Source organism: Oncorhynchus nerka, linkage group LG9a (genome assembly GCF_034236695.1).
Source record: "Oncorhynchus nerka isolate Pitt River linkage group LG9a, Oner_Uvic_2.0, whole genome shotgun sequence".
NCBI lineage: Eukaryota > Metazoa > Chordata > Actinopteri > Salmoniformes > Salmonidae > Oncorhynchus > Oncorhynchus nerka.
Window position 1 is genome coordinate 38,197,462 of NC_088404.1, and position 72,089 is coordinate 38,269,550.

The following is a 72,089-nucleotide window of genomic DNA, read 5'->3' on the forward strand; positions in this document are numbered from 1 at the left end:
GACGTCCTTGAAATGTTTTCCATCCGATTCAGTCCATCTCATCTCAAAAATGCATCCTGCTTCGTGTCTTTCAAATACATTTATGTAACTCTTTTTCATTATTAGTCATTCATAATGGGTGGTGTCTGATCCAGCCCTTGTCTACTCTCTCTCTCTCTCTCTCTCTCTCTCTCTCTCTCTCAGGATTTGCAACCCAGAGACTGTCTTCCTGCTAGGTTCTGTCTTCCCAGCCCACTATAGCTACAGTACAAAGAGTAGCTCTCTCATCTCCCAACCGCAACCACCCTTGCGGCTTGATAAACCCAGCTGTTTCCCCTTGTCTCTCTTGCACACACACCCTCTCATTCTCTCTCTCTTTCTCCCTCTCATTCTCTCTCTCTTTCTCCCTCATTCTCTTTCTCTTTCTTCCTTTCATTCTCTCTCCCCTTCTCCCTCTCCCTCTCTCTCTCTTTCTCTCTCTCTCTCACAGACACACACACCACACACACTTTATGTAGTACATCTCACAAACTCCCCCAAATGAGCTAAGGGAAAACAGGTCATTTATACAGGGGGATTACATTTAAGACAATGACATGTTTTAGCTGGATCCGTCATTGCGTGGGATGCATATCCAGCTGTGTCTCTTCAACCATGATACATTTCACTTGTAAAACATGCTCATTAGTTACTCAACACTTCTTGGGCTGCCAGACAAGGAATTCCTGTTGACAGTTTCCCCACCCTGTTCCCTCCCACACTCTCAGAACCTCCCACCATGAGGGCTCCGGGACTCTCCCTTTGCTCTGCTCGTGAGAAAGCCAATCTCCCATAAGTTAAGGGTGAAGTGTTCATCCAGGAAGAGAAGAGCCTATAGGTCTAGTAAATCATTTATCATAATGAGGTACACGGGCTGGTATGTAGTTCAAGAAAAGGCATCTTGGGTCTCTATTACACTATCATTTGTAAGTAAACACTACAAATGTCAAGTTCGGATATTTATATGTAAGATCTAATTTTGGTTTTGTCACATGTTTGTCTGTATTTGGTGTGTGTTTCTTAGCCTTCCTTCTCTTCTGCTTTCCATTCAGTGACATGGACATCGGCCTCTGATAGGGAATGCTCAGTTCCCAGAAGGAGAGCCTGTCCTGCCATATGGCATTGAACCAGCCCAGGACATTTACTCCATACATCCCACAGGCTGCCTAAAATAAGCCATGTGCATTTTTTCCCCGACCAAATGTTGAATAGTTTGAGACCTATCAGGCACAGGGATTCAGGTTTGGAAATACACAGATCCTTTAGATCTTTTTATGTTTTTATTAGCAAGTACAGAAAATTGTAACCAGAATTTGACACTTTACTTGACATGTTTGCTAAGTCAATTTTATGAAGATCGCGTGTGATTGTATGATCAACAATCAATCAATAGGGGGCGGTAGTACTGCTTCGGAATGTTGGATAGAGCTCTCTTCTGTTTACAGAGGTATGGTTTACCACACTAACACATGAGGAAGGTTAGCGGACTCCATGGTTAGCGGACTCCATGGTTAGTGGACTCCATGGTTAGTGGACTCCATGATGAAGGAAGTTTCTGATGAACTTCACCAACGGCGTGGAGCCGAGACAAGGCTTTGTGGAGTCTAGCTCCGACTACATTGATTTGCCCAAGGTCAATACTTAAAAATATATATAATTATGAAATGCCCACCTTGTTCCCATGTTTCTCATCTATAGTTGCGTGCCTTTCTTTGTTTGCTGAAATCCATACTATTTCAATGAACGATAATAAAATACAACAACCATTTGATCTGCGTTGCCATCTTAGAGAAACAACAATGAACAAACAGCCGGTGGTTGTATTTGATTAACGTTAAATTGAAAAAGTATGGATTTCAGCAAATAAAGAAAGGCACGCAACTGCGGAGGACAAAAAAGGTGACCGTTTTTTTCCCCACTTGGAGAAATCGATGTAGTTGGAACTGGATTCCACAAAGCCTGGTCTCGGCTCCACACTGTTGGTGAAGTTCATTTGGAACTTCCTTCACCATGGAGTGGAGTTTAGTCTACTAGAGGAAGGTCAGCCTTGAGCTTGTCCCTAGAATTGAATTAAGACAACCTCCTTTGATTCTACAGCATAGTTTACATTTGGCTGGAATTCCTTCCTTTGAGGTGTCAGAGTTGACTGTACAGCAGTGTTCCTCCTTGGAGCTTCATTTCAGGAATGCAAATGCCTTGGGCCCAGACAGGCAGTGATTTATCTCCTCATCTATCCTTGCACACAACTGCTTGTGCCCTTGTGTCTGCCTGTTGCTCATTCCTTCCTCCTCTCAGTCAGCGCGTCTAGCATGAGCCCTGGGACTCCCCCGCGTGCCCCTGTCTGCCCTACCTCCCCCCACACACTCTCACCCTGGCCCTGGTGCCTCCCCTAACCCTGCCACAGCAGACAGTGACTCTGGGGGGGCACAGTCAACCCTGATAGGGTCAGTCTGGTCAAAACCATGTGGGGAAGGTCCCTACACTTAGAGTATCAATAATATGAGTACTCACTTTGCTGAACTGAGAGGCACTGCAGAGTGCATTACTACTTACTGTAGTGTGTGCTGTGTAAGAGTGACCTGATATCCACACTTGCTTTCTGCCAACAGAGATTACTCTCAGAGGAGCACAGTGGGAGCTCCTGGCAACCCAACATGCTGCTCCATGACTCATGTGGATGAACAGAGCATGTGCGGGAAGGGATGCAGGTTTATTTTTCCTGTCAGAACAGGGTATGAACAGCAGCAGGGCCAGCGCCTGTGAAAAAGTATCATATTTCTAAAACACTGTGGCCCACCCTTCAGTAGAGCAATGGTACAAACGATGGCTAGACATGTTTGCCTGTATCCTTGCATTTCATCTTCAGATGTCCCCTGTCCTTTTGCACTTTGACCCTCACCTTTCTCCTACAGCTCCTCCTGCTTCATCTTGAGTTCTAATTTCTTAGTCCATGCTCGTTGTAGGGTGCTGCTGAGAAACTACCGCCTGGTGTGAGGTCAGGTGTTATTTATCACAGCCGTCTCACTGGGAGTTGACATTCTTAAAGGTGTTCTAATTGAGTCTCCTTGTCTTTTCTAGGACACCAACAGATATATCTATGTCAGGACACCTCACAGCTATATATTACCCGCTTCACAGAGGAAGACAAGAGATTACTTATCATTCTTCATGAGCTTAATACAGAGCGGGAGACACATCTATCTCAAAACATGGCGCTTTACACATTTTCCGGTATTTGCATAAATGCTTTATAAATATGCATATCACTATTTTCAGAGGTCACACAGAGTTAGTAAGCATTTTCATTTTAGTAAGTTATATTAGGTAACCTGCCAGGTATGCCTACAAGCAGAATGAAGTACATCCTTGATCATTCAAACAAGGTGTTTGCGTCACACTTTATTTGAGTAGTCCAGATAGTCCATCTGTAGATGCTCTACAGATAATCATACTATCAACAAACTATCTGTTGATAAGCAACTGCATGCTAAGGTTACAGTTATGGCTAGGTTTAGAATAAGGTTTAGGATAAGGATTACGGTTGGGGTAGAGGTTAAGTTTAGGGTGGGGATAAGGGTTAGGGTTAAGGTTAAGGTTAGGGCTAGGGTTAAGGTTAGTAGATAGTTAGTTGAAATGTTACTGATGGACTATTTAAATAAAGTGTTACCAGGTGTGTTTGCTAAAATTCTTCTATTTCATAGTTCATTGCAAATGATGGGGGATGTTTCACCCTGTTTCCGTATGAAATGAAAACCGACAGGGCAACAGGATCTCTAACTTTATCAAAGTTAGCAGACGCCTGAATAGTTCAAGACCACAGCTGTGTTGCAAAGAACAAAAAAATCAGGCCAAACCCTCTGACAGTGTTGACATTTATGGGGCAAAGGCTCCATGCACATTTGCGGAGGTCATCGGAAAGTAAACACCTGTTAATGGTTACCTGCATGAAGACCAGATAAACAGGTCAAGGTAATGATTAAGCCAAGGTTGGTTAGGTTATAGGCCATGTGTGCACAAAAGCATGTTGGGCGAAAGCAGGTTCATGCCGGCGCTAAGGAGCGAATGTAATTGTTTTAGGACAGGGATCTTTGACTTGTGATGTGTGAAAGCAGTAGTTTTAGAGGGTACCTCTGGAGCACTTTAGAAAATTGGGGAGCCACACAGACACTTGATCGCAGGGACAGCAGTAAAATATGCCTGTTGAAAGCCATCAGAACTCTTATGCAGGTATTGTATAGTGGGTGGGTTGTTGGCTGTTCATGGTAAAAATGAAGACAAAAAGCACTCTCAAGTTCACAAGGTCACTTCCAGCCCAGGGATAAAGTAAACTGAGCGAAACTGCACAAGCTGCAACTTATCAAGCCGCCTGCATGCCAGAGTTTTTTTCTTGTTTTCTCACTTTTGTGAGTGTGAATGTTTTTGAAAACAAAACAGTGAGCTGACTGTCCTCCGCACAAGTATTCAACATCAGCAAGATAACAATTCACACATTTCTGCTTTGTAAATGAATACAATACAAAGAGTTGTATTTATTTATTGCGGAAAGGACATGATACACATACTTGATAAAAACATTTAAATTGGGTTTTGAACCCCAACATTTAAAGTCCTTGAAAAAAAAACAAATTTTTGTGTGCCATGAAATAAAAGAAAGTGTCCCCTTTTGTTTGTCCATGGTCATTTTTCTTTTTTAATATAAAAATGTGGTTACCTTGTTCAATGAAATGTCAAGCTAGTGAAAGAGGAGAATTGAAGGCTACTTCAAGGCTAGTGATTCAGTGACGAGGCTGTAAGTACTGTCCTTTCACAGTGTACACTCGTCAGTCCTTGAGGGTCCAGGAGAAACATGAGGGTAATCATAGGCATCAATGGAATTCACCATCTTTTTGCCCTCATGAAAATCTGTTGATGATTTTGTGGAAATGTGAAGCGTTTCCTCATTGTTCGCCACCATGCTTCTGACACTTGAATAATGTGTCAGGGCATGGAGACATTACTTCTTCTGTATGAACCATTTCAACAGTTGATCATCCATAAACACCATAGGAATATATGCATAAAACCTCCATATTTGTGTACATGTTTTTTCCTTTTTCATTACCCTAAAATTAGGAAATAAACTGTGAAATGTTTCAGAGTGCTTTAAATTTCATGCACTTCAACTCTCCATCAGACGGGATTGGAGATACAGCTACTGTTGAAAGTGTGAAGGTTTGCCAGTTTTCTGTCAATAGTCTGTTCAATGTCAGGCCAGGTTGATGTCAGGCCAGGTTGATGTCAGGCCAGGTTGGTGTCAGGTCAGGTTGATGTCAGGCCAGGTTGGTGCTTGTAAGGTGTTTCTGTATGGGTGGTGTAATTTGTCCAAAATTAATGGCGTGAAGCTAATCTATAATATATTTTTATAGAGTAATTCAAAAAAAAAATCAAGAACACCAAGTAAGTAACAATTATTACCTGTTATACTACTGGTTGAAATGGTGTTGATTTATTTCAGATAACTGCACTTTTGCAAATGTTGGCTAGATGGCTTTTATGTAGTTTTAACTAAATATACCTTATTATAGTACCATATCAATACATCGGATCTAACTTTCCTTATAACAGTGCAGTACTCCTGTATAGTCTCTCGGACATGAAACTACATTTATGTGGAATATGACTTTACCTAATGTCACATTCCTGTGTGACCACTGCATATCTTTCCAATTTGGTAAACCTGGGTCAAGCTGAGATAGGATGACATACAAATCATTTTGTGGTATTCTAAAAGATCATAATCTTAGTAACTCAAGTCTGTGTTAATCAAAAAATGTGATGTTTTCATTGTTATTAAGCCCCCCAAGACCTAGATTGGCATCATAAACCCGACAATAGGCAAAAGTGGAGGAAACCTTATTTTGTAGGAGTGAGGAAATAAAACACTGGCATAAACTACACGAGTGGGAGGGTTGTACAAGTATATATCACCCCAGCAAATAGTGTAACATTAAAAAATGAGAAAAAAGCAAGGGTCATCTGGTTTCCACTAAGAAGATAAAATGGTTCACTGGGAGTATTTTACCAGCCTCTTTGTTACTGGGAGGTGTCCATTCTGCTCTCTCTATCATCATCCAGTTGACACAACATTAAAGGCTTCAAACAGACGCGCTGGGTCCCTTAATCAAAAACTAATTGTAATAGATATTGGGGGAGTGCTAACACTCTGACCGCTCAGGATGGTATCAGTCATCCAAAGCTGGAGATATCATTAAATTCAACACAGTGATAGCTGAGACAGGGCAAAATAAGTGTGAAGTGCTCCATTTACTCTAATACCATACTCCATGAGATGAGTTCACAGTGAGCTTATCAAGCTGTGTTTAAAAAGGAATTGAAAAACAAAACAGGAAAGTGATCCCTTCAAGGAGTTTTGATATGAGCTTTTTTTATGCCAGAGAGTATCTTTATTTTGGCCAAGGCTCATTCCTTGACACTACAACGTGTAGTCTACTGAATGGCTGTTTTAGCTTCAATCCCCAAAGGTTAGCATGTCACCTTGTTCGAAAGTAGTGATGATAATATTTTAGAAATATTTTAATATCAAAAATAAGAAATTGCAAGTTTCTTTGTTTTAAATCCAGTCACAGATACAGTAACATAACAGTCAAGATGTCGTGAAACAAAAAACGATTGGATTTAAACATGTGTATGTGCGTTCTTGCGTGTGAAGTGGATCTGTGTATGCATTATGCTATGATAGGGATTACTAGTTGGTCATTCCACTTTTAAGAAATTGAGCAACACAAGGTTTAATTACACTAATTGATTCCTTTTGCATTTTGATTAGTTAAAGTCATTATAATAGCAATTCTTCCCGTTGGCACGACATGTTGGTACTTTAAGGAGGTTTTTCTTATATTAACCTTCTTGACAATCCCCAATTTAGCATATTGGAATCGCTGTCAAATTCCATGAGCAAGGATGTAGCAGGCTGTCTTGTCAGAATGCAATTCCCATCTCCTGAGATGATTGGGTTAGGAATTAGGAGTACAGATACACTTGCCTTCCTCACCATGTCGTGGCTTTGGCAGAGTTCATTCTTTTGTGGTTAGTTATGCAGCCTCTAACCATCTTAATCTCTGCCATGTGGGTGTTAACGACTTGACTATAAGTGTACATTAGATAAGAGCTCGGTTTGTATAGTCAATTAAAAGGGTGATGGTGGAATTAACGTTAGTATTAATGTAGGCTTTTATAGAGAGTACTTTATGCCTCCACAGTGGATGGAGGGAGACCTAACCCAATCCTTTCCCCAGTGATTTTGACTGCACTTCTAACTGATACAATCAGTTTCCACTAGCATTGCTATATTCTCCAAAAAAGATAGACAGATTATTCTGGATGTTCCTAAATAACCAAACAAATGCTAAAATGGTTTGGCGTAAACAACAACACCCTAGGAAGTTGAAAATAAGCTAAAATTTGAAAGAAAGGTGAACTGTCTCTTTAAGCACCCATGGAACCCCTACCTAAACTGGACAAGGGAATTGGATTTCTTCCTCAACATTGACACATATCATCAGGCAACTGCCAAAAGCTTGAATGAGCTTTGGTGTGCAGTCCCAACTTTCTATGTTTCATCAGTCCTATTCACGTCTATGTTTACGTATAAAGATAATGATATGCCCATTGATATCTTGGATACAAAACCCACATGTCTAGGATGTTCTATTTAGAAACGGGGGGCATATTTACCACAATATCCAGTTGTATGATGCTAAGGAGTTAAACTGTGTGCCCTATCTGGACACTGGGTTGGGAAAGTCCGTTTTCTACTACCAAAAATGCATGCCTGAGCAATGTAATTGGGAAAGTGCATGCAGTACCCACCCAGCACCACCACTCCTTCTGCTCTTCCTTGTGGATAACAAATGGGCCTTTCTCTGGGAATTGAGGCTAAACGATGGTTTCACTTAGAGAGGAAAGTGACTGTCCATCTTCATAACAGTTTCTCCATCAAAGAGCAATGAATCCCATCCCATCCCACTGGCTTTGATTAAACACAGGCACTGGATATCCTCTCTGTGTAGGTCTGCAAGCCAGCCCCTGTGTCAGCCTCGCACCTGCAACGATCAGCTTCTACTCTTGTAAAAATAAAAATAAAAAATATAAAAAAATACATGCATCTGCCCAGGGGAGCACACCTCCATTTGACACCTCCATTTGATTCAAATGACCAAAGGCATTTCTTATTGGTGAGGTCACATGGAAAACACACAGGTCACAGAGTTCAATGGCTGAGGGAATTTCACTCTTTGTTTACCTTTAAACTTGTTTGGGCTTTCTCTAATTGTGGAGTGAGAACACTTTTCAAAGTTTAAGCCTCTTATAATTGTAATTACTTCTAAATATATCTAACAACAAACAATATTAGATTGAATGTTACAATGAAATATTTACCTATAGCATTTTACCCTGCTTTATGCAGATTGTCGCCTATTTATAGTATATAGGAGCAACATTTGCAACTATGTTGATATACAGCTATGTACATATACAGCAATTATGATATACAGCTATGTTGATATACAGCTATGTTGACCTACAGCAATTATGATGCACAGCTATGTTGATGTACAGCTATGTTGATATACAACTGTGTTGATATACAGCTATGTTGATATACAGCCATTATGATATACAGCTATGTTGATATACAGCTATGTTGATAAACAGAAATTATGATACACAGCTATGTTGATATACAGCTATGTTGATATACAGCTATGTTGATATACAGCTATGCTGATATACAGCTAGCTATGTTGATATACAGCCATGTTGATTTTCAGCAATTTGACAAACTAGGGTGATGGTAAGGGCTAGTAGATAGTTAGTTGAATAAAACAAAATCAGAAGAAATACACTGATTGGCATAGCATTGGGCTCATGGTCAGCCAAATCTAACGAATCCTGGAATGGGTTTGTATTAGGCTACTATGAATTTTAAGGGGGTAACATTTTACACCACTCTTGGCTTGAGTGTGGCACGCTGGTGGCACATACACCGATGATAATTTAACTTAGTCAAAGATATTACCCTGTAAGACAACAAGCTAAGTCAACTGAGTTATCCTGATGCCACACAACAAACCGTGAAAGCTTAAACACACCAATGCCTGTTACACTGACACTTTTTCCCACATGATGTACTCTGAGAAAGGAGTTCCTTAGTACATGTTGCACAATCATTTGGCATAATTGTTTTGCCTTGTTGTTTTACCTTGTCAGGTAATGGGCTTTTTTCTGAGCAGAAAGGCACTGAATAACTCCCACACAGATCCAGGATGAAAAGGGAGCTCTCTTTAGATCACAGTGTATTGATGAATGTTAACAGTTTAAAACTTAATCAGATAGAGATGTAGACTTAAGCATGCTGAAGGTGCACCTATAAAGTGACATCTTGTGTCTGTCACACAGAGGTTGTGTAGTGTTCAGACATTAGCTAATGTCATTTTCTCGTCCGTGAGGTCAAAGGGCCTAATCTCATGTTATAGGATTTACTGAAGCCTATTATCTCATGGGGTAAACGGCTGGCCCTGTGACAAGGTGTTAGATAACAGTCTGAATATCCTAACAATTTCTAGTGCTACGAAATACGCTTACACCAACATCATTTTTTATTTTAATCTAACCAAACCCTAACCCGGACGATGCTGAGCCAATTGTGCGCCGTCCTATGGGACTCCCAATCACTAACGGTTGTGATACAGCCTTGAATCAAACCAGGGTCTGTAATGACGCCTCTAGCACTGAGATGCAGTTCCTTAGACCACTGCGCCACTCGGGAGCCCATAGACAATGGCCAAGAGGAAGTCTATGACATGGAATATCCAAGGCAGTTTTTTTTTATCTGGTCCTTTTGTTGTAATGTATTCACTTTGTTTTCCTTATGACAAATGCAACAATTAGGCCTATTCCCTCTCACTAGGATTACGATGTGTCAACCTTGGCAACGTCTTGATGGCACCAGCTCTTGTGGATCAGTCCCTCGGGCTTCATTGAATATATTTCTCCCTTAATACTCATTTCCTATTTGTGTTAACATGCTGGGTCACCTGTCTCACAGCTGTCCATGTGACTGGATCTGCCTTTTTGTCATCACTACCTGCAGTAGTGACCCTACAATAAAGAGTCATTATCTATACGCCCACAGTCTTGTGTACCCTGCACAAAGCCGCTGGAGGAATCCTGGCCTTGTCTTTTATAATTCATTTCTGGTGGGTATAAATGTCAGTGTCCTTTTGTGAGGATTACAGACATTCCCACATTAGGGCTGGGCTGACCGTTCCATGAGGAATCGTGGGAGTAGAATAGAGCATTTGATTTCAGATAATGTTGAACGAGACAAATGCCACTGGACTGGCAGGGGCCCTTTGTCTGAGCCTGGCTGGAGTTGGAGACCTGAATCTGAGACAGTCTATGTCAGCGAGTGCTTGAAGAGAAGAAAACGGCAGTGCAGTGTGGATTTCACTGACTGTTATAATACAATTTGTCAGGTTTTATGATGTTTGTGACAGCTGAAATTCATCCCCTTAACCTTTAAATTCCATCTCATTACGCCACGAAAAGCCATCTAAGATCCTAATTTGTCATTTTGTACACCATCATTCATCAGGACCCATCTAAGGAGAACTCTGTAGTTTCCCCTGTGGTTGCGCAACAAACACAATCACTACTGATACAAAACCCGAACATAAACGTTGCTCGATAATATGCCAATCTTTTCACCTGTTGCACTTCTTTGAATTTGCACCTGCAAAGATACTCCCTCGGTCCTCCAAAAAGATACTCCCTCGGTCCTCCAAAAAGATACTCCCTCGGTCCTCCAAAAAGAGGCTCCCTCGCTCCTCCAAAACAAAAACAAACAACTGTTAGGGCCAGAGAGGAAATATAAACTACAGAGTGAGCTCTGCAATGGCCTTATGCTTTTTCAGATGATTTTCAAACAGAAGTCTGTATAGCAATATCTGTGGCCCACCATGAAATTAAACAGAATTTGGTTACTCGTTGTTTGGATCCTGGAAGGATCATGTGGATCAGGTCAAATAGAGCATATCTGCATTATGTACATGAGTACAAAACACTTGTAGCACAAACGATGGCTTGAAGAGATCCTCCATAAGTTCAGTAATCGGTATATTGATTGTTAATGTCATCATGTGTTAGTATAGAAGCAGTCATGTGGCAGGCAGAACAATTCAAGGGCCTCATTGTTCATTCATCAGCACCCCTGATTGGGCCCATGTCTTGCTTAGCTGCAGGCTAGCTAGATAAAGATCACTAGATGATTGGGCACACACATTCTTAACATGGCTGACCCGTGACATCTCAGAGGCAGGCGGGGAGCCTGTCATTATGTGTACAATGCTCTGCTTTCTTCTCTCTTATCTTTACCGATGACATTGAGAGTTTTTGCATTAACTCATTAACGGCAAGACTCATCATTAAAGGCATCAAGGGGACCATAGGCGTTGTGCAGGGGCGGTGACACTGCAGTGAGGAATGTGACCATGGCCCTCCTGCACCCTGATGGAGACTTTAATAATCCCTGGGGGCAGTTACAGGTCTTGTTGGTCTACGTTGTCAACTCAGCCATTTTCATGTCATCAGACACTGGTCTGCACACCAGAATAGTAAAGCTTCTCTAAAATCCCGATCACATATATATATTTGTTTGCGGTACCACATGTATTACAGCACCATTACTTAATTTTGACCATGCAAAAGAGAACATTCTCTCTCCCTTAGAGATCCTTAGATGAGTGATTGCTGCTCTTTTATTCCAAAGGCCAAAGTTCCTGTCCTTTTAAAGTTTAAAGTTGGTCATACAGAGGTCTGGACACCTTGATCTTTATTATTGATAGGGTATCTGGTTCCACTCTACAATGCAAGCACTGTACATAATAAACAAGGAATACCATCCTTTCCACAGATCTGTGGAAGCAGCCTTTTCACAGTGTTTGTTGTTACTGCATGTCACCACAATTACAGCAAGGAGGAGAAAAATAACTAAAGTGTCTGTGAAAGATTGATAGCTTTGGTCTTTGGTTCAATTATACATTAGAATGCAAGTCCCTCTGGGATACAAAGGCTCTATTTGTGATTAAGAAACAGGCTCCATAATAGACTGATGGTGGAAAAGTTTGCTCCCTCTTACAAACAGGCAATTAGCTTGATGAAATGGCCCCTGCTTTTTAGTGTCCTGGATATGTAAACCGATATTATAATGAAGTGTCTGATAGTTTATGCTACTATTTCACCTTGAGCCGTGCAGGAGGTGGTGTTATAGTTTATGGGGGCTTTGTCCTGCATTGGCTGACACAAGCTCATGACCAGCACAGTCAATGCACAATGCAAACTTGAAGAAACAGAAAGAAAGAAAGAAAGAAAGAAAGAAAGAAAGAAAGAAAGAAAGAAAGAAAGAAAGAAAGAAAGAAAGAAAGAAAGAAAGAAAGAAAGAAAGAAAGAAAGAAAGTAGATTCTATGATGATGGTGGTGCTGCTGGCAAATACTGTGTAGGTGCAGTGTGCCAAAGTGACAAAGACCTTTTTAACAGCCTTGTGTAAGTAATGCTGAGGCCTGGAATATTTTTTTGTTACAGGACTCACAAACAAAACATAACAGTTTTATTATAAGAGCTGTCCTGTTCCTATGTGCTGAGTGGTTTCTACAATTATGTGGAAAATATTGTCAAACAACAATTGGCAAAGTTGGTAGGTGTTGTATTGTACAACAACCGACGAAGTTGGTAGATCTTGTACAACAATGAACAAAGTCGGTAGGTGTTGTACTAAGGTTGTTACACTACGCCTTTCCTTCAGAAAGTGCTTTCCTCTGCTTAATTTGCACAAGTTTCTTGCTCTTGTACCAATGGCTCTCCCAGCAGTGCCAACCCACTTCTGACAACAATATAGCTAATTCAGTGGTAGCCCTACTGGGACTTGAACCTAGGTCTCTGAGATTGTCAATCCAACACCTTAGCCATTACAACAAAGAGGAATGACTCAGTGAGACCACAAATAAGATTATCATCTCCAGATACAGACCTAACTCTTAACAAGATCTCCTAGTTTCCCTTTTAAATTCAACATAATATGTATGAACATCTATTTTTGCGCGTTACAGGATCGAAACAGAAACAACTCAAAGGGTGAAGTTTAGGTGTTAATACCGAGTGGTTAAGGTCAGGGCTATGGTGTGGGGAAGGCTTAAAACCAAATAATGTAAAATGATCCGCTAATACCATCAGGTATAATCCGTATTCTCAGTATTCCCGTGGCTTGCTGAGCTTTGTGAATTGCGTAGCGCAGTGGTTTAAGCAGCAGGCTTCTACTCCGAGCATCACAAATTCGCTTCTAATTTTTTTTATTTCACCTTTATTTAACCAGGTAGGCAAGTTGAGAACAAGTTCTCATTTACAATTGCGACCTAGCCAAGATAAAGCAAAGCAGTTCGACACAAACAACGACACAGTTACACATGGAGTAAAACAAACATACAGTCAATAATACAGTATAAACAAGTCTATATACGATGTGAGCAAATGAGGTGAGATAAGGGAGGTAAAGGCAAAAAAAAGGCCATAGTGGCAAAGTAAATACAAAATAGCAAGTAAAACACTGGAATGGTAGATTTGCAGTGGAAGAATGTGCAAAGTAGAAATACAAATAATGGGGTGCAAAGGAGCAAAATTAATTAATTAATTAATTAAATACATTAGGGAAAGAGGTAGTTGTTTGGGCTAAATTATAGGTGGGCTATGTACAGGAAATGCTGGGCAATCATTTTTAATATCTTGGGTGAGCGCAGAAGGCGGCATATATCAATGTTCTCTGAACTTTTTTAAAACTTCTGGAAATCGCCATCTGTATTTTGTGGTTATCTGTGTGAACTGCAATTGAGCTCCAGCTCTGAGCATCAAGAGTTCATTCCTAGTGCTGGGCAGTCGTTTTTCTTTTTTTTTGGTGAGCACAGAGGAAGGCATATATAATTGTTCTCGGGACCTTTTCAGAATCTGAAATTGCTGTCTATTTCTAGCGATCACTCTGTAACTATAGCTGTATATATGGAAAACACCTATTTGTTCATATCCAGAATGTGTCTGAGTTCTGCTGTGGGTAAACAATTAGTAAGGGTAACAACACTGTACCCTGAGGTACCTCTTGTCAGCAGGTGGAATTGGATAGAGTGATTGTAAACAAATCATAACACAAGTATTCCTTTGGAAGGGATGTGCTTGCAAGAAGGGGTGAGTGGGGTCTAATATGGAAACAATTACATGAGAGAAGGTGACTCATTGCACAGGAAATCTGTACAATGTTTTTTCATACGTCTTTGTTCATCTACAGGTCAACATAATTTACGCAATTGCAGAATACAACTGCTATGTCAGAATGGGTATTGTAGCCTACACATGGTGCTTGACAAAGTTCAGCATTTCTCTTTGTTGAAAGACATTTTTCAAGCGTGACCTGATTTGTACATTTTGAACAAGTAACAGCCTAAGGGCTCTATTGAATATGTAAGGCTGAAGCACTACAGATTCCGCAATAGAAATGTAAAGGTAATTTCTGATTGAAGCAGTGTTTACTGTGAAAGCAGTCTCCGCTGAGGCGGGAACATTGCCTTTAAATTTCATTCACGCTGTAAAGCTGAACTTCTGCGATGCGGATTGAATAGAGCCCTAAGTCTATGAGCAGTGTGACCCAAATCCTGTAATGAATCCTATTTGTGTACTGTTGATATTCCTATTCATGCCCTTAGTTTACATTAGTCATTGACACTAAGTTCATTAAAAAAGGAAGCTGACAAAGTCAAAATGTATAATAAGGTCATTGGGATCTTTACCTATGGTGAGAATGCTGACTTCCACTGTGTTCATTATGTAGAGTAAGATTTCATTAGAGAAACCAACCTGACTTGTAATTTCAGTCAGGGATTAAATATATTGATACATTTCTCACAGCAATTTCAGTTTGATTTTACATGATCTGCAAATTGACAGAGGGATAAATGGGGAGCAAGGGGTCCATGGTCTGGTAGTGCTGAGACCTAGACATTAGGGTATCAACAGCATTACCTTTCTGTCAGGAGCTGTGCCCTTCTCCCAGGGATATAGCCACAGCCACACCCTTCTCAGCAGTGAGCTCTGCTAATGTTTCATCCGTGAAGGAAAATCTAGACCATAGAGGGCCAAGTGGTCGTATTAGTTAACACTCTTGAACAGTCTACTGATCTTGTGAAAATATGTTTTAAAAAGCCTCCTCAGACATAAATTGAATAAATGATTATTTCTTGCCCAATAAGGAAATGGTTTGGACAAAAGCTATGCAATCTGCTGCTACTCATGTCCTCAGCGGTGCTAACGTTAACAAATGTTACAACAAGAAAAGCATATGACCTGAAGCATTAGTCAGTATATGACCTGATATGATGAGTTGTATAGACAATAAGGTGACTTCCTGGTCATTCACTACTTTGGTTTAGCCTGAAGGGTCTCAATGAATAATTACAAGCCTGATAGGTCGTGGTGTAACAGATTCATTCAGATGATTATCTTGATAGAGCTGCCATTTCGAACAAGATGTGTGGGAGTTTCAAGGGTGGCTAGACAGTTTAAAATATTGTTATTTTGTAGCTTTACCTTTACATACCTTTAGTTACTTGCAATATATTACCTTTCCAATGCCTGGTACAGTAAATTATTTAGATATTTCATCCTAGAACATTTCTTGCCTCTTCAACTGTTATAGGTGATAATTATGAAGTGTAAAACCCAAAGTATTGCCAACAACTGTGTTGCGGAAAGTTCTCCGGCATGCACAGCTGATACCGTCACAATAATGTTTTGTCCCGGATACAAAATGATACGCATTCATGTCCAATGTATTTAGTATATCACATCACACCCATAAAGGTTGGATGTCACAAACTATCGTTAATGTTAGTTCAAATAGCTAGCAATGAGAAACTTACAGTGGTTACTTCTAAAATAGCAATGACACATAATAGCCAAAGCTGCTTTCATGGTAGCTAGTGATTTCTAGTCAACAACAAGCAATGTCATATTGTTCATCTGAAGTTCAAGACGTTTGGCCACAATGTAAGTACAATTGTTGAAATGTTTCACAGTGTAGGCATGATAAATTGTGAGAACTGATATAAAATTAACAAACTACTGGCCTCTCAACTAGATGAAAGACGTAGTCACATGGGGCATGGTTATGTTGCTGGTCTGGTTACTGCAGCTGCTCTGGTTTGGAGGGATCATATAAACATTACACTATCTGTCTATGTAATTGTTCCCAAATCTTGTTTGACAATGTTTTTTTTATTGCAGACACTTCACATGCTTCCTGAACATAGCTGAGCCTTTTTGGCACTGTTGTAAATACTACAACTCAGCACTCATTAAATCTAGTGCCGAGTATGGGATGTTTCCAGTCTTTGGTACTGTCTCTGATCACTCTCTAAATGCAATCGCCACACATGCCATATGATGATTCATGGCTCAACCACACAAATGTGGGGTTTCCCTTGTTTCAATGGAAAGTGCCTTACTTTTAAATGGATCATTTTCCATTTTGGCTTTATTGAAATGAACATATTAATTGAATTGATGAGCTGAAGGCCAAAGGGGGACGTCTGTGTTGAGGTGGATCCTGAGTCAGCAGGATGGTCTTCTTCTGTAAGGAAAGTGTCAAAGGGTGAAAGGGAGCATTTTATAGTGTCATGACTGAAATGTTAGGTTTATTTACATGCAATACCAGTTACCTCAAAAGCCCATTGATACAATAATGTATTGTATTAATATTTTCAGATTCTGAAAAGAAGTCTACAGTTTAAAACTTAGACCCTGCGGGACGGTTGAGCTAACATAGGCTAATGTGATTAGAATGAGGTTGTAAGTAAACAAGAACATTTCCCAGGACATAGACATATCTGACATTGGCAGAAAGCTTAAATTCTTGTTAATCTAACTGCACTGTCCAATTTACAGTAGCTATTACAGTGAAATAATACCATGATATTGTTTGAGGAGAGTGCACAGTTTTGAACATGAAAAGTTATTAATAAACAAATTAGGCACATTTGGACAGTCCTGACACACAATTTTGAACAGAAATGTAATGGTTCTTTGGATCAGTCCAAAACTTTGCACATACACTGCTGACATCTAGTGGCCAATATCTAAATTGCAACTGTGCTGGAATAATACATTATGACCTTTCTCTTGCATTTAAAAGATTATGGTACCAAAAAAATATATGAAAAAATGTTTGTTTTTTTATTTGTATTATATTTTACCAGATCTAATGTGTTATATTCTCCTACATTCCTTTCACATTTCCACAAACTTCAAAGAGTTTCCTTTCTAATGGTACCAAGAAAATGCATATCCTTGCTTCAAGGCCTGAGCTACAGGCAGTTAGATTTGGGTATGTAATTTTAGGCGAAAATTGAAAAAAAGGTCAAACTCACTAGAGTGGACTTTTGGTAGGAAAAATGTAAAAGGCAGACAGGTATATACAATTACAACCTGCTAAAAGACTGTCCAGGGACAGGACGAATCAAACCTCAGTCCATGTCTCCAAGCGGTCCTCAATAGAAAACAACCTGCTTCCAATTAGAGTACAATCCACAAGCCAAATCAATCTCTCTCCTTCCCTCACTCTTTGATTACTTCAGAAAATATTTATATTTCCTAATAACTTGAGTTTAGTCCAATGGCCCATGATTAAGTCCAGACTCAGACGGTGAAGGCAGCGGGAGAGGGGTAATGCTTGGAAAACATTGTATTCTTTGTGTGTGCTCACATTTGCCTCCAAATAGAACCTTGCAATGTATGCTATAAAAATGTCAGTTTCAGCTGTGTAATAAATAGATATTGAAAGCTTGTACAAACCATTTTTTAAAGAATTTTACACTATTGTTTCATGTTAAAGATAAACATAAATTGTGCAAGTCATGACAAAAGAAGCCATTTTTCATTGTTTGTTAATGTCGCCAATTCCATCTGGCCTTCACGACAGACATGAGAATGAGAATAATTGTGTATCAATTCAACATTACGAGACAAATACAGCTGAAGTAAGTTGCTTTGTAGATTTTATTCATGTCTTACATTTGTGATCTACAATTTAAAGATAGTATTATTCATTAGTATTGGTGTAAATCTATACATTCTGTTAAAACATGACAACATAAGATCTGCAATAAAGCAATGTCTAATGCTTTTACAAATCTTTACATCATAATCTATTATCTGTGATATAGTTTTGCAAAAGGTCATCAAGTGAACGTTATTTACACCAGGTCATGTAGAATCATTCAGTGACGTTCATCAATTAACATGATTTTCAGAATTTAGTTTAGTTTAGTCAAAGGCCACATTGGGCCTTCAAATAAAACAATGACTGTAATCAATCCCTTTTGGCATAAAGTGAATGTACACCAAAGCACACTCTTCCCGACAAATCCTTTTAATCTCCACCATCACATTTCAATAGGTGGCCACATCCCTTCCATGTCTCAGCAGTCTGACACTCAGGAAAGCCAGGAGCAGATCTGTCAACTGGAGGTCACCAGTCACCAGTCACCAGGGGGTCAGAGAAAGAAATGTTCATTTGGGCAGAGAAAGAAAATTCAGATATTATTATTACACAGTAATAGCAGCATGGTCGTAGCATGGACAAAGAGCATAGCTGGTTGTTGGCTTCCAAAGACCATAACAACACTTGAACAGGTTAACTATTTTCCTGGCGATATACATCATAATCATCATGATTTCAACTATACCCAACATTTATAGGAAATGTAGTGGATGGGAGAGAAAGCACCCTGGCAATCCGCCTAAAGAGGGATCATTGAAACAAATGAATCCATTGCTGTTTAAATTGACACGGTAATCCATCATTGGCAAATCGAACTCTGTGAGCTATCTTGAAACTGCTGCCTTCTTAGATTGGCCCGCAGGGCAAACAGACACAGAGAGCAAAGAGAGTAGTCTACACTGCTGAATGAACTCCATAAACGCCCAGAATGCCCCCCACCCCCACCTCCACCCATACACATATACTGTACTCTACACACACAGCTTATTGAGCAGTTCTTTAAACATTATAATTTATTACTTCAGAGTCAATCATTGGTGATATACAGTACTTGTTCATTGAATAAGAATGTGTTTTACAAAAACATCACATACGAAGAGGAAACTATGTGTGTGTGCTGCTGATGGTTAACACACCAAGTGGTTGACATTTTGCCCATTCATTATAATATATACTGCAACTGTACTTTTTATTTTCAATTACACTCCCTTACCCCAAATGAGATTTAACCATTCCTCAAATGTAATGTTAAGCCACTACGTGTTCTGATTTCTTACAACGTCAACGAATGCGGTCTTTCAGGGGCCCATGTAGCCTGCTATGTTATTTACTTTTCATTTTGCCCAGTTCTTTGCCATTTAGGCATGTGTTTTACCCACAATCTCCTCTTTCACCTAAAAGCAACAGAAGATTCTACTTTAATCTGTTTTGTTTTATGAAAGATGGACAAATAATCTGCTGACTATTAAACAATGAATATTCAAGAACAAACTATTTATGAAGTGCAGTAATCACTGCTTTCATGCTGAATTCGTGAGATCAGTCATGTTTAAGATGTTGGTGTAGATATGACATTGCTATACACACAAGATGCCTTAACAAAGTGCTCATGTTCATAATCAATGTAATCAAAATAATAATGTGTAATCATGCTTAGAAAAACATTTACAAATGGTAGATACCTGGACAAATATAATGACACTGCAAGTAGATTCTGTATCTCAAGTATGCAGAATAAATAAGTGCAACATTTCAATGAATAATTTAAGTCACATAGCATTATGAGACACTACAACCTTATTTGTATAGATTATAATAGTTTGATCCTATTGACTAAATGTACCTTAAAGTAATACAATAGCATCAAGTTCTACAGTATATATGTAAAAGTCACACTAAGAATCCCTGAAAGTAATTCCTCTAATCTATGTAACTATTCAAAAGCCTATAATACAGTTACAACCAAATTAAATAAAATCATGTTTTTATCCGCAAAGAAGTCTGGCTTGATGCCCAAATATGTTGTAATTTGTTCAACAACATTACCTCCAGCATTAAGACAACTCTGCTGCTTTGGGAATTATGGAGACGGAGGCAGAGCCGTTCTTCACAGAACAATGTGCTCTCATGCTGCACTCTGCGTATAGCAAAAGCGTCAGGACTTCATGTTTCATGTTTTCATGTACTAATTTATCTACAAAGTTAATAGTCTGAAAATGAGTCTGAGAAGCATGAATTTGACCATAATGTCCCCACTTCAATGGTCCATTATAAACTTTATCATAGTGAAATTAGAATCATATGTGACACTGCATGACTATGTTTTTAAGAGAAAGTTGAGAAATGTACATGTTTGTTTTTATGGACAGTTGACATGCCACTCAAGAAGAAAGACCAATAAAGGGCAGGGCCACTAGAGCTCCTATCCTGTCACAGATTATTAGAGCTCATTTGTGAGGGCTGTCTGTCCACCTGTCAAACTGCTTCACTGAAGAGAGCCATTGAATCAATGTCAATTCTGTTGGAAGGAAATGAGGGCCGAGGGAAAAATACAAGTTATATCCCAGGACAAATTACATTAGAACACAGGGCTCCCGAGTGGTGCAATGGTCTAAAGGCACTGCATTTCAGTGCTAGAGGCATCACAACAGATACCCTGGTTCAAATCCAGGCTGTATCACAACTGGCTGTGATTGTGTGTCCCATAGGGCGGTGTACAATTGGGATGGTGTAGGTAATACATTGTAAATATGAATTTGTTTCATAACTGAAAAAATGACACTAGGAGCTAGTATGCTCAGAAATTAGGTGAAGAGAACATAACTCCACTATCTACCAAAAAATATGACATGTTTCTGTAATACAGAGCTATGACTATGCATAGATTTTAATTAATAACTTCCAAGTAAATACTTCAACACTAGGATAATTGTTGTGGAGATTCAACTAGACATTTGTTTATTCCCATTTTTGGATTGCTGATGGGCCTATAGGTTATAGAGTGAGATTCACACAGACTAAAGTGTTGCCAGTGGTTGGCCTCTGACTTTTTTGGGGGAGGACAGTTGTTTCCCCCTTGACTCCTTGTCATCTAATTCAATCAGCCTCTTCAACTTGATTAGCCGGGTTAACCTTTGCACCCAGTCGGGTCTGGAGGGGTTAATCAGGCTGGGATCTCAGAGACCTTCAGGTCAGTATCCCTCTGAAGGACTTGCTGAAGGCAAAGATAAGATTAAAGTGAACTTTCATCCTTGTCTTGCTGCCTCTCCCCAATGCACGGAGGCTAACCTGCCCCCGCCTGATCCCACTATTCCAGTATTGCCGACTCCTTAAAGCCTACATTATTATTCAGAATAGATTCCCCTTTTCTATAAAATATAGTTAAGTTAGGAGGTAATGCATATACATTTGTGTTTGAGTGCAGCTCCGTCAACAAGTAAGGCTGTAGGCAACACATTTTTCAAAATGTCCGTCAATTCATTGACGACACGTGATTTTAGTTGAACAAAAGGTGTACTGTTTTTCATTTGTTAGTTTAACCTGTAACACGAGTGAAAGCTTTTTCAAAGGACGACCATGAATCTCAACCACTGACTCGGCCATTCACTCTCTATCGAACTGCGCTCATCTGTGCGCGCATTGTTTTACAAACAATAATCAAGTGATTTACCGCTTCTCCGTGCTATGAGCATGACAAATCGTTAAAGATCCTGCAATTTGTGTGTGATCAGTAACTATTTAGTGTGGCGAGTCAGCGTCATCCTCGAGTCTCGTCCTAATCGATGTAGGTGCGCTATTGCGTATAGTGGCTTCCCGTGCCCCTATGCTTGAGATTCTGTCTTGAGGAGAGCATTTTCCCCAAGAAGTGCACTATCATTGATTCTTCATAGACATAGGGCCTACATTTATCCAGAGAATGTGAAAAAGTATAGGACAAAGATTTTAGTAGCCTACTTTTCAACTCACAAAACATCACATAGAATGTTGGCCCACTAGTTGTATTTCTTTACAACTTTCGTTATCCAGACATGACTCTATAGGCCTAACCCGGCTGATCTACAAAAGTAACGGGTTTATATATGAATGCGTGAAGGGCAATTAAGGCCATTTGAAAACGTAAACTTCACAGTTTTAGGAACAAAAACTGCATATCTACAACCATCTAGTCTCTCTCTCTCTCTCTCTCTTTCTCTCTCTCTCTCTCTCTCTCTCTCTCTCTCTCTCTCTCTCTCTCTCTCTCTCTCTGTAGAGGTCATGTCACATCACACTCTTTCCCCCTTTTCTCCCCCTCCCTCCCTGTCTTTCTCTCTGTGTGTTAATGGAAGTACATTTGTAGACATATGAGGATGAGATCCTACTATCAGAGAAACTATATCTGTCAATTGAAATGCGCCTATTTGAAAGCAATCCTCTCCTTCCCCTGTTCAATAACAACACTTAGTGTTTTGTCAACCGCAACAAAAATAATAATAGTCATAATATTAAAACAGCAATAATTGGCCTACCAATAATTGCAATTGTTACCGGTATCATTGCTGTAATAATAATTATAGCCTAATAATAATAATATTAATAATAGTTTTCGTGTCACCGCATCTGCCATCTAAAACTGATATTAATTTATGTTTAATTTATTTAATTATTTTAGCTTTCAACAAATGTGTTTAATTGCCATTTTGCTATATCACATTTTACAAGTTTTGGTTATCCGCTTCTGTCAGCTCATCGATTCATAATATATTGTTGTCAAATTAATTTACGTTCATGATTCTAACATAAATGAAGTGATAATGTATAAAAGCATCCCTAGTTTCAATACAAACAGACAGGTGTCTGACTATGTGTAGTCTGACTTCACCCCTCCCATCCAGCCCACTAAAAGCAGCCGCACACAGGCGCGTTTTAACCCATAGCCTAGCCTACAGTAGGACAGAAAGGAAAGACGCACAGGAGCATTTTCTTGCCGTTTGACTTTTGTCATTTTTAAAGACAGCCATAACAACCGCTACTTATGTTATGAAGACAAGACAATTTACATTACAAGGTTTAAGTTCAGCACATAAGTTATAAAATGTTGTGACTGTGATTAATCCTTTGTCAGTCTTACGTTTTTTGCTTATTGTTCTTCAAATAAACTCAAGTATTTTTGTGATTCATTCCATCTGGTGGAAAGTACACCTTCCCGTCTATTCTCGACATTATATCGAAAAGAAAGAGAAGACTAGTATATTCTGATAAGACAGAAGATACATCACGCTGCGGACGAATCGACCTATGCATTTGGTACGTTTGTGAGAATAGCCTATACATTATTGTCTACAATAATCTCACAATATATTTGTTAACACATATAGGTGCCTTTAGGCGTATACATAATGTGTTTCTGCTCAATATGTATTCCCATTAACATTTAATTAGACAATAATTAGCACGTTATGCGTTATAGTATCTTTATGCCTGCGTCTGGTGAGGTTCATGAGGTTTTTGTGATGTTTTATGCTAGAAATGTGTTTTATGACTAAACAGCTTTTTGATGTATCCATTTTGATAGTCGTTCTATTTACGACCGAGACAATTGCCTAATGCCAAGAACGTTTTCACATTCAAACATTTCATTAATGAAACAAATATGCCAAAATGTTCATACTCACCAATGGAGTGGTCAAGTAGAATCCACAATAAAACAATACAATAAACTGCAGACAGTGATATCATTTAGACCATGCAGTTTGCTTTAGAATGAAAGTGTTACGCTCAAGACCAATTATCAGCCTATATCAATCAATGATTAAAAGCAAAATACAAAAAATCCCTGTGCCTACGAAGGCGAAACAGTGATCAACACGCATACCTCGATGACGTCCAAGTCAATAAGAAGACATTTTCTTAAACATGAATCAGTTAGAAATGGGCGCACGCTACTTTGGTCACTGTGAGAGACGGGAGACCCAGGCAGTTTCCATGTCGGAAGGCTCCTCCGAATTGAATGTTGATTTGAGGCAGAAACGATACATACGCTAGGGGGCACTCAGATACTGTAATAGATCCTGTCTGCTGTATTGACAGCATATGCTCCATTTAGCTGTGTACATTTTTCACAGGACTCAACTTTGACAGACCCTGGTGATTTTGAAAGTACCAGCTAAAAATGCTCAGACTAGAAACTTCTAGGAGCACATAGGGGCCACTTTTAGGCTATATACTTCATAGATATGCTTTGTCTTCAAATGAAACACCATTCACTCAGGCATTTGTGATATTATGTACAAATTGTAGATTAGGATATACCTATAATTAAAGTGCCTTGAGTTTTTATTTTTTTGGGCAGAAACATTTTATTAAGACCTATACTATCATGATATAGTTTAACAATTTGCAATACAGTCCATGAAAGTTGTTATAGCCTAGAATCATGAACCAATAAATAAAACAATAGCTCGTCATAGCTCGGGATTTTCTAAATTACGAGAGAGGTCTCAACTCTCATATAGGATAGCCTGTGTTATATTTTATATATTCATGAATAAAATCACTCGTGCTTGGGTTTCCTTTACTGTAGCTCTATGAAAAGCAATTTTATCATATACTTGCAAATGTGAAGCCTACACATAATTCATAATTATCATAACCAGAAGTATCAACAACTATCTTGTCAGTCAGAAATAGTCTACTAATAGGCATTTGACTAAATTGACTGAAAGAAACCGTGATGTAGCCTGTTCGGGAATAAGATTATATTGTAAGAAAACTGACCATCCCAACACTGTGATTGAACATAGGCTAAGTTGTCTGATAATATGCCTGAATCAGCCTAATACAATAATAATAATAGTCCTAACTTTATTTGTATAGCACCTTTCATACAGCTCACGATAGATTTAGAAAGCCTATGTAGCATATAGACAAATGTGTTGCAACGAGAGGACTTACAATGTTCAATAAGGTTTAACAATGATTTTCACTTACAGATGCATATCCTGCATTCAATTGTATGCCGTAATTGTCATCATTTCTTTTGTACAAAGCCATAGCCTATAATAATGGTTCATTTTAACTTCTGATATGCTACTTCTATTGCATTCGGCTATTTCTAATGTAATGGTAGGCTAGATACAAAAGTTTGAGTTAAATGCAGGAGCACTATATGCTACTGCATCTCATGAAAGCCTTTATCAGACGCAATATATAGGCTACACCTGAGAGAGGTCAGGGTGGTATTTTGGTGTCTGATATATATCAGACATAGGCTATATCAGAGGCAATATCAGACATATATCAGACGCAAAAATACCATCCTCACATCTCTCAGACTATTACATTTCAGGCAAACATTTATTAGGCAACCGACTCACTTAAGGCTACTCAGTAACTTACAAACACATACCAAGAAACAGTACGTGGTCAGAGAATGTAATCATTGAACATTTAGAACTTTATATGTGTATTTCATGAAAATCGGTGAATTGGGAGCATGGTCCTCTCCTTTAACATGTCTCCTTTTAGGACCAAGCATCTTCTCGACACCTATCCTTGCTTTGGCAAGGCACCAAGTAGCACAAGTGCCGACTAGCCAATGGGGTTCAGGGGGAGGTCCGTGAGCTCTGACCAGTCAAACACAGTCACTTTCCTTATATGGCAGCTCATCTCCATGGTAACGTGTGCTAAGTTGCAGCAGTCGTGTCAAAGTTCACTATATAGAGAGCTCAGTGAGCTGATCAGAGAGAAAGCATTCTGCTAGCCCAGCTCCTACAATTCGCAATCACTTCCTAACCTCACCCTTTTTAACATATTTGATCACTTTGATTCTCTGCTCTTTTTCAAATTATTTTTCCTGCATGAAGGAGGTTCTATAAGTTGTGATCTTTTTGTTTTATTTTCACTTGCTTGTCGGAGAGTTGACTTCATAGCATTGGCTTCAGCTGCGCGCTGCTGCTCGCACCACCTCACAAGAAAAGGGAGAAGCAGCAATATTTTTTTACCAGTTGATGATTTTCTTCATGACTTGAGCTGGAACTTGATAGCGCTCTGCTGCTAGTGTGTAGCCTAAATCAATTGTGTGTTTTATGCTGCTGTCACGTCGCCTATACGTTCAACTTACTGCTTCGTTTCTTGAATAGGCTACCTCATTTCATTATTGCAATCATTTGCTCTTTTTTTTCTCCATTTCGAGTCTCCTGAATGGCTGACTGCAAGCGCCCCTGGACTTGGCCTCTAAGCGCAATGCTGCGAATCAGCTCGCCATCACATCAGTTTTAAAACGTGTGCTTAGCATCGTCTATAACAGCAATACAATTTGACATTTTCGCCAGATTCAACGGACAATCGACATCAGTAGGCTTTTGTCATTTATTTATTTGACTATTCATTTTGATTACAGCGTGCTGCATTCTTTTGAGAGAACAAGCACGGCGAAACCAAAAACGGCAGACAAAAAGTTTCCTTACGTTGACTGATAGATATGGCAATGGTAGTGTGGAGAGGCTCCCAGGACGATGTGGCTGAGACCCAAGGTACCCTTTCTTCGCAATCTCAAGGAGGACTATCCCTTCCGACCCCTCAGTTGAATCTGTCAGGCTCTCAGGTCGCCCCTCCGACCCCTCAGACAACCGTCCAAGGACCCCCGAACAACACTGTACAGTCTACGCCGACAAACCAGACGACGCAGTCGGAGAAACAGCAGCCACAGCACATAGAATGCGTGGTTTGCGGGGATAAATCTAGTGGTAAACACTATGGCCAGTTTACTTGCGAGGGGTGCAAAAGCTTCTTCAAACGGAGCGTACGAAGGAACCTCAGTTACACATGCCGTGCCAACAGGAATTGTCCCATTGACCAGCACCATCGCAATCAGTGTCAGTACTGCCGCCTCAAAAAATGCCTGAAAGTTGGCATGAGACGGGAAGGTATTGGAATTTTTATTTTCTTATTGATGTATTTGTCCTGTATGTCGTGCGATGAATTTATTATCTTAATTAATAATTGTATGTGTGGCCGTCTCCCATATTCTCTCCCCGACTCTTCTTCCCAAGGCTGTGCGGCCGAAGCACGCAATAGAGCCGCCTGCATTTAGTGCTCTATACCGTTAACAAACCTTTCGCGTTCGATTAAAGAGTTATATTTCTTGAGCTCCCTATTAATAATGTGGCATTCAGAAACAATAGTCATACGAGTTTGGATGTAGATTATTAGAGCTGACCCGTCCCCTTGGAAGAGACAAAATGGATATGCGTCTGTATTTGAATACAAGCACATAGAGGCTACAGCGCTATTATGGCGAGTGTGGAGTGAAGAGACAGCGTGTTTAGATCCCACACTATGTGTCGTGTTAATCTCGACCAAAAAACGGAGCTGTACATAGAAAAGGGCATATGTGTATCTTTAGAATTGTTCTATTCAATGATCAGTCGAAAATATTAGTCAAAATAAAATTAGCCGAATAGATTGCTAAGTAGGTTAAGGGTTACAACATGCAATAACTGCCTTGCCTTTGTGCTTCTATTCAGTTAGCTCATGTTGTTGTAGTCCAACAACGAAATGAGAATGTTAAATACAGATTTGTACTTCTAAAATGTTCCATAGAGCATCATGACTTTTCCGGGCAATATGCTTGTATCGATCTCTACAGTAATTGGAAGTCATTGTTTGCATAGCCTACTTCATATTAGGCTATAATTGTTGTAACCTATGTAGGCTTATTGTTTTTGTTTATAATGTTGGATCCATAGATTTCATCATATCAGTTGAATAGCAAAAGTAATGTCTAAACTCGTATTCAGTATGTGTATTCCTCGAACTGCTATAGTGTAACAATATTTGTCATAGCGTCCTGTCAGAAGGGTTACATGTCTCTTGATGTGTAGAATTCAGGCATCAATATCTGCAGTTTCTCTTTTTACTGCAGCGGTGCAACGGGGACGGATGCCACCCACACAGCCACACCATGGCCAGTTCGCCTTGACAAATGGGGACCCACTCCACTGCCATTCCTACTTATCCGGATATATCTCTCTACTGCTGAGAGCGGAGCCCTACCCAACGTCCCGGTATGGCAGTCAATGCATGCAACCCAACAACATCATGGGCATCGAGAACATATGTGAACTGGCGGCCAGGATGCTGTTCAGCGCCGTGGAGTGGGCCAGGAATATCCCCTTCTTTCCAGACCTTCAGATTACTGACCAGGTGGCTCTTCTGCGGTTGACCTGGAGTGAGTTATTTGTGCTCAACGCCGCACAGTGCTCCATGCCTCTCCATGTGGCTCCACTTCTGGCCGCGGCTGGCCTACACGCCTCCCCCATGTCTGCGGACAGAGTGGTCGCATTTATGGACCACATTAGGATCTTCCAAGAACAAGTTGAAAAGCTGAAAGCTTTGCACGTTGACTCTGCTGAATACAGCTGCTTAAAGGCAATTGTGCTCTTCACATCAGGTAAACTCCAAATTGCATCAGAATATGACATGTCCAGTTATGCAGTATGAGAATGTGTTTAGGTCACGTGTGCTTGAACTTTCACGGTTTGAAAATAATATAGGCTAGGCATGCAATGAAATATATAAACTGAGCAAAGTTTGCAAATGCCTGGCCTGTCTTAAAATCCCATAGAGGAAAAAAAACATATAAGCTTTCAACTAACCGCCTGTAGGCCTATATCAATGCACTGTTGGGCATTAGTCATAAAATGGCCAATCATTTGCCTTTACTGATTGGTCAGGCATAGCGACACACTTGATTAAATTTACATTCTGAGTACACGCTGTCAACAAAATAGGCTGCTCTGAAAGATAACTTTGACCCACATCATAAAAGTCACTAAACTAGTATTTCAGCAAAGACATGTCATCACAAACAAACTGTCGATATTTGATTGAAAATTACATTTTGAGAATAATTTTACGTACCTTTAGGATATATTGTATAGCCTATGTGGATTCACTTGTTTGTATTTATAATGCATTGACAGATATTAATGATGTCACGCTCTAAGGGGGTGGGGTATAGCAAAGGAAAGACGGGCCTAATGCTCCATTTGTTAAACCACGGCATACAGCATACAACGTAACCTATTCACGCCAGGGAGGGCCAGGAATTGTACGGAATAGTTTATCTTATTGACGGTTTGATTAATAGAATAACAACAATTTGCCGTTCTACCACATTTAGCCTGATCACATGACGGACATTTCAGTTATTGTGGGAAAATTATTTTCTATTCCCCTCTGTTCTGTTAGGGAGATCTAGGGATCCAATGCATTTTTTGGACTTCTTCCAAAACTGGGTCATGACCTAGACTTCCCTGCTATATGATTACATTACATAGGTCTGTGAAAATACAGACCTATGCAGAATTAGGCAATGACTCGTCTAATTGATAAGTTGTTTTTACAATAGGCCTACAACATTGTCTTATTTTATATAGCCAACATTTTACAAACTAGGCTATTGGCTTAGGCCTCGCCTATTCTACAAAAATGCCTGGCCGGTTTAAACAATATATGTTAATTATATTGCGTGTAGTAAATGTATTCAATGTATTCAATGAATATTTAGAGTTTGCACTGCTACATATCATTGACCGCCATTTTTCTTGGTTATTAAGGTGACTTGGTTAGTACTATCCATGTTAGGGATAGCTTCGGTTTCTAGCCCTTCTTCAAGCCAAATCAAAACGCAATACAGAGGTCACCATGTCACAACTCTCTTTCCCTCTCTGCGTGCATTCGTGCGTTTGTGTGTGTGTGTGTGTTTGTGTGTGTGTGTGTGTGTGTGTGTGTGTGTGTGTGTGTGTGTGTGTGTTAACCCAAACTCCTATTCAAATGTAAGCATTTGTAATTAAGTTCAGTGCCTGTCCAGTTTCTTTTAAACAATAGCCTACAGTTTCCAAATATAAGGCAACAAATAATTGCCTGCTCTTATACACCGCGCTAGGGTGACATTCATAATCACATGATATAGGCTATTGATTATGAGACAGTTTTTCCAGAAAACGTAGTACATTCAATGTAAATTCAACAAAATATAGCCTATATTCGCAAACAGATGGGTGTCTTCTTTAACAATAAAACAATGTAGGCCTACTGAATATGTTAGTGATGGCGATATTAGTGGCCATAACTTGCTGTTTGATTATGGTAATCACATGCAGTTTGATTGGTTTTTATTGTTTAATCAACATAAAATAGGCTATGTTATAGGCTACTAACACACCTCAGCGACCAAATTTAACACCGAAAAAGGGGAATGTTTTCTTGAAATGTACAAACATTTTTAAGCGCACCTGTCACGTAATATACCGTATAGCCAACGAGAGGGGTCTTTAGCATTTCTATTAGTGTTCTGTCATAAATGTGTGATGAATTTTTTGTTAATTTGCTTATTTTTTTCAGATGCTTGTGGCCTCTCAGATGTGGCCCATGTGGAAAGTTTGCAAGAGAAGTCACAGTGCGCCCTGGAGGAATATGTTCGGAGCCAGTATCCCAACCAGCCTACACGATTTGGGAAGTTGTTACTTCGCTTGCCTTCGCTGCGCACAGTCTCTTCATCGGTCATAGAGCAATTGTTTTTCGTCCGATTGGTAGGTAAAACCCCAATTGAAACCCTCATCAGGGATATGTTGCTTTCGGGGAGCAGTTTTAACTGGCCCTACATGTCAATTCAGTAAGCAGAAGGAATGAACAAAGGGGGTAAGACTACAATGGTTAGCGCTTCTTTTGTTGAAGGAAAACGGCTGTTACAAGAGCTTGCTTTCACAAAGAAAGACATTGTTGTAAATGACTGTGAATTTTAAAATTGAGACATTCAGCGAACTTTCAAAATGCAGATAAAAGCTCCCAGTGTCATTCGGAACAACTTGCTTCTTATCCATTTTTAAGAAAAAAGAAAACGAAAAAAAATAAGGAAAAGGATTTTGGTAATCCTCAAAAGGAAAATGGAAACTATAAAGTGCATTTAAAATGAACATTTGGAAAAACTTAGGAGAAAATAAAAAAGTACGTTTTCTTTTTCCAAATTACTTGTCCTGTGTCCATGTATCTAGCTGTTTTTTGTACTTTTCTTTTGTTCCTCCTTTCTGGTTCCAAACCGGCCTATGTGATTCTGTAGTACAAGTGGTGTTCTTTTCTAAAACCATGACTTCTTTTGAAACAGTTAAGTAATGTAAAATGTTCTTCAAGAATTAAAACTAAATCCACAGCAATATAGGAAAATGCTTATAACTACATGCTTAATGCTGCAAACGCACTTACTCTTAAAATGACACACAATAAACTGGACAATGGTGTTTTTTCGGAGTTCAGGTTCAACTTTCTGACCCAGCTAAATCATTGCTCTTTCCAATTGAGTATAGACGTTATGTTCCAGGGTTGCCCTGTTTTGTCACTGCTTAGTTGAGCCAGTCGAACCACATCTGCTCTTAACGTTTCATAGAAGATTCAAGGCAAAACAGCTATTGCTGAACAGTGTGTGATATCGGTTACCAGTATGTAGGCTATGCTTTATGAACCCATTTCAACTTTGTGCATCCCCACATGCACCCAGCTCGAAATGTTTTGCATCAATTTAAAGACAGTTTAAAAAATGTATGAAGCCTCGCTATTGAAGGGTGATTGTGGCTTGTAAATGTAGATGCAAATGAATTATTATTTTAATTTAGGCAGGTAATGCATATAAACATTGTGTCTTGCAATGTAGGCCTAAACATCAATGAAAACATCTAGCCATACAATACCTTATTTTGAAATTGGAAAGGTCAAGGGTCATATACCTTTAAGTACAGCTGGAATAGTGTTTAATAGCAGTATTATTATGACATCCCTGAAATGTCACCCTCTATACACTGCAAGCATTAAGTGCCTGAAAAGCGCGAAGTAATTTCTAATCAAAACGTTGTTTCAGTATACAACTTTGGGAACACTATTAGATTTGAAACTTCAGTCTTATGCTTGTGTATTTCACTTGAAAAACGTTAATTAGAGGCAGTATTGTTGTAAATATAGGTCAATTCATTTCAATGAATTTTCCTTTATACAAAGTATGTGATTAAGAAAAACTGTGTTTGCTATTTTTTCGGTAATACAACGTCTTCAATTCAGTGGCAGACTTAGCTAGTATCACTGAAAGTTATGTTTGTAATGTATATACATATTAAGACAAAAATGTTTTCTTTTTCATGTATTTAGACTGTGAATGCATGGCCACAGGTCGCTAACCTATTTTACCTTTGATATATATACATGTAAATGTTTTTGACTGTATAGATATAATCTGTGCATTCAGTACACTAGCCCTTGTATTTAAAAAAGAAACAAAATGTTCAACAATAGGCTAAGACTAAACAGGGTGAGCTGGTCTGGAAAGCTATTTTGACTTAGTGTTCTGCTCCTTTGGTCTGTGACAAATGCCTTGTGTGTGTGTGTGTGTGTGTGTGTGTGTGTGTGTGTGTGTGTGTGTGTGTGTGTGTGTGAGTGTGAGTGAGTGAGTGAGTGAGTGAGTGAGTGAGTGAGTGAGTGAGTGAGAGAGAGAGAGAGAGAGAGAGAGAGAGAGAGAGAGAGAGAGAGTGTAAGAGTGTGTGTGAAAAAAATGTGTCCTTGTTTTTGGGGCTTTTCTTCAACACACGAGACACCATGTTGTGGTTGGATAAAAAGGGATCATATTGTGTAGTTGATTGAACAGTGCTCTTTGGCTGTTTCCATGCCACATATGGACCAGAGAATGATACATGATTGTAATTATGAACAGTTTAAACTGACCCACGTTTTTATATAAATATATAAAAATATATGACTGCAGGGTATTGATAACGTATAGATACTTTTTTTTAATGATTATGATTATTATGATTATTAATTGCAAGTGATATATGTGAGTGTGTGTGGAAGTTTATAGTTGAACACAATTCTTGTTTGTTTGTGTTAGCTTATTGTAAACAAGCATTCTGCTGTAAATTTGTTCTTGGTATTAAATTATAATTTATGAATTTGAAAAAAATACGTATTTCCATGTTTTCTTATTACTAATCAGCCAAAATCGTGTGTGCGTGTGAGAGAGAGAGAAAGAGCGCGAGAGAGAGCGAGACAGAGAGAGTGAGAGAAAGGCTTTTGGGTATGGCCAATTTTTGGCCTCACGAATTGAAGTGAACTTGGCCTATGTGTACCATTGCAGAGGAGAGGACTGTTCGTGTGTAGGTTTCATTTATATTTGTACATAGCCTTGGTGCTTTTGCACATTATATCAAATTCATTTAGTGAACTTATAACACCTCGACGAATAAGGCAACCCTGCAGGTACTGGCATGTCTGACTTGAGTTCATAAATAAAATGCTACAGTGGACGTTAAAAATATGTCCGAAATGCTATATTTATAGGCTACCCTATGTTTTTACCGGAAGCAGCAGACAATATATAGGCTATCGTTTGCTTGATTTTACTACACTAAGTACCACCTCTACCTCTCTAGTTGCGTATTAGTTGACATTTGTGTTGTGTGTAAAGCGAGATCAAGCGTGCGATCCCCCAGCCTTAAAGCTCGCCTTTAACTCGATGTCCTATTAGTTGAGTCAATATGGCGTCTTGCAATCCAACGCATGCTACGGCTCCCCGGAGCAAAGCAGTTTTCCATAATAGAAACCACATTGCTTAAGAAATAGACCCCCTTCATCGAGACCCAGAGCCTCAATAAAACTATCGGAGGTATTCAACTATATCTTCCATGATTAGTAGGCCTAACCAGCACTTGCAAAATCGTGAATGATGAATTGTTGTCTTCATGATAGAATTTGACAAAAGCCTGATGATTATTTCATTACATACTAATGCCCAGAACCTTCAAATATATACGTTTTAAGTTCAATAGGCCTATTCTGTGTACAATTTCTGTAAGAGAAAATACTAAACAATACGCTATTTCATATTATCCAAGACAAATGGCCTATAGGTAAATTATATTTTATTCTTTATTGTATTAATACTACATTTGAGATTATTATTAGTAGTGTTACTACTACCACTAGACCTACTACTACCACTACTACTACCACTAGACCTACTACTACCACTACTACTACTACTAGCCTACAGATTACTACTACAATAAATATGCAGCACCAGATAAAGGATATAAAAGTGTAGCCCAAACCATACTGTGCAACACAGTGTCAGGATTTATTTGTGTAAATAAATCTAATTTCAGACGACTTTACTATTTCTCAGATTGCAAAGGCATCCCACCATGCTTCTGTCTAATTAATGGGGAAAGTGAACTAAATCTAATTATGCTGTAATTCCATGCAGTTTGCGTTTGCCCCTGTTAGTGTTACTAAATTGTGACTACAATGAAAGGGTTGTTTATGATTGGCCTTATACGAAATGTTTTAAATGTTTTTGATGCAGACATTCCACCTGTCAATGTATCTTTGCAACCTTTTGAGATCTGAGACCATAGGCCAAGATACAGTACAGGGAATATACTGTATGTACTTGCACGTTTTATGCCACTAAATATCTTAGGCCTACATGTAATAGTACTAAAGTCATTAGGCCTACAACTCAGAAATCTTATGAAAAGGGCAATATTAATTGTCTTATTTTATTTTTATTTTTAATGAATTGCTTTACGATAATAGCCCGGTAGGAATACATTTTAAGTAATTCGGATCATGGCTTCACCGGACTGATTTTAGTTGACAGAGCGTGTGTTGAGGCTGAACTCTATAATTTGCACTTCTGTTCATTTATTAGCGTTGGACAACGAACTAATGAGGTCTCCCTCAGTACAATGTCACTTTTATTTATTTCCTCGTGAAAAAAACAAAAAAAAACATTTTGGATTTAATAATAATATATGTATTTCATATACCGCTTTCATTATACATGTATTCTCAAAGACGCTTGAAAACAAACAAAAATCAGTGTATATATAGTTATTGGGCTGAACAAAGGTCTTGAACAGAGGCTGGCGTCAGGTCAACATCCAACTCCGGTGGGCTCCACGTAGGCCAAGCCTACAACAGTCTCCTGAAAGTCAGTCAATATGCCTGTGATATGCCTGTGTCCTGCACGAGCACTGCAAACACTGCATGAGCTCTGCAAACGAACAACCAACACTGCTTTGTAATCTCATTGATTGTGAGATTCCTAACGTTTTTTCTTCTTCTTCAGTATATGTATGTCTGTAGTCTATGTATGTAGCATATGTGTATGTTTGTATGTTATATGTTTCTCTGTTTGCATAGGCTGTGTGTAGACCTAGCTAAGTATTTGCATGTGTGCGTGCTGTGCGTACTTGTGTGCTTGCGTGCGAGCAAGGCGTGTGCATGTGTATCGTTTATATGTAAAAATGTCATGTTTGTGATGAAAAACGTGGGAACATTAGGCCTACGTCAAAGGCAAAGTACCCAAATGATGACCGCGCTTAAAGTCAAATTACAGCATGATTTATAGACTTAACTGTGTTTCGTACTATTATTATCACTGTCACGGTGTTATCAAGGTGCTGCTCATAAACCTTAGTCCAAATCTACAAAGCAACGGTCCAGTTCCAAAACGCTCCTGGACAAAATGTGAAAGGGCGAGACAATAGTTAGCTGATGATTTCATAATCATGCTCGTCCCTCTATTTTATTCTGTTGTTTGTTTTTACTTTTCTTTAGATTGCAGGTCATTTGATGAAGTAGCCTATACATAATGTGGTGGCCCGGCACGACCGGCAACCCACTATTTTGACCCCCAGAGAGAGTGCTTGTAACCTAGACTATATCTGCCACTGACTTGATTATGAATCAGGCTCAGAGATAGGCCTTGATGACAAATAGGTCCATCTAAAATGTTTGTTACATTTCTGTAAGTACTGTGTCATTTGCTATACTGCTCCTCTGGCCATTTGAGGGGCTATCGTCCATCCAGAATTTGAGCCTAGGACTGATCCCCAGTCATTCAGAGCCTGTGCGGCCCAAAGAAATTTGAAATCGTCTTCATTCAAGCGGTGAACATACAAACCTCGGTAAACCTGTCACCATCCTGTTGATAGTAGGCCTATGCTAATATAATAAATGTCAAATAAACATTAATACAGTTAGACATGGAAAGTATTAGGCTATTATTATTATTATTGTTATTATTATTATTGTTATTATTATTATTATAGTCTTATCTTCAGACCTGTGCCTATTGAGATTACAATTACGTATATACCTATGCTCTTTTCTAAATAATATTTGTTCCAAATCAACTCCGCTTTTAACATGCACTTAGTTTTGTCGTAAACAAAGCCATAATTAGACTTATTCTCTAAAATCTTGCATAGAGAATTGTGTATTTAGAATGCCTCTCGGCTATCTTTATTATTTTTAATAAAGTGCTTTTAAATCGACTTGGTGCTCCCGGCTTCCTGCGTTCTCGCTCTAAATGTTAGAAAATTGTGCCATCTACCCGCTATTCACAGAACTGTCACTTCCAGGCCCTCCCGAGACCTCGAGACAACTTTAACACAAAGGGAGAGACCAACGAGGCTGATGAGAGGCTTCGCTTTATACCATCCCCTCGATTGCAATGAACAACTTTAAATAACATTGAACATCTAGTGTGTTTATTGTTCTAACGCTATCAGACTTGATGTATAAGATCTCTCACACAATCTCTTTCTCGCAATGTTGACTGACACCCAACATGTTTAACGAATTGGTTAATTTCTACGCGTTTACACGTACGTCGAGCTCTGTGCTGCACCTTATAGGTCTACCTGACAATCACTGGCATATTCTCCAGTTTTAACTGCCAATGTAAGCTGTGTAGTGACACATGCCTAACTTACACTTGATAGCTGAATGACGATGTAGCTTGTCCTTCAACGACGTGGATACAGTACTAACACCAGGATACATTACATAGTTGCAGGCTATGTTGCAAATAAGTCCTGTTAGTAATATTGTAAACGTGTTTCTCTGAACTTTTTATACACTCACTTCTGCACGAAATCCTATTCCCCGCACTAAAAGTGAGTTCTCAGAGCAAATGCAAAAAAAGGGGCCAGTCGACACCAAAATGGCAAAGTTCATCTCGAAAAAACTGCACCGACTTACAAAGGGGCACAAGGCTTTGTGATTATAGAATTGAGGGAAAAGAACGACAACTGCAGTTGAGGTAGGAGTGTGAGAGTGTGTTTTTTGTATAGCCTATATTTGAGTGTTTTAAAGATTTTATTTGAGGCGCTTGTGCTGACAACGCACAAGCTCTTGGTCATGGTCTGGGAAACTTTGCTATTGTACATGGAACACTGAACACAAGAACATTATTCGCCGTTATACTGATATAATAGAGGACTAACAAACAAATGTAGGAACAAGAGCGGGTGCGGGAAACCGGAAAACAACTGGACAAGTAAGCACAGAATATTGTTATTTCAAGAAGACGGAAAACGCACTTCCTTAATGTTTTATGGAGAGAGAGAAGCATGTACCATTCCTAAAGTATTTGAGTATGAAGTATAATTAGCGCGGAGCCAATGGAGAGTGATGGGACTTGGAGCCTCACTGATTACACTGAGGAATGGCATGTGGTAAGATGAAGTTAACAGACCGAGACGATTTTATCAACATACAAAAAGAGAATGCAAAGGTCACATCTATGGTGTTCGAAATGTAGCATATAGGCTACAGCATCCTCAAACTAGCTCACCTTCTTTATATTGTCTTACAATAAAAGTGTATGGATGTTTTATGGATTATTTATTGATAATGTATTGATATGTATTCGTTTATAAAAACGTTTGATATAGGTAACATACTTAATTAAACTAATAATCACTATGTATCACATTCGAAGTTATAGCTTAAATGTTGTAGGCTAATACACTGAATTACAACACGTGGCATGTGTAATTAAGCATAGCAACAAGAATGTATGGATGTGTAGCCTATTACTTCGTGTTGCGCGCATATAGACTCCCGAAACATTTGGAGAATAATAAATAACCATAAACTCTTATAAGGTCCAGTCTAAAATTGGATTAGATTTTTTTAGTTGTCTTGTGTGTGTTTTTGTTGTTGTTATTATTCGTGATTATTGTTCAGTGTACTGGACTTTTTATTAAGCCGTTAAAATTGAAGTCATTAAAGTAATGCAAGGTTGGGACTACCAGCTGACTGTGTGTGTGTGTGCGTGCGCGCGTATGTGTGTGTGCGCGCGCGCGTGCGAGAGAGAGAGAGAAACAGAGGGAGAGAGAGAGGGGAGAGAGAACTGTGGGAGAGAATAAGTTTGAGAAAAATTATATTAGGCTACATCAAGCTAATATGTAATATCACGATTTTATTACGCTTTGGACATCATGTCTCTATCTACAACAACCATTTTAATATAGGCTTGAACTAATGCGAAATCGCTATTTTCTAAAGGCGTGCTGAGCACTGTTGCTTTGTTGTAATGGCTAGAAATTGCAAATGACCTTGAACTGTATCTGGATCTGTTGGATTTTGGGGAAAAGGCACATGAAGTTCTCTTGCTAATAGAGACAAGTTAAAATACACACAGCATGAAATTCAATACATTTCATTGCGACATGATTTAAGAAACCTGACGCCTAACAATTATGATAAGGATAATAATAGTCTGATGATAATGTAACTAACAAGTGGCATAAGCTAATGATCGTGATATACCTCACAAAATTAGCACATTTTAGCTCACTGCTGCCTATGAGTCCATATAAACAGTTATCAACTAGGCCTAATTCAACACTTGTCGCTTATTCAATAGCCTATTTTCAGAAAGACCGGATGGAATGCCATGTAGGCAGGCCTATACCGGATCAGCTCAACGTCGTGTATTCTTATGGAGACGTCACCCGTACACATAGCTTTGTCCCCAACTGCTTGTGAACGAGCTGTTGTTTTTCCATCTCTCTCTCAAAGCCGATTTAGGCCCCTCCTTGAGATACGCACCACAACCCGGAGGTTGAAGAACACCTTTCGCGCGACCATGAGATGTCAAACGCGCACTTGGCAATGCTCCTTCATATCCACTGCACACTAGTCAGGCATGGTGCAAATAATAGTATTTAGGTTATATTAGGTATGTTACATTGCTATTTTAGTTTTAGATAAGGAATGCCATGACATGTCATTGATAGTAGCTATATTACTGATGGTAAAGACAAGTTAATTGATTAATACATTATTATTTTGAAAATATGTTGGTGACGGTTTTTGAAGGGTTATAGGTCTACACGTTTTATCCCTACATGTTTTATTAGTTATTTTATTGGCCTAGCATAACTTAAAATAGAGTAGCCTATGTGTTTAATTCTGTAAGAAGGCAATTAAAAACGCTATAATAAACTTAATGCCCGGCATCTCTTAGACAAAAAAATATATATCACAAATTAATGTAGGCCTATTTGTTTTTGACATAGAACATTTAAATACGTACTTGGAGGACAGTTTCACAACTTTGGAAACAAATATAATGGGTTAAACTCAAGCAAAACCTAGAGAAGTGTGAGCATCCTGACTTTACGGACCTTTATCGTAGCCTCCTCCTCCTACTACTACTGCTACTAGTAATAATAATAATGACGTAGCAGTTATTGGTGGTGGTGGTGTTGGTATAGTGGTCAAGTTGTAGTGGTAAAAAAAACGAGTATTCCCTGAAGGACTTGTATCCCCTTTTGTGATAACAAAGAGGCAGCTCCGTGAGGGCAGAGCCATGTCGACAGCAACACATAATATCCCTAGTGTACCTGAACATCAGAGAGTTGTACAGTTTGATGGCCTACTTTGAAGGAGTAAGCAGACAGCAATGGCATTTGCTTTAATGATAGCGAGGGATGCATAAACTGGTCAAATCAACGTTGTTTCTAGGTCATTTCAACCCTAAAATCCATGTGATGATGTTGAATCAACGTGTAAAACGAATTGAATTTGCAAAAAGACATCAACATAAGGGCATTTTGTATTTTTTCACCCAAATCCAATGAAATTGTGGAACGTTTTATTAATTTCACGTTAAATTCAAGTTAGTTGACAACTCAACCAAATGGAAAATAGATGTTGAATTTGAAATCTGAGCCCAGTTGGTTCCTCCTTTCTTATCCTGCAATCATTAGCAGGCCCCTCGAGCAACATGTTCAGCATCTTTACATGGTTGTTCGCTCTGATGCCCCCCTACTCTCCCCCCAAACCACCATGCCATAGGCCTACACGTTGAGGTGGTTATGGTAGACTCCTTCACTAGCCACCGCCCAATCTTATCAAGTGCTGCGGAAAAGTTACACACCGACATCTGTGAAGTCGAAAGCAACTGCTTGTAAACTAATGGCTAGATGTTTAATTATACGTCCTCTGAATGTAGTAAAGAAGGTATATTGCCCTACAGTACATTGTACATTGAATATTTAATGACCAGGGGAATACAGCAAATAAAGTGAAAATAAATCTTAATTACAGCTTTAGGATATATGACACGTAAAATTGGTAAACTTATACAGATGAAAAGAACACAACTTGAGCTGCATTTGTTGAAAACATTTATTTGAATTATCTTAGGTCCTTGATATAAACGACCATCATTTCAAATACACACATATTTCAACCAAACTATGTATCATCAAATTTGTAATGCATACAATCACAGGGGTTGGTTCTTGTCCAACCTTAGATGGAGTATATATTAAAACCATACGGGGTGGGTTTTCCATGAAGGACTGAGCACAAAACTGTAGTGAATTTCTCACTTCAAAAGCGAGATGGCGCTATTTTGCACACCAACCACCACAATGCATGTAGGTGGGGACTTCATATCCCAATCCAATTCTTTGTTTCTAAGATGATCAAAGTCATTATGCGTTTATATTTAAATGTATACTAATTAAATATCTAAGTAAAGGTTAATATGACATAGAAATATAACTTCTTAAATGTTGTTGATATAATACACTGTAGCCTACTTTCAAAATACTGTCTATTCATTACTCCTGAGAAAAATGATATGGACTGTCGAACGCTTTTCGTGTCGAAGGCAACACATTTTAGACTATGGAGCAGAAGAGTCTAGGACAGCATTTTGAATGATATCTTATAATACTACCCTACTACTACTAACTAGAAGGCTAACAGTTTGATGTTTTATTCATTTCAAATATTCTATATAGGCTACAATGTATGTATGGCGGTCCAACATTAGCCTACAAAAATCAATGTTATGTTGTATTTTATTTGGTGATTAAAATGAAAGACAATTCAACTCAAATTGTGGCCTAAGTCGTTTTTAAGTTTCATTCTAACCTGTTTCTAGGTAATACTTTATTGTTCCCATAGCCATATTAGTATTTGAAATAAAAAGTAAATGCCAATAAGTAAATCAAACACGATTTCCCTGGCGGTGCCACATACACGCACACACAGACACAGACACACATCTTACTATATACTGTACTTCAAAGTTCCACGTATTAGGCAACAGCATCGTTGATTCAAAGCAGCGCGTTTCTCTTCTTATTGCCATAGAATGGTTTGCATGATCTCTTCAGGGTTCATGTAGTTTGAAGAGCATGATCACACGAACTTTTGTAATTTTGTCTTTCTTATTATCTTCGTATTCTAAAATTGGGATTCTCTTCTTATTTAAATAATAATAATATACTGGCCTATATTTATTTATATGTATTTATGCCCCATTCTCTAACTGTGACAGTGAATTACATTTTATAGCATAAAATCCGAAAACAATAGGTTTTCTCCACATGCGTGGTTTTCTGTATGTAGACTATAAAGTATTTTTTTTCTGAGTTGAAGGACTTCAATCGAACGAATATCATTTTTTGGAGGATACTGGAAACGACATAACTTTGGTTTAAATATAGATGCCTACAATCTAGCAAATAAACTTCACTGCAGTTTTATTTCTTAGCCAGAGGTCCATTTGCTGAGAGGGAAATGTGAGGAGCATTGTTTTCATATAAAAACCTGTTCTACCCTGTGTGCACAAGTCGATAAGAACTTTCTTTGACCAAACGTACACCAATTTAAAGCTGTCAAAATTGATTAAAGGAAACGGTCACCTACATCTCTATAACATTGCTGCAATTTTTTATATTTGAATATTGAACTCGCCTTGAGACAAATTATTGTTAATTCAATAAGGAAAGTGACGACAGTATGGGGATACAGAAGTTGCAGTTGAAATTATAAAAACGACTTACGCTTAGTTAATGTGCATAAACAACGATACCTATTTCAAACTTTGTAAATGTAATTTAATATTTAAATTAGAACTCGTGGATGAAAAATGTATTTCCAAAATATATGGCAATTTCTATACATAGTTAGAAAATGTGTTTTTGTAATAATAATAATAATAATAATGCCAGATTATTGATATTACAATGCTTTCAATGCAATATATAGGAGTTTTGGACATGTTTATGTTTTACAAATTGTCTAGAGGTACCATAAATATAATGTGTATCATCACATGCAGTACAAATATAATATGATTCAGTTACCAGACAAGCACTCTATCCATTCTAGAATATCTTAATTACCTAGACACAAAGGTAGAGACTGGACTCTGGTCTGACAAAGAGGACTTAAATCTAGCCTTTTATATGCTTCCTTTATTATGTGCAGGACTGAGTGTGCAGCCTCTAATCGTGTCCCCTGAAGGCTCAGCTAGTCCTCTGAACTCTACAACTATATGTAAACAAGTTGTCAGTTTGGAAATAATCTTCTTTGCTTTTTATTGGAATGAAAATTCAATCTCCCAAACGTAGATTTTTTTTTTATTCCTTGTCATTGGTGGGGCTGGACTTTGGTGGACAATAATGTGGCAATTGTTGATGCTTTGTGACCCATAAAATTTGAGGGTGGCTATTCTGGCTTTGGTATGTAATTATGCAAAACACTTTGTATAAAGACTTGCCATCCGATCTAATGATAGAGCCTGCAGTCTCATTTCAAGAGCTGGAGGGACTAACAGCACGTACACTACTAGAATGAGGGAGGGAAAAGTGACATTCAAATAAAATCAAGGCAAACTGCAAATTAACAAGTATCTCATTGTTAATGAGTTGTGTGTTAGTGTTTATGTGTTTGTGTCTTTCTCAGTATTTTCTGAGTGTAAGTGTGAGCATGTACATTTCAATTGGCCTAAAACCAAAATAGTTCTGTGTGCATTTTTGTGAGTCAAAGGAAAAATGACAGTGCCATTAAAAACAAATGTCTAACTGGTGGAGGAACAGTGATGCTTTGTAGATTTTCAGATCTTTGACAAATTAACAATGTGATTTTCAATAAAAGACACCACGAGGAAATGCTGAGTTTTTTTCTTTATTTCCCAGGAGTTCACGTGAGAAATATGGGTGTAAAATGCAAAACAATGCTTACATCTTTTCTCCTTCATGGTTCACTAAAAAGTGAGAGGCCAGATTTCCTTGCCCTTTCTGGATTGCCGGCATCAGAGGTCTACTTAAAGGTGTCTGAACAGAATAGTAAGTATGAGTCTCCATGCAGTTTCTTTGACACACACATAATACACGTACAGTCAGTTTATATGGAAATATTGGTGAATTCGTTTGAAAAAGACAGGACAGTAACAGAAAAGAGAGCATCCAAGGAGATGGTGGGTAGTACAGTTGAATCGTGAAACAGCATAGTATAGATATGATTTAAAGATTGCATGCTGCATGTTTTTTTTTGTTTTGTGGTGTGCACTATGGGGTATTCTGTGTGTATGCACATAATAAACACTTGTGCTGTCTGCCAGAGGTGTGAATCTGAGAGCTTTTCTACCAAATGAAGTGCCGGCAGAGAGAGAAATAAAGAGATCTGCAGCAGTCAGGGGTCAGCCAGGCTGAGATTGCTTCCAGAAATCTTTTGAAAAAATCACACGTTTGAAGGCTTAGTGCTTTGCTGCCTTCGCATTTCAAGCTCAGATGAGTGGAATCACAAAAAAAAGAACAGGGGTTGGAGAATTGTGATGTTGGGATGGCCATGGGAAGAGTGATTTGGGAAGACAGCAGACAAGCCTTTACCTGATCCCTCAGAGGAAGGCGTGGAACAGAAGATACCATTGTTACTTTTTAAACATGGATCACACAATTAAAGCTACACTGTCTCTAATGATGTCTCTTTCTGTCTGTATGAGTGTTTAATGTGTGAAAAGCAGCTCTATATACCTCCTAAGAGGTATGTACCTAATAATTAAATAACGATTCACACCGAAACTAATAGTTTATTAACTGAATTATTGTGGATAAATGTTTCAAAAGCATAGATTTGCAATAAGATCATCAAGCAAGAACTAAGACCACAAGAGGCTCAGTAATTAACAGGCTACTGTATAGGCCTACTACTTGAATGGCATATTACACATCCGTTAGCAGTACTCTGGTACACAAAAGATGTTCTGCATTCCAGTTAATATCAACCAATTGAATAACCCATTTCCAACCAATTCATAGTTCTATCTTTGTGTACATATTCAGCATTTTTAACTAATAAATATATATATATGTAAGGAAATATATTGTATAGGTTAATGTTCCAAAAATGTTTTAATGAAACCAAAAGCCGTAAGACATATCAGTGGAATTTCAGAACCCTGTAATTTAGTTTAGCATCAGTTAGAATTGAGGGAGATTAGGAGACGCGAGTGGTACTAGTACACCTCTTTCTTTGATTTATGACCAGCTTCTGGCGTTGCCATTAGTCTTTCATCACTTTTATTAATATTATCTGGAAAACAATTCGAAGAACCAAAACGAAGTAAATTTATTATATTGTCCGCATTGGAGTTATTTTTCCCCCTCTAAGACCAGGACATGCCTGTAATAGTTAACTCAAATTAAGTTTAATATCAAAAGATTGTAATAATGCGACAATAACAGTATAATCACGTCTACAAGATAAATTAACAATATGCAGTTCTATAACCACTTCTAGTGAACTTTTGGGAGATACAGCCATGAAGCAATCTCAAAACGCAAATGTTTTCCGATTGTAATTGTTTTGAGTACCTATTCATTTGATTGTAGCCTATGTAATTTCACAACAAAGGGATACATTAACGCTGTTTCCCAAAACGGGTAGGCCTAAAGTTAATTTCAACATATTGATAACAGAGGAAAATCAGCCGCCTCTTTACTTAAAATTAATTACCAATTGTAAATTGCGTTTTCATATGATAACGGGACAAACTATTGCGTTGTCACAGAAATAAATACATATTTGGAAAAACGATTAGCCAAAGCGCCATGCTACTTGAATTAGCAGTGAAATTATTAGACAGTTACAGGTCCTATATCTAAACATTCCCAATACAATGCTCTCGACATGACACTGTTATAAGCATTTAACGTTTTAGGAATGTTGTAGTCTACATGATTACATATCGTTAAGAGTTGAATAAATATCATATTATTACAATTCAAATAACAGTTCGAAAAAGGAACTACCATGCTCCTTTTTTTCGTTCTCCAAATAGTTTACAGGCCTATATGATACTGGCTATAATACGCCCTCGACACACCAAATATGCCCCAACAAGAGGAAGTGGCATTGGTTGACAGGTCTATTAGAAGATGACAGGCCCGGAGGCCCATTACACTAGTAGGAGTCTCTTGGCAGGACCTATCATGCCAGATGTAAAGATGGAGACATGGACCCTGACCCTTGTCATAGCATGTGACTTAATATTGATATTTTGATCAGAATTCTTTTGTAATGCTGCCTGGGTGACATTATAGCATCCTCAGATTTTTCTCTTTCAATCTGCTGAACATTTGTCATTATTTTCATCGATCAACTCAGCAGTAATATTAACACATGGAAATTGGAACACAATGCTCCAACCCCACGACCTGAAAGACAAAGACAAGAATACTCACAATGTTATTACAGATTTTTTTAAAATGTTATAACATTTATCCCCTTCTCTCAAAATCGTTCAATAAATCTCCTTTTAAATCTCTGACTGGCACAATTTTGTTCATATATGTAGTTCATGTTTTCTCTCCCCTGCTTCCTTGTGGGGGAGGCAAAATATGCTAATCCCATCAGATTTATAACCATCAGTGCCTTTCAATGTTCATGTGTTTCTGCACTGCTGTATGATTATATTCAAGGGTTCTCAGCAGGAAGTTAGAGCAGGGACTAGAAGGTATTCTCCAACCTGACAAAAACACTTTCTTTTTCCTCTGTTTCAAAGACTGGACAAAGTGGCAGTAATGACCTTATTTATTACCATTCAAATAGATGACGGAGAGCTGCTTCATTTTGACAATGTTTGGAGCAAAGCAGAAAACAAAATAAACAGACAATGACAGGGAAAAATATTTATGAGCAGAAACAGAAGTTGAGAAATTCATTGATGTGACAGCATCATGTGCTCATTAAATCACCCATGGAAAAGCCGGAATATGATATGAACAATTCCATTCAAATAATTGTATGGTATATCATGAGATTTCATTCATCTATAACTTCAAGCATGTTACCTTTGTGGGATAAGGGAATAATCAGGAGAAATGTGACCCTCCATTATACTCTCAGGCTAAAACTTTATTTTGTCCTTGATGTTGATAGTAGGAAGAGTAATTGGGGAAGTTTTCAGTGTGTGTTTCTGAAATATGATTTGAATTCCTTATCTTTCAGTAAGACTCTGACAGCTCTGAATCCTTTATTGTACATGTATTGTGTATATTTCTAGCTCCTAGCATCTCCTGGAGGATTCAGGAGGCGGTCTACCTGTTTCTAGATCAAAATGACCAGATGAAAATGAATATACAAAAAGAGGATGTAACTCATTTCTTCATTAGGACTCTTGGTGGTTCCAAAATACAAAATTATGAAACACCTTTTGGAGATACTTGCTACTATATAGCTCTGATCTGTGCCTTGACTTGGTAGCTTACTCAAACAATATTAGTCTGTTGGACATTGGTTCAACTGTCACTTTCAATTTACACATGACCCCATGGCCAAAAATGGGGGAGAAGTGGCAGAATGTAGGACTGAAAGCTACTGTTATTGGTCTGACAGCTTCACTCATCTGGAATTAATGCAATATGCAATTCATATTTATACTCTGTGACCTTGTGCACAAAGAGGGGATGTATTGTATCTACATGCTGGTAATCAAGGCAAATGGTTATGGAGAGGATAATACCGCAGAAGGAATATGTCAGAAATGTATGTCTCTTACCAGCCTGATTGTTCAACAGATGTGAACTGGAAAGGTAAGAAGAGTACAGTAGCGTTGGTGGGAAAGCCCAAAATGCTCCTAAATATGAGGCTGACACTTTCTTCACAGCGGTAACAAACGAGTTTGACTAAGTGCAGCATGAGGTCAAAGACACCAGGGACTCATTTATGATGAAGGGAAATATGTTGTATGGCAATGAACAGTGGGGTTAATGTATCAGGAAGCTGGAAGAGGAAGGAGATCTGTCTTTTAGGGATCTTTTTCATTAACTTGTGTGTGGGCTATATGTAAAAACCGAGACACCAGAACGCAAAATTAATGAATGGTCCCTCTGTTTTGGACATATGGGATAAGTCTATTGTTTAGTGTCTGGTAGGTACAAAGAAATTGAAAATTCATTGTAGGACACATCCCATATGAATCACTTTACAGGGCACCATAGACACAGAGTAACACACATGGTCACTTCTATCCCATCAGTAAGATATACACCGAGTGTACAAAGCATTAAGAACACATCCCTATTATTGAGATGCTGGCCCATGTTGACTCCAATGGGTGGGTGGGGCACCATTCTTGAAACACACAGGAAACTGATGAAAATACCCAGCAGCGTTGCAGTTCTTGTCACAAACTGGTGCACCTGGCATCTACTACCATACACCGTTCAAAGGCACTTAAATCTTTTGTCTTGCCCATTCACCCTCTGAATGGCACCCATGCACAATCCATGTCTCATTTGTCTCAAGGCTTAAAAATCCTTCATCTTCACTGATTGAAGTGGATTTAACAAATTAAATGAATAAGGGATCATAGCTTTCACCTGGATTCACCTGGTCAGTCTATGTCATGTAAAGAGCAGGTGTTCCTAATATTGTGTAACACTGAATGTATATCAACAGAATTGATCACAGTAACGTGTTGTCAGCGTGCGTACAGGTGTGACATATTACTGTTTAAGTCAGATGGTAATGCCTTAAATATACACAAGCAAAAGCTACACTTATATAAATGCATTTATATAAACATTTATATAAATGTTGCTTTCACGTTGCAGCAGGAAATCAATCCATCGAGCTGTTAATGTGGGCCAGGTTAGCCCTATGCATATGTTACAGACTGCACAGTGAGTTACAATTGCATTTCTGATCGCTTTAGGTGATTGGATTGGACTAATTCCTTCTAGGGTAACGCAGAGATGTACTACTATTGGGGGAGGAAGTAGTACGATTCCTGAATCACTGCTTGGTTTTAAATGGGCATTTAATTATGTTTTGGTCAGACATAATGTGAAATGCATTAGTTGTAATGTCACTTTTTTGGATAAGATTGAGGAAGGGAAACAAGTTGATTTACATGCAAATAAGTCCCCAGACTATATTCAAGCGGCATAGTTTTTGTCTTCTCAAAAATCTTTTTGAGAATGATATGCATATACATATAGATTGCATTAATAATAAAAAATGATATATTGTGCGTAACTCGTGCATTTCTATGCAGTCATAACAAACTCATCTGAAACTAAAGAGCTTTCCACTGTTTATAATCCACAGTACTTGTCCCCTGCCTGCCCTTCTAATCCCCTGGCATGTGTTAGTGACATCATATGGCCGCTGACTCCAAGTTCTCGTCCCCCTGCAACTGTCATTAACTCTGTGAACAAATGAAAAATGACTGGGAGACTCAATGACTCCCACCACTGACCTTGGGTATTATTAGAGTGACCTCTCTTTAGCTTGACCAAAAAACCTTTTTGATATCATTGCTGGAAGTACACACTAGGAGTGATGGCCTGTCTGCCAGTGGGGGAAACAGAACATTACACAGGGGGACTGAGCCAGACTGAGAAACCAATGTAATGTAAACGTATACCTTGCTTCCATTGCTACTTCATGAATACTTTATTAGGGGATATACCCTGAACTACTGTGCTCACAAGTTTCTTGACCCTCTTTACCAACAATGGACAATATTTGGGTTTAACATTGCGACAGATTCAGATGAAATTTTATACTGTAAAGCATTGTCATTTGGGAATTGTGTCACTGTTGGCGGTTTGATATCATCTCTGCTGCTAAAGAAGAAGAAAAACAGTCAGGCATGGGCATGAGAGGCTTCTCCACATGTGGTATTATGCCCCAGATTTAACCAGACGAAGAGATGCACTAAGTTCGTTAAAAGGGCAGTACATGAACAAGGCAGAAAAGCATCAGGGCATTGTTGTGTGAGATACAGAATCTGGCTCAGTGGTTGACTGTCTAGGAGGAATCACGGGGGTCACAGGGTATGGGTGGGAACCCTCCTCACAGAGCGGATGTTTTCAGCACTGTGAGGGGTGCACAACATTACTGCCAGCTTTTAGACACCTCCCTCCTCACCAGACCATTGTTTATGTTCAGTGAGCTTCCTACATTTTAAAACAGAACAACTAGCTGAACAACAAGCTGAAATAAAGGTATATTCATTATGACTCAATATTTATATTATAGAAAAGAAAGAAAGAATGAAAATCAGAGAGAAGGGGGTCTTAGAATCCCCCCTCAAAATATGAAGTATATATCAAAGACAAACGATTGTTAGCACTGGCTGATGACATCATCTCTACGGATTTGCAGGGAGGAGTCTCCCGCACTTGCACTCCACATCTCTGCGGGATGGGGCCATAGCATGTCAAGAGGAGGAGAGCCATGAACCAGAAACACACTGGCACACACAGACACACACTCATCACTCATTATAGGCTAAGTCTACTCTGATTCCATTAATATAATGGCATCCAAATGTTAATGTCAGAAGATAGAATAATACATTTGCATAGTATCAGGTCGTAAACAGCTCTCATGCGTTTAAAAAAACATATACATCTTATAAAGACGATACAAGTAAAGATGGAAAGACAAATTGGTGACCTGGGGAAGAAAGGGTCAACGGAGACCGGGGCAGACTAAAGGTTGTCCCGCGTTCTCATCTTCTGACAGTTTGAAATAGATCTGATGCCCTTTGGACTTTCAACTCTTTGCAGAACAAAAGCAATTTTTTACAGGTTATGGCAGGCTGAGGAGGGACACAGGGTGCACGGGGATATTACAAGTGGAATAGAAATGCCCTAGATATTTAGGAAGCAGACCGAAGAGGACTGGAGATTTCATGACAGGTAGAGACGGGATTCTCTGATGTAATCAGTGCTTTAAGACGGTGGGTTTTCCATCATTACTATCTAGTGGGGTAGATTGGTATAAACGTCGCAAGTAGTACATTGACAAACTCAACCCGAGCCGAGCCAACACGCCATCTACTTGCTTGCTCCTGATATTGATCCATATCGAGATATCCCGATAGAATGTTTTAGAATTGAGGCCTATTCGTTGAGTGGTCATGATGATGCCTGTAGACATAACTGGTGGAGAGAAATGGCAGGTCCTCTCTCACATCTATCTGCACCTCGCTCGCTCACATGCACATGCGATTATGACGCAGAAATCGATAGGATATACAAAATGTCTCTAACCCAAGGCAGTAGTGTTGGTTTATTTCGAGTGGGACCAAGGATCATGTGAGGGTCAATTAATCCGCTATTACCGAGCACCAATTAGCCGTTTTGTTTGGCCCCTTCTACCCTTTAGATGCCCTTCGATAAGGGAAACACGTCTGTCAAATATGAAGGTTAATGCTGCATCGATTTTATTCCGTTATTTTAATTATCATTAGCACAGTAACAAACATAGTGATATTGTCCTGCACATTCCTATATGTATTTACTGTAAAGGTTGATGGATGCATTAATGCATTTTTCATCACAGATGTAGTGAGAATTTCTCAGTCTATCTCGACGTAACAGCCAATTAGACAGGTCATCTGCTTCCTGTTTCTTGAGGCAGGTGGATCTCGCCTGACAACTCCATTCTCTCCAAACGGGTGGTGTCAATGGGACAGGACACGTATTACACAAACAATGAGGCCATTGGGGATAAATAACAAACGGTGCACATTCACTAAGATCGCTATGGGTATAGTTTACTAGTCCACTTCCGGAAAATGTGTGACCATTTCGTGTTAAATACCATAGGCTATAGCACATCTCTATTTAGAATAATTCCACATTGCGTTTGGGCTTTTTGCCTTGACATGCAAGGTTATTTGCCCAGGCCTACTTAACTACTAGAATTAAGCTAAGCCTCTGTTGATGAGAGTACAGTTATAAATACATTTACAATATTATTTAAATATAACAGTCCAACGCAGTTATTATTATTATTATTTTTTAAATGTTGTTGCCCAATTTCACTATTTTGGGGTTCATGAAGACATTGGTCTTTGTTTAAAGGGCAAACCGATCAGAGTGACTCAGTCGATGTTTTCCAACCTCTTTACCTCCCTCTCTCCTTTCCTTCATGATTCTCAATTTGTCCTTTATTGAACCTTTGTCTCCGGTGCATCTGCTTGCAGTTAATTAAAATTTGAAGGGGTCACTGTTCTGACTTCAGGCTGCTTGCCGCCAAGTGAAGAGTGCTTTCTCTCCTGCAGTCTCCACATTAGGAAACTTCACAGGTGTAATACTGTGTGTAACAGATGTTCGGGGACCCTTTAACCACCTTTAAGTACAAGGGACGGAGAGTGGAACACCTTCGCTTTCTTTTTACTCTCAACTGCGCAGCCTTTCATATAAACCCGCCACAATGTTAATAAACACACAGTCCATGCTTATAACCCTGCGTAGTTCACACATTTTCTATTATTATGTTGGTTATACTATGCAGAACATAACCATTGTTTGAAACAGATTCACATTGGGTTATAACAAACACATATTAATGAATGCATTATTTTATAATAACAACAAAAATACTAATTCATTTTAATAATAACAATAATAACAACAACATCAATAATATTTACAATAATAATATAGTAATATCTATCTTATATAGTGCAAACTTTATTTTAGATACAAAGGTATAGTGTATGACAGAAGATTAGTCAAATGAGCTATTTCGACGAATAGCATGTAGATCCCCAGAGATTAAATGTAGGTGTCGTCGGGATTTCTAGGATGAAAGGAAATGCGAGCCTAGTTATCGTCGGCCATCGTGCCCGAGTGCCGCGTGACAATTTTCGGAGAAAAATCGAACAGACAGAGCAACTGGAGAAAATTATAGAATGGGTACCAACACATAGTCAAAGTAATTCAATGCTATGCTTGTTAAAGACATGCTTTTTAGATGCTTGCAGCTGTACAACGATGGCAAGCTACACGACATATCTAGAAATGATCAGTAATGTCAAATATAGAGCACAGGAAGATAGCAAACGCTTTAGATTCATTTCTAACCACTTTTGTTAATTTGTCTTTCCAGTAGGCCTATATACTATACATTTTCTATTCATGTCTGTTGTGAAATGGGGATGCATCTTCTTTTGGGTAGTTTTGTGTAATACCCCTGTTATAAAGACATACAGACAGAAACGTGTATGATATAGCCCACTGATAATGCCTTCTGTTGTTATTCTTTCGTTTTTGAAGCAGGCAGGGCGCTACGTATTATTTTGATATTTCCATCATTGTGCTTGTTAAGATGCTTGTAGTTTTTCTTACTTTGTGATTGATTAATCTACATATTACTGTAAAATGAATTTAAATGGACTGAAAATAAAAGCATGTGGTGACCAATAGCCTACAAGAACGATGCATAATATTATGGAGATTTTTTCCTATAAAATGAATCACTGTAATAAAAAAATTACAATAACTGCAATAAATTGACTCAAATACATTTTATAATGTATTATTAGAGTGAGAATAAAGCTTGTATGTCATGCATTTCAAACGATTGTTTTGATAACGTCACGTTTTAATTCCTATAAATAGGTAGTCATCATGGGAGTAGCCTATCATGGTCTTGTATCTACATCCAGCGAGTGAGTGCGTCTCTGTTTTATAAAACATAAGCCTCAGAGGCCTCTGTAATGGTACTTTGCCTGTGTAGTTAATGATTGTGTGATCCTGTAACAGCTCCATATGAATATACTCTGGCTAACAAAACGTTTCATGTTAATTCAGCAGACACTACTGTACTACACTATATACAGGTTGATGATGATATTTTCAACAAGCATCATGATCTTACCTATTTCACTATGTTAAGATATATTAACAGATTGATATCAGTTTACCTTTCTAGAAAAGTAATCAATGTATCCAATTTAAAAGAGGATGGCTACTAAGGTGGTCAAGGTGATAAAAACTCTTGATCACCAGTAGAATAGTAATTATTGTGTATGACTGCCTTGCCAAAAAGACAGTAATTGAATCATCTCTACAATTTTGCTGGATAGAGCAGGGAGAGATGGCTTGGATGACAGAGGGAGCTCTGAAAGCAGTGATGGATACTATTGTGCCAAATTTGACCCTCTATTAACACCGCTTTCCAGCATCTGGATCCTGTCACCAATTCCAGACATGGAGGCAGACAGGGCAACTCATTTTCAGAACATACCAAATCCCTCTCCTTTTTAAGTGTATCCCCAGCGCCACTAAATGGATGGAGAGGGCGACCCAGGCCCCCATTCTCTTCCTTCATCTCTTTCCACATTATCAGCCCTCCACTGGACCTATTGTTTAGCAGGGGCCTCCAATTTGCTTCTTATCTTGCCAACATTTGTGCAGCTTCATTTTCCTTATGTTAATGCTAATGCTCGTGGACTACCCCCTGAAAATGTGTCACGTTTTCTAAATTAAAATAAAGTAAACACAAACAGATAAGGCACTCATTTACTACTTAGACTATATTTCATAGAATAATAGAATATTGGCGTATTGGGAAAAGAGAGGGGTGTGGCTTTGTGTGATAGACGCAGGTCGGAGGTGGTATTTTATTGTAAGCTTCTTGGTGAAAAGGAAGAAAGCAATGGACCAGTCAATTTAACACAGAGACCAAGAGAGCAAGAGTGTTGCTAAGAGACAGGGATGCTGCAAAACTTCCATCAGGAGCTAGGTTCTGACCTTATGCAAATAGGGTTCTGATTAATCTTTTGTTGAAAGAGTGAAAATACCACTCACTCACTTTTACTAATACCTGCATTGAGAGACTTTGTACAATCCATTCTTAACTTAAAATAAATAGAAGGGGTATATGCAGTATAACAATTTAGTAATCATGTATTTTACATTATTTTACAGCCATTACATGATAGTGCTATATACTGAAAATATCAAATAACAAATGACAGTATTTTGGGGTGCAGCTTGACTATCCTTATCATATTTAGTAATATTCCACATCACTTTCACCATTAAGCGAAACAAGCTTTGAAAACAGGAACAATGAAGATAATATACTCATGCAGTGTGATAAAGGCAAGGTGATGTGATGGTGTCACACAGTGTAGATATGGCAGGCCTCGGGCCATCAGGGCCTTCTCTGGTCTCCAGTGGGCTTTGTTACATCAGTCCACACAACCCGCAACACTGTTTGAGCTCTGCAGCTGAGGTTCAGGGGTTATTTGTATCTAAAGTCCCAACACTACACAAACAAGACACTGCTAACCCTATCTAGTCAGACTCCTTTCTGTCCAACAAGCCCCCAGAGAGACCTGTAGGTGACTACACAGGTTAGAGCTGTGGAGCAGCTCACAAACATCAAAGGTAAGAAGTTGCTGCCTGATCTGCATTTCATTTACACTTAAATAAGACAGGAATGACAATGACAGAAAGAGTGGGGAGGGAGAAGGAGAGAGAGAGAGAGGGAGAGAGATGTTAAATAATGATGGCCAGAGGGGGCATGGAGGTGACAACCTCCTGAAAAGGTTGTATCGGGTTGTATCAGGTTATCTGAAGTGGTCACTGATAATAGCCCTTCACACATGCCATGTTTGAACCCTTTCAGCAGCTAAGAAAGTGAGGTAATCAATAATGTGAGTGGCTCAGTGATATGAGGTTACTGTATGGCCAGCTTGGAAGTTGCCAAGCATGATCAGCAAACTGGCTAATTGAGACTTGTCTTTTCACTGGATCATCCATTTATCAACATGTACGTGTCAGAGCACAATCTATGTCATTCTTGAAATCCAAATAACTGATCACAAAGTCCTGTCAGTTAAAGCTAATCCTCTGTGGCGACATTTTGTAAGAATATCTGTAAATCTCAATTAAACACAATAATTCCTACAGCAAATGATCAAAGTGAAAACAATAGGTCTACAGTGGGAATATATGTCTTCCCCAGATAATATTTCTTAGTACCTAAAGTTCAATCAATTATCCTAAAGTTGTCATTCTGAAGTATTTAAACCCTGATCCATCTATAATTTGATATGAAAATGGTCATTTTCTACTGTATGCCTACTAAAGCTGTTTCTCCATTATTGGTTCTCGGTTTTTATACTCACTTCTTCAGTAGGGTTCCCACATTGCCCACATATCACATTAGAGAGCGAGCGAGAGAGAAAGAGAGCAAGAGAGAGAGAGTCAGGGACTAATACACCATCATCATGTTCAAAGCCAACCTTGTCAATAGTGCTCACAGTAGGCAAGGGAGTGTAATAGCACTTTCCTGATTCTGCATTGATATCATATAATCCAGTGTGCCCTGTTTCAGTATCATATTTATCTAACCTGCTGGGGGACAGAGCAGGGGGGACAGTGTCCCTGCTGCTAGGAGCAGACACATTACACACTGCCCTGTGTATTCTTATTGATTACTCCCACCTCACGGCCCATGGACCATAATTTAACTCAGCAGGCTCTACAGTAATACTGGAATTCAAACATTCCATCTACACTTCAAGAGGGAAAAAACAATTGACACATCACAAAAAGTGCAGCGCCTTTCTTAAAGGGAGGGATTTCCTCTTCCTGCACTATGGCTCCTCCACTTCTCTACATCCTATCAGTGCAGTTCACCATGTATGTTTATTCCACCAAATATGCTAGCAAAAGCACTTAAAAAGCAGAGTGCATTACACACTGATAAATTCACTCATGTAATATGCATCAAACTGAGTTTCTTTGATGGGTATGATAGCAGAAAGATGTCTTTGAGCAATATGCTTTTTCTTCTTGCAATGACCAGGTACCAAGTGCAGGAGTGAGGAAAATTGCTGATGAGGGGCACACCTGTGTAGGCCTATATCTATTTCATAGGAATAAACATAAAAACACAAGAAGAGAGAGTATGTGGCGGACATTGTAAGACATGCAATCAATCAAACCTATGTGTCATTCACAAGGGAAATAACACTGATATTGTTGCATGGATTTGAGGTTTTGTTTGATGCAGAATGTTTTATTTGGGATACATTTTGCCAGAGCGAGCCCCGACTGACATCAACAATTGCACAATCCAGGCTTCAAAGGCATTGGTATATTAATTCATAAATATCTCTCAGTACCAACTGGTTAATAGTAATCTATCAAAATATGACTAGTTTGTTAGTAAAACACCTTTTCCATCACCTTGCTACATAATGCTACATCAGGTGCTACGGCAGTTATGGGAGGATATGGAGGATGTGGGCTGACTTCTTGTTTTTTAGTCAGGATTCTAACAGTATCAAATCAAAATCAAATCAAATTGTATTGGTCACATACACATATTTAGCAGACGTTATTGCAGGTGTAGCGAAGTGCTTGTGTTCCTAGCTCCAACAGTGCAGTAATATCTGACCATTTACAACAATACACATAAATCTAAAAGTAAAATAATGGAATTAAGAAATATATAAATATTAGAATGAGCAATGTCGGAATGGCATTGACTAAAATACAGTAGAATAGAATACAGTATACAGTATATGAAATGAGTAAAGCATTATGTCAAAATTATTAAAGGGACTAGTGTTCCATTGTTAAAGTGACCAGTGCTTCCATGTCTATGTATATAGGGCAGCAGCCTCTAAGGTGCAGGGTTGAGTAACCGGGTGGTAGCCGGCTAGTGATGGCTATTTAACAGTCTGATGGCCTTGAGATAGAAGCTGTTTTTCAGTCTCTCGGTCCCAGCTTTGATGCAGCTGTACTAACCTCGCATTCTGGATGATAGCGGGATGAACAAGCTGTGGCTTGGGTGGTTGATGTCCTTGATGATCTTTTTGGCCTTTCTGTGACATCGGGTGCTGTAGATGTCACGGAGGGCAGGCTATGTGCCCCCGGTGATGCGTTGGGCATACCGCACCACCCTCTGGAGAGCCCTGCGGTTGCGGGCAGTGCAGTTTGCCATATCAGGTGGTGATACAGCCCGACAGGATGGTCTCAATTGTGCATCTGTAAAAGTGTGTGAGGGTCATAGGGGCCAAGCCAAATTTCTTCAGCCTCCTGAGGTTGAAGAGGCGCTGTTGTGCCTTCTTCACCACACTGTCTGTGTGGGTGGACCATTTCAGATCTTCAGTGATGTGTACCGCGAGGAACTTGAAGCTTTCCACCTTCTCCACTGTGGTCCCGTCAATGTGGATGGGAGTGTGCTCCCTCAGCTGTCTCCTGAAGTCCACGATCAGCTCCTTCATTTTGTTGACATTGAGGGAGAGGTTATTTTCCTGGCACCACTCCACCAGGGCCTCACCTCCTCCCTGTAGGCTGTCTCGTCATTGTTGGTAATCAAATCAAATCAAACTTTATTTGTCTCATGCGCCGAATACAACAAGTGTAGACTTTTACCGTGAAATGCTTACTTATAAGCCCTTAACCAACAGTGTAGTTCAAGGAGAGTTAAGAAAATATTTACCAAGTAGACTAAAATAAAAAGTATTAATAAAAAGTAAAACAATAAGAATAACAATAACTAGGCTATATACAGGGGGTACCGGTACCGAGTCAGTGTGCGGGGGTACAAGTTAGTTGAAGTTATTTGTACATGTAGGTGGGGGTGAAGTGACTGGGGGGGGGGGAGTCAATGTAAATTGTCCAGTGGCGATTTTATTAATTGTTCAGCGGTCTTATGGCTTGGAGGTAGAAGCTGTTGAGGAGCCTTTTGGTCCTAGACTTGGTGCTCCGATACCGCTTGCCGTGCGCTAGCAGAGAAAACAGTCTATAACTTGGGTGACTGGAGTCTCTGACAATTTTATGGGCTTTCCTCTGACACCGCCTATTGTATAGGTCCTGGATGGCAGGAAGCTTGGCCACAGTGATGTACTGGGCCGTTTGGACCACCCTCTGTAGCGCCTTACGGTCAGATGCCGAACAGTTGCCATACCAGGCGGTGAGGCAACCAATCAGAATGCTCTCAATGGTGCAGCTGTAGAACCTTTTGAGGATCTGGGGACCCATGCCAAAGCTTTTCAGCCTCCTGCGGGGGAAAAGGTTTTGTTGTGCCCTCTTCACAACTGTCTTGGTATGTTTGGACCATGATGGTTCATTGGTGATGTTGACAACAAGGAACTTGAAACTCTCGACCCGCTCCACTACAGCTCTGTCGATGTTAATGGGGGCCTGTTCGGCCCGCCTTTTCCTGTAGACCACGATCAGCTCCTATGTCTTGCTCACATTGAGGGAGAGGTGCTGTATACTTCTGGCCCTTCTTTGGACACCATGTTAACAAACCTCCAGACAAGCTTCAATGCCATACAACACTCCTTCCGTGGCCTCCAACTGCTCTTAAATGCAAGTAAACCTAAATGCATGCTCTTCAACCGATCGCTGCACGCACCTGCCCGCTCGTCTAGCATCACTACTCTGGACGGTTCTGACTTAGTATATGTGGACAACTACAAATACCTAGGTGACTGGTTAGACTTTAAACTCTCCTTCCAGACTCACATTAAGCATATCCAATCCAAAATTAAATCTAGAATCGGCTTCCTATTTCGCAACATAGCATCCTTCACTCATGCTGCCAAACATATCTTGTAAAACTGACCATCCTACCAATCCTCGACTTTGGCGATGTAATTTACAAAATAGACTCAAACACTCTACTTAGCAAATTGGATGTAGTCTATCACAGTGCCATCCGTTTTGCCACCAAAGCCCCATATACTACTCACCACTGTGACCTGTATGCTCTCGTTGGCTGGCCCTCGCTTCATATTCGTCACCAAACCCCTGGCTCCAGGACATCTATAAGTCTTTGCTACGTAAAGCCCTGCCTTATCTCAGCTCACTGGTCACCATAGCAGCACGTAGTACGTACTCCAGCAGGTATATTTCACTGGTCATCCCCAAAGCCAACTCGTCCCTTGGCCACCTTTCCTTCCAGTTCTCTGCTGCCAATGACTGGGACAAATTGCAAAAATCACTGGAGTCTTATATCTTCCTCACTAACTTTAAGCATCAGCTGTCAGAGCAGCTTACTGATCAATGCACCTGTACACAGCCCATCTGTAAATAGCCCACCTGTCATGCCCTGACCTGAGATATCTCTGTTTTCTTTATATTTTGGTTAGGTCAGGGATTGACTAGGGTGGATATGCTAGTTTTTGTATTGTCTAGGGGTTTTGTATTGTCTAGGGGTTTTGTATGTCTAGGGTTTTGTAGGTCTAGATATTTGTATGTTGATGGTGGCCTGATATGGTTCCCAATCAGAGGCAGCTGTTTATCGTTGTCTCTGATTGGGGATCATATTTAGGTAGCCATTTCCCCTTTGCCTTTTGTGGGTGCTTGTTCTATGTTTAGTTGCCTGTCTGCACTATCGATTATAGCTTCACGGTTCGTTTTGTTGTTTTGTTGTTTTGTTTTTGTCCAGTGTTCATTCTTTTAATAAATTAGAATGTACGCGTACCACACTGCGCCTTGGTCCGATTCATACGACGAACATGACAGAAGAACCCACCACAAAAGGACCAAGCAGTGGAGGAACGAGTGGAGGACATCCTGTTAATGGCAGGGGACAAGACCCTGCCATGGAAGCAGGTAGAGATAGCGCAGGAGGAACGTCGACTAAATGAGAGGACACGGTTAGCACGGAAGCCCGAGCGTGTGACTGGTCAGGTACTGTGTTATGCAGAGATGCGCATGGTGTCTCCAGTTCACATTCAAAGATCGGTGCGCTCTATTCCAGCTCCTCGCATTTGCCGGGCTAGAATGGGCATCCAACCAGGACGGATGGTGCCGGCTCAGCGCTTCTGGTGTCCAGTACACCTCCTTGGACCTGGATATCCTGCGCCGGCTCTGCAAACTGTGTCTCCGGTGCGTCTGCTCAGCCCTGTGCGTCCTGTGCTAGCGCCCCACACTTGCCGGGCTCAAGTGAGCATCCAGCAAGGACGCATTGTGCCAGCTCTACGCACCAGACCTCCAGTGAGCCTCCACAGTCCAGTACGTCCTGTGCCTCCTCCCCGCACTCACCCTGAGGTGCCTGTCTTCAGCCCGGTGCCACCTGTGCCGGTCCCACGCACCAGGCCTCCAGTGCGCCTCCAGAGTCAAGTACATCCTGTGCCTGCTCCTCGCACTCGCCCTGAGGTGCATGTCTTCAGTCCGATGCCACCTGTACCGGTTCCACGCACCAGGCCTCCAGTGCGCCTCCACAGTCCAGTACATCCTGTGCCTGCTCACCGCACTCGTCCTGAGATGCGTGTCTTCAGCCCGGTACCACCAGTGCCAGCACCATGCATCAGGTCTCCAGTGCACAGTCCACAGTCCAGTGCTTCCGGCGACAGCTCCCAGTCCAGAGCTTCCGGCGACAGTACCCAGTCAGCTCGGGATTTGAACCACCAGGTTACCCTGTCTAGGGGGTTTTTGTCTAGGGTTTTTGTATGTCTAGGGTTTTGTAGGTCTAGGTATTTGTATGTTTATGGTGGCCTGATATGGTTCCCAATCAGAGGCAGCTGTTTATCATTGTGTCTGATTGGGGATCATATTTAGGTAGCCATTTCCCCTTTGGTGTTTGTGGGTTCTTATTCTATGTTTAGTTGCCTGTCTGCACTACTCATATTAGCTTCACGGTTCGTTTTGTTATTTTGTTCGTTTGTTCAGTGTTCATTCTTATAATAAAGAAGAATGTACGCATACCACGCTGCACCTTGGTCCGATTATTATGACGAACGAGACACCACCCAACTACCTCTTCCCCATATTGTTATTTTTTTGTTGCTCCTTTGCACCCCAGTATCTCTAACTTGCACATTCATCTTCTGCACATCTATCACTCCAGTGTTTAATTGCTAAATTGTAATTATTTCGCCACTATTGCATATTTATTGCCTTACCTACCTAATCTTACTACATTTGCACACTCGTATATAGATTTTTCTTTTGCGTTGTTGACTGTACGTTTGTTTATCCCATGTGTAACTCTGAGTTGTTTATGTCACATTGCTTTGCTTTCTCTTGGCCAGGTCGCAGTTGTAAATGAGAACTTGTTCTCAACTGGCCTACCTGGTTAAATAAAGGTTAAATAAATTAAATAAATTAATAAAGGTTGTTGTCCTGGCACCACAATGCCAGTTCTCTGACCTCCTCCCTATAGTCTCATAGTTGTCAGTGATCAAGCCTACCACTGTTGTGTCGTCAGCAAACTTAATGATGGTGTTGGAGTTGTGTTTGGCCACGCAGTAGTGAGTGAACAGGGAGTACAGGACTAAGTACACACCCCTGAGGGGCCCTAGTGTTGAGGATCAGTGTGGCAGACGTGTTGTTGTCTACTCTTACCACCTGGGGGCGTCCCGTCAGGATGTCCAGGATCCAGTTGCAGAGGGAAGTGTTTAGTCCCAGAGTTTTTAGCTTAGTGATGAGCTTCGTGGGCACTATGGTGTTGAACGCTGAGCTGTGGTCAATGAACAGCATTCTCACATAGATGTTCCGTTTGTCCAGGTGAGAAAGGGCCATGTGGAGTGCAATTGAGATCGTTATCTGTGGATTTGTTGGGGCGGTATGCGAATTGGAGAGGGTCTAGCGTGTCCGGGAGGATGCTGTTGATGTGAGTCATGACCAGCCTTTCAAAGCACTTCATGGCTACCAATGTGAGTGCCACGGGGTGGTAATCATTTAGGGAGGTTACCTTCGCTTCCTTTGGCACAGGGACTATGGTGATCTGCTTGAAACATGCAGGTATTACAGACTCGGTCAGGGAGAGGTTGAACATGTCAGTGAAGACACTTGACAGTTGGTCCGCGCATGCTTTGAGTCTTGGTAATCCGTCTGGTCCAGCGGCTTTGTGAATGTTGACCTGTTTAAAGGTTTTGTTCACATCTGCTACCGAGAGCGTTATCACACAGTCATCCAGAACAGCTGGTGCTCTCGTGCATGCTTCAGTATTGCTTGCCCCGAAGCAAACATAAAAGGCATAAAGCTTGTCTGGTAGGCTAATGTCACTGGGGAGCTCGCGTCTGGGTTTCCCTTTGTAATCCGTAATAGTTTTCAAGCCCTGCCACATCCGACGAGCATCAGAGCCAGTCTAGTAGGATTCAATCTTAATCCTGTATTGACGTGTTGCTTGTTTGATGGTTCATCAGAGGCCATAGCGGGATTTCTTATAAGTGTACGGATTAGTCTTCCGCTCCTTGAAAGCCGCAGCTCTAGCCTTTAGCTCGATGCGGATGTTGCCTGTAATCCATGGCTTCTGGTTGGGATATGTACGTACAGTCACTGTGTGGACGACGTCGTCGATGCACTTATTGATGAAGCCGATGAATGAGGTGGTGTACTCTGCAATGCCATTGAATGAATCCCGGAACATATTATAGTCTTTGATAGCAAAATAATCCTGTAGTTTAGCATTCGTGTCATCTGACCACTTCCGCATTGATCAGGCCTTATATGGTTGTGTTGGAGGAGTGTGTATTTGTAGAGATGTACAATTACTATTTCAAAGTTGCAAAATATTCCAGTATTGTGGTTATTTATTTTTACCTCACATTCATCCATTGTTTTCAAAATTCCAACTCAAGCAAGTGCTTGAACTATTTTCAACAATTAATAATCAAATAAACTGAAAAGGAATGAAGAAAAACAATAAATTCCATGAACCTTAAAAAACCTTAGCTACACAATCCTATGGATTTCTTGTTTAACTTCTCATTGCCAGCAAACTGACCTACTGATAGGGACCAGGCGTGAGGGCAGATATCCTTTCAAAGCACGCTTTTGGTAGCTACCTTTTCATTTTCACTTGACATCAATGTTTTGTTGATCATTCACAGACTTGATATCAGCAAGATAACGATACAAGAGAGTATAAAAATTTGCCCTTTAGCTTAGTTAGTGCATATCACTGCTCTTTAAAGATGACCCTGGTCTTGTTTGCCATGTAGAAGGTCTGTTTGCTTCCATATGTCACCAGAGAATATAATGTGTTGGTTTGGCTATCCAGAAAGGGCCACATTCATGAAACACAGACCAGGGCAAGCAGAATAGCCCTGACACAACCTTACACCTCATTTCAAGCAAGAGAATAAGATTGACAAGGCAAACTGTTTGACATCGTACTTTAGAAAGAATAGTCAGGAAAGTTTTACCATGTTTTATTATTACAATGCTCATAACGCTCAAATTGGCTTCATAAGGAAGGGATCACTGCCGCTAACTCACTTCCAACGAAGGTGCATGAATTGAGGAGCAAACTGAGCTAGAGAGGAGATTCAGCTCTTGGATGACAATGGAATTAAATTTTAAAAAGCTTCTTTATTGTTAAATAAACATTGCCTTCGTACATAGAACGTGTTAACCAACATCGTGTGGCACAATTCGTCAGCGAGAGTTATTTTGCCACCCACCCTTCCTTCCTCTAAACTCGCCCTCCACAGGTGAATCAGAATCTCTTAGCTTCCTGTATCACTGTTGATGTCTGAGGAGCAGAAGCTCTGATTAAGCCCCCTGTTTAATTAGCTCAGCAGACGATCAACCAAAAGGCTGACCAAATGTTTCACATTGAGGCCCCTGTGTGTGGCGCTGACAAATTCAGGCAACGCTCAAACTTGCATGTTTGAAATTAACGATTTTGAAGTCCAACCAGCCATGCTACATTTTTTTTACACTAAAATTAGCATTGGTGGGGATTAATATGCATTAATTAAATTGACTCTGTTTCTTTTAATGAGGGGGAAAGGATTTGATGTTAATGCCGCTGATCTCACGGAGGCTTCAACCCACTTAATTAACTGGTATTTCAAACTAAAATAATCAATAAAAATATATTTAATTCATACCAGTTTTTACTACCATCTTAAAAGCAACAAGTAAGTATGTATAATTTTTTTGCCTGGTAATTAAGGACAAATTTGCTATACAAGTCCTCATACTCCATCCATTCTTTCCTTTGCCTTCTACTGGTATCGAAAATGTCACTGACCCTTTGTCATGTGTGAAAAAGGCAACAGAAAGAGTGAACACAATTTGTGCAATCCATCAATTTGTGCAATCCAAAGATTTATTATTAAAACACTATAATAGTTAAATAACTAACAACTGGCCTCCCGGGTGGCGCAGTGGTTAAGGGCGCTCTACTGCCACCAGAGACTCTGGGTTCGCGCCCAGGCTCTGTCGTAACCGGCCACGACCGGGAGGTCCATGGGTCAATGCACAATTGGCCTAGCATAGTCCGGGTTAGGGAGGGTTTGGCCGGTAAGGATATCCTTGTCTCATCGCGCACCAGCGACTCCTGTGGCAGGCCGGACGCAGTGCACGCTTACCAAGGTTGCCAGGTGCACGGTGTTTCCTCCAACACATTGGTGCAGCCTGCTCCCGGGTTGGATGCGCGCTGTGTTGGTTGGGTTGTGTATCGGAGGACGCATGACTTTCAACCTTCGTCTCTCCCGTGCCCGTACGGGAGTTGTAGCGATGAGACAAGATATTAGCTACTAACAATTGGATACCATGAAATTGGGGAGAAAAAAAAACTAACAACTACTTGTGGTGCTAGCTAGTTCATTGTCTGACTCATCAACTGTAGCTGGATGACACAGAAAATAGTATAAAATGTATATAGTCTTATAAATGACTTGTATGTTCTTTTCTCTATCTATTTAGCGTGAACATTTATTTTCCATATTTCCATATTTTTGTCACACTTTTATTATGTGAGTGCTGTGGGAACGTTGGCTGAGAAACCATGCACCTGTGTGCTGTTCTAAAGATAGGGTGGCTGTGGAGTGCCAGGGAGCAGACTCCAGAGGAACCATCCATCTCAATCTGAGGCTGCAGCTGACACCTTACAAAGAGGTACAATTAATAAGGACATTATCCGCCAGTAGGCAACAATGGAGTCTTAACGCAGAGACAGCAACCCCGGGAGACCCAGGGAGGACAGGGAGAGGGGAGGAGAGGGGGGCTTGCAGAGCAACCCTCATTAGGACCAATTTCTTCTGAAAAGGAAATACTATCCCATAATAGATGTATCTTTTAAAACCATTATCAGGTGCACTGTTTAGATGGGTAATTCTCAGGGATCAATCCTACATTCATCAGGCGCTCACTGACTACATGTTGATGAGCTTTGTTTCAGCCCTAAAGAAAATAATGTGAGATGAAAATGCTTCGAGTTGAGAGAGATACTCACTAGGTCCAATTTTGATAAATGTAAAGAAAAATATCTCTGAACCAGAAGTTGTTAGTCCAGCATTATTTCAAATGTCTTCAATAAAAATATATGGAAAACCTAATGCTGTCATTTCTTATGTTAGTGCTTGATTTATTAATGTATTTTAAAGAGGAGCAACAGGACAATTGACAAGAAATCAGACAGAAATCAGACAACTGATAAAAGGGGTGTCATGAAAGCCTTCCATTTGTGCAGGTTGAGCGCAGCCCTATGGTTCATATGGGATAGGGCGGAGACACCACTGCACTGACATTTACAGCAATCCAGGAGTTGTTTGTGGTCATTGGACTGGAGACAAATGTTGAACCCCAGAGGTGAAAGGTTAGGGCTAAATTTAATCCACAGAGGTGACTCAGTTGGAAAATAAAAACAGAAAAGACAGAGAGAGGTGAGGGGCTGTTGCTGTCATTCGGGAAAATCATACCGTTCAATGGATTCTCACCTCACACGTGCACTCCAACCCAGTATCACAGATTATTCTGAATTATACACACATTTTTGCGTGCAGTACACACTTTCATATACAGTGAATTACAATCAGGTCACTTAAAACAGAAATAATAGCAGGGAGGTTGGTTGGGGGAAATGGTTGGGTGTATAACATGAAAGGCTAGCAACCCAAAGGTTGTGTGTTTGAATCTCATCACGGACAACTTTAGCATTTTACCTAATTACCAATTTTTCAACTACTTACTACTTTTGAACTACTTTGTAACCATTTAGCATGTTAGCTAACCCTTACCCTAACCTTAACCCTTTAACCTAACTCCTAACCCTAACCTTAACCCTTTAACCTAAATCCTAACCCTAACCTTAACCTTTTAAGTACTTAGCTAGCATGTTACCTAACCCTAACCTTAACTCTAACCCCTAAACCTTAACCCCTCACCTTAACACCTAGCCTAGCTAATGTCAGCCACCTAGCTAGCCTAGCTAATGTTAGCCACACCATATTGGAATTTGTGTAATGTACAGGAATGTGCTATGAAGAAAGAAAATCGTGAGATACACACAAAATGTGTTGTGATGAAAATCGTGTAAAGCACATGAAAAAGTGGACTTTTCGTGTGCCCTAATTGGTGTCTATTTCACAATAAGCGGTGATAGTGTGTTGGTGCACTCACACATAAAAACACCAAGCAGTCATACAGTTACAGAGTTAAAATGTTTAAGTGGATGAATAGAATACCACTACACAAACAAGCACAAACAAACCTATTCTGAAAATCCACAGGATTTTCTGGTCTGCCATGGTATATCAAGGTCAAAATGTGCAAATGACTGACTGACTCACAGTAGCAATGGTATGGGAGTATATTCTTAAACAATGAGCTCTAATCACTCCTAACTCTGTCCCACTTATTTATAAAGTCAAGAGTTCCTACCCAATGATCTATTTTATTTTCCTGCTTGTTCCACGGGGAAGGGATGAGCTTGGTTATGGATTAACAGTGTGATCAATAGTGAGATAGGAGTGGTTCTCTAAACTGAGGAAAATTAATTCGAAATGCAGTCAAACCCTTATCGACCCAGAGCCAGGATTTGCTTTCATTGCAGGCGGTTGATAACCCACCAATATTGTGATGAGCAGCTAATCTCTCATTTTATATAACCTTCACCCCTCACATCCTCTGCTAGGATTGGCCGTCTTATTTGTTGTCCCAGTACTTTATTTGTTCTCCATATAGCTTTTATACGCTTAGTTTATATTTGTTTGAAACTTGGTTTAGTGAAAAATATTGTCTGGCCTGAAGCATATTCTTAATCTCAAAGTTTACAGTAAATTATTTTGGTAGATACTTCAGTTTTTATCATGGTCAGGAGTGTAAACCAGAGTTGTGAATATCAGACTTTAAATAAACTCATTAGTTTATAGTAAACCCAGTGAAGATCTGGAGCACTGGGGATGGCATAACTCATCATATCAAAGACTACATTCATGTATCAAATATAGAGCTGGCAATGCATTAATTACCTCCAAACAGACTGACATTAGAGGACTACTAGCCTATACAACATGTGTACACTTACATAACCTTATATTACATTACCTTGCCACTTAGGTACCAAGCAAAAATGTCTAACTATGACTGTGAACAGCACATTGTGTTAACAATTCCTTTATAGGCTAATTGTAAAAAAAATATGTGGCTTTATAAAAACAAAAGTTTAAGATATACAACCTTCTGGTACTTTCTACACAGGTAGCCATCACTTTACCCATGCTACTTTGGTATAAAGCAAAACTTTTCTCCAAATCAAATCAATGCACAAAACCACATTGTATCACTTCCATCATCCAAAGCTACAAATTGCAGGCTTGGAAAAGGGTCCCGGAAGGTGGATTCTATTCAAGTCATTAATCTACCACATAGTATTCTTAAAACTCACCTCACGCCTGGCAAATCCCATAATTATTTCTGGAAAGTGGTGATTAAAAGCAATTTAGAGAATGAATATGTAAAACAAAGCGAATACCGAGCTAATGGATTTATTATTATTAAAAGAGCAAGTCTAGTGTATAATTTGTGTATGATTAAGATGCATTTACTTTGAAAGACTGCATCAGAAAACATATAGCTTTCAAATCTCTGTAAAGATGCCATAACAGTTCACCTGTCAGGTCATCTTATGTAAAAGTCTATTGTGTACTGAACAAAAATATAAATGCAACATGCACAATGAAAAATATTTTACTGAGTTACAATTCAAATAAGGAAATCAGTCCACTGAAATTAATTCATTAGGCACTAATCTATGGATGTCTCATGACTGGGAATACAGATATGCATCTGTTGGTACCTTTAAAAAAAAAAGTATAGTGTGGATCAGAAATCAGTCAGTATCTGGTGTGAACACCATTTGCCTCATGCAATGTGACACATCTCCTACAGATAGGTTTTGATCAGACTGTTGATCGTGGCCTGTGGAATGTTGTCCCACTCCTCTTCAATGGCTGTGCGAAGTTGCTGGATTTTGGCGGGAACTGGAACATGCTGTCGTACATGTTGATCGAGAGCTTCCCAAACATGCTCAATGGGGGACATGTCTGGTGAGTATGCAGGCCATGGAAGACTTGGGACATTTTCAGCTTCCAGGAATTGTGAACAGATCCTTCCGACATTATCATGCGGAAACATGAGGTGATGGCGGCAGATGACTGGCACAACAATGGGTCTCAGGATCTCGTCAAGGTATCTCTGTGCATTCAAATTGCTATCGTTAAAATGCAATTGTGTTCTTTGTCCGTAGCTTATGCCTGCTCATACCGTAACCCCACTGCCACCATGGGGCACTCTGTTCACAACATTGACGTCAGGAAACCGCATGCCCAGACAACGCCATATGGTCTGTAGTTGTGATGCCGGTTGGATGTACATTCCAAATTCTCTAAAACGACATTGGAGGTGGCTTATGGTAGAGAAATTAACATTCAATTATCTGGCAATAGCTCTGGTGGACATTCCTGCAGTCAGCTTGCCAATTGCACACTCCCTTAAAACTTGAAACATCTGTGACACTGTGTTGTGTGACAAAACTGCACATTTTTAGATTGGCTTTTTATTGTCCCCAGCACAAGGTGCACCTGTTTAATTATCATGCTGTTTAATCAGCTTCATGATATGCCACACCTGTCAGGTGGATGGATTATCTTGGCAAGGAGAAATGCTCACTAACAGGAATGTAAACAAATTTGTGCACACAATTTGAGAGAAATAAGCTTTTTGTGCGTATGGAAAATTTCAGGGATCTTTTATTTCAGCTTATGAAACATGGGACTGAGGACACTGTCATTTGATTTCATCCTGACCATCGTGTAGTATATTTCAGTGATTTGAACAGCCATTACTCATTGCCATTGAATGTTATTAGCAGGAAGTAAGTGCTTCTCTGCTTCCTTTCTAACATCTTTGCTGTGCTGTTCCAAATGGAGGGTCTTCCACAAGGATAGGTCAATATCCTGAAGGATGGGACACCAGAGAGGGCGATTGATCTCTCCATATCTATTTCTAATGCTCTGATTCAGGTCAGATGATAGAAGCTATGGTGTCTACCCCTGTTATGTTCAAAAGGCTGCTCTCTCTCTCTCGCTCTACAAAGGCTCAAGTGTCATTGGCCTGAAATCAAATCAAAAGTAATTGCAGCCACATTACAAAGTTGTTGTATCATACAAGACACAGATTACCATGGATTTATGTTCTATTTGCTAACATAGAGCCACACATTGTCCATAAACCTTGTCATTCAGGAGCAGAGGAAAGCCAGTGTTCTAGAAGGCCTTAATCAGAAGGGAAACAAATCAGGTTAATTGGTGATCAACAGAGTGTTTCTGACTTTAATGAGGCCCTGTTGCCCATGGCAAGGCCCAGATCAGGATAAGGGACTTTCTCCTGCCTGCTTTGCCTCCTTTGATCTTGTTTGCTTTTCCACTGCTGGGATTCTCATTGTTGTTTTTAATTACTTCACCACCAAATGGTACAAATGAAAGATAGGTGTCAATTAATAACATTTCCATAAATTAGAATCGCTAACCACTCTCATTAGTAGCTAGAGGCTTTTGTTTTGACTAAAGTCTCATGTAATCTTTTTTCAACTCTAACTATAGAGACTGATATTTCACAGAGCAAGAAACCGCTTGATATTCACCATATTTTCTGGTAATCAAATTTCACTGTAGGTAATTAGATACAAAACACGTTTGAATGATTGGGGTCAACCTGTAAATGCCAATTGCTATATTAAACCTTAATAAAATTGGTAAGTCTATTCAATTAGTCAGCTCAGAGAAACACTTTGTGTCACCGAGCGGTTTTCACTCAGGCACAAAGACATGATCAAATAGTCGTACAACACTACATCTGTAGCATGTAATGAGGGTCAGGCTAGTTTACTTTATCTTGATGCTTTTCATTGGAGTTGCCGTTTTGTGTTTTTGATGGTGGTCAATATGTTAATAGGAGAGACATTCTTTTCACCAAGAGGAGGTGACATTGTACGTAAACTGAAGGAAAGAGAGGCATTCTGTCAGTACTCCTTAGACACTATGGATCATAAGGAACTACATTATTATTTTTCACTGTCCTCGTTTATATCATGTTGTTGCATAGATTCTGTGTCTCCAAATTCACAGACAGCGAAAATATCACCTGTGGTTTGTAATGACCAATGATTAACAAGACACACTATTTATCTTATTATTAGCAAGTATTATTTTGTGCTATAATTTGTCATTTACCTTGAAACATATTATCATTATTATTTTCTTACATTGTTGTGTCTCAATGGGCCACTAGGCTATAAATAGGAGCAGGTCACTATGAAGAAGATGTCAGCTTGACGCTGAAATGTCAGTCACCGGTTCACATACTGTACAATTGTTGAGTGCTCCAACTCCTTTCTACCTTGAATTAGTCCCTTTGGAAGTTTTTCTTGGTAAGGCCTTCTCAGGGTTTTTGTTCCCATTTCAATGAATAACTCAACTATAGGAGGGGATACAATTGTAGGTACTTTCTTTGAAAAACACCTGTCACCCTGGTAATAACATGTAACCCCCGGATTTGTCTGTAGTGCACTGCAGCTCATGCTTGAAATTGTATATTTCCTTCATGTATAGCATGTACAATGGCCTAACATATTTCCTACATCAAATGGATGTCTGCTGGCTGGTCCTCAGGGCTTACAATTGACCATTTAGTGGGCCATGTAACGCTAATATGGGGGGGGGGGGGGTCAAATATTATAATGTAAGCAGAAGAATATATACTCGGTATATGATTTCAAATATATTTAGGATGATTTTTGAATAAATATAATATCAAATATAATATAAAAACATTATTTTACATTTAGAACTCAACGTTGATTGCATTGAAATAGCACAGCAATTTGAGAAATAGTTGGCAACCATTCATGCATTACTGTGTCCCACAAAAAAAAGAGATGATTTGAGAGGAAGTTTGAGAGGAATGACTCCTTCATCAATGTAATATATTCTGATTACAGTCCAGACCAGGTCACATAGAGAGATTCTACTCTTTGTTACTTTGAGACAGAGCACTATAATCTGCCAGAGGACAGCCTGTCATTACTAGAGAGTATGGTAATAGACAAACATTGATGCTATGGGGAACAATTGGTTTTACTGCATCAAACAGATCACATAGAAACTGAGCTAAATGATTAGGGAGAAGAGGCTTGTTTTCTGTCCCCCACATCATCATAAACGATAGCAAGAAGGTACCTGAAGCATCTAAATGGATGGGCATCCAACATTTC

The 72,089-nt window shown here is 39.6% G+C and overlaps 1 protein-coding gene and 1 long non-coding RNA gene across 3 annotated transcripts; one reads left to right on the plus strand and one right to left on the minus strand.

The window, feature by feature from the left end:
• Positions 1-18,151: 18,151 nt before the first annotated feature.
• On the minus strand, positions 18,152-24,282 carry LOC115134260 (uncharacterized). The gene is made up of 2 exons (XR_003864319.2): positions 23,825-24,282; positions 18,152-18,634 (listed from the first exon to the last, which is right to left on the minus strand). It is a non-coding gene; the product is annotated as an uncharacterized LOC115134260 (long non-coding RNA).
• A 1,587-nt stretch (positions 24,283-25,869) lies between these two features.
• LOC115134259 (COUP transcription factor 2-like) lies at positions 25,870-33,156 on the plus strand. Of its 2 annotated transcripts, none has more exons than XM_029668048.2 (3): positions 25,870-27,076; positions 28,057-28,602; positions 30,558-33,156. In XM_029668048.2, exons 1-3 carry the CDS (start codon positions 26,632-26,634, stop codon positions 30,830-30,832), a joined length of 1,266 nt encoding a protein of 421 aa, XP_029523908.1. In that variant the 5' UTR covers positions 25,870-26,631; the 3' UTR covers positions 30,833-33,156. The 2 variants fall into 2 exon arrangements, with proteins under 2 accessions (XP_029523908.1, XP_029523909.1); XM_029668049.2 differs by having other exon boundaries at positions 25,871-27,076; positions 28,075-28,602.
• Positions 33,157-72,089: the final 38,933 nt, after the last annotated feature.

What these genes read in the sequence shown, in the direction of transcription:
- LOC115134259 (XM_029668048.2), top strand. Translation starts at nt 26,632, where the DNA reads ATGGCAATGGTAGTGTGGAGAGGCTCCCAGGACGATGTGGCTGAGACC. An exon ending in AGTTGGCATGAGACGGGAAG is followed by an intron (nt 27,077 to 28,056) that starts GTATTGGAATTT and finishes CAATATCTGCAG; the next exon opens with TTTCTCTTTTTACTGCAGCG. An exon ending in AATTGTGCTCTTCACATCAG is followed by an intron (nt 28,603 to 30,557) that starts GTAAACTCCAAA and finishes TATTTTTTTCAG; the next exon opens with ATGCTTGTGGCCTCTCAGAT.